General features: G+C 39.7%; 2 long non-coding RNA genes across 2 annotated transcripts; one reads left to right on the forward strand and one right to left on the reverse strand.

Moving 5' to 3' along the window:
• Window positions 1-1,354: 1,354 nt before the first annotated feature.
• On the forward strand, window positions 1,355-44,200 carry LOC131573914 (uncharacterized). The gene is made up of 3 exons (XR_009276294.1): window positions 1,355-2,210; window positions 23,369-23,468; window positions 30,312-44,200. It is a non-coding gene; the product is annotated as an uncharacterized LOC131573914 (long non-coding RNA).
• A 7,279-nt stretch (window positions 44,201-51,479) lies between these two features.
• LOC131573915 (uncharacterized) lies at window positions 51,480-59,870 on the reverse strand. Its single transcript, XR_009276295.1, has 3 exons — window positions 59,729-59,870; window positions 52,378-52,483; window positions 51,480-52,050 (listed from the first exon to the last, which is right to left on the reverse strand). It is a non-coding gene; the product is annotated as an uncharacterized LOC131573915 (long non-coding RNA).
• Window positions 59,871-72,089: the final 12,219 nt, after the last annotated feature.

The raw sequence follows: 72,089 nt of genomic DNA on the forward strand, positions 1-72,089 counted from the left end.
CTGTCCATATCTATGATGATAAAGAATCTAATCAACGTGAAATGACAAGAGCTCATTTAAATTCATATTTAGACATATCATTACATGTAAATTGATTTTAACCAGTAGAGCTCACATTTTGTTGACTGGTAAACTTGCTGAGTAGATAATTTCTTGCACAATAATTTGCAAATAAAGTACTGGTACTTGTTTTGATAGTTATATAAAGCCTAGAGGGTCATTTTCTCGTGTTTTTGAAATTCTAGCATGTCATTTTCATTTTTACTGACTACAAAATAATTATGTTAATAGGAAAAAAAATATTAAGCATATGCAGACGGGTTTCTGTTGCATAACTTTGATATACAGTCTGGTTATTGAGCTGCCTCTGTTTCTACCAAGCACTGATTAAGTAGCTTCTCTGAATGTCTATTTAAAAATATCTAATAACTTTAAATACTGTGGCATATGACTGTGTAGATTTATGCCTTTAACTAGTAGTTTTGATCTCAGAAAATAATTTTGCTGTCACAGTGGTCTCTGTATTCCTTTTCTCAGGAGAAGATAGTGTCATGTCATAGCAATTTGAGTTCCTTCTTTGAAGTCAACAGTTGGAATATTATTACAGAATGAGTATCAGTAGGACAGTTTTTAAAGGTACTTTGGAATGATGTTGAAGTCATTCTGGAGGAAAAATATTTTAGCAAAAGGTATGTTAGTCACTGTCTCATTTATTAAGTGATGTGTTTTAATGGCATCAGTGCTCATAATTAGTAGTAGTATTAGAACTCTGCCTCAATGAGAGGGTTATTTGTAACAAAAATGCTCTTATAAAGGCTAGCTTTTCCTTATGAAGGTATGATCTGGCAAATCTTCCTTCAAACACTTAGGCTCAACTCTTTCAGTTCCTGGTAAGGCCATGTTTTTCTCCACAATGCCTCATGGGTGAGTGAGCCCTGGTCTCTGCTGGTTTTCTGAAAGATTGTCTCTTGGTCGCTAGACATAAGCAGCTTTTTCTTCTCCTCCTGCTGAGCTGAAGTGGATAGTGAGTTTTTCAGCACTTCAGTGATCTGGATATTGAAAAGTTATAACACAGGTAGGTCCATTGTCCATTATTAGTTATCAGCAGATAGCTTCTCAACATTTGTATGTTCCACTTACTGGATTGCCTAGAAATTCTCAGTTTCATGAAGAAATTAATGTGTGACTTTATATAACACGTACAGTTTTAGCTTTTAATGTAGCAAGCTGTTGATATTTTCAACAGTACTGAAGTAACTCACATTCTTAGTAGTTTTACTAAATTTCTGGATAAAATTTTCATGATTGTGTGGCTGTCGTCAGTTCAATGCTTTTGAGTAGCTCATGTGTAATGAAAAAAAGGTGTTTTATTTATTCTAAGATCATGTAATTAAGTATTAAGTGCTTTTGGAGAAGTTTTCAATGGAACCTTTTTATGACATTTGCAGTCATTGCTGCCCAGTTATTTTTAAAATTCTGTCCGTCTATGTGAAATTAGTCATAGTTCTCCATCAAGGTTCATGTCAATGCTTTTCTAGAACTGCTTTTAACTATGCATTTAGAGTAGTAAACATTAGGATCATTCTCAACTGCTGCATATTTTACTCAGTCATTGCTCTTTGATGCATTTAATCATCGTCACATTTGTTGAAGAGATCACCACAGGAGAGGGCAGAATATCATGCTACTCAGAATCTGGTTTTCAGAGACTTAAGGAGTAAAGTAAGGGGTTTTAGCACTAGTGCCACTTCATATACCAAACCCAACTCATAGATGCAAAGTGAAGAGTAGCTGAAATCTTAATTTATCACTGCATAGTCTTTACTTATGCCTTTTTCATGCAAGAAAATCCCTGAATAGATGCCTGCTGAGATTAGAGAGGCAATTTTTTTACAGATTTTAAAAAATGTACTTTAAAAAAAATTGTTGTTCATTTGAGTGGTGTACATTGAACAAGATGTGCTTTCATGTGTCATTTGTGGAATTTTAGCCTTGCTCTTGAACCTAAAGGCACTGCTGAAAAGCTGTAGGACTGCATTGTCTACTGAGGCTGATACAGTCTGTGTACTTAAGCTGTGATAAAGTTCATGATGATGTGGTTAAAATGTTCTTTTTTTCTGCACACTTTTAGACAGAGAGCTGTCTCTAAAAATGAGAAGAAGAAAAATGTCAAGCAGATAAACCAAAAGAAGAATTGTTTTCAGCTAAAGGTAATAAAATTTCTCTTGTCTACGTTAGGGGATTAGAATGACTTTTTTTTCTATTTGTGCCTTTTTTCCTGCTGGCTTTTCTTTCTTCTAAATCTCAGACATGAATGTGCAGGGAGCACTTTTGAAACTTTCTATGTGTTCTTTTCACTTTAAGAACATTAGTACTTTTTAAGCAAAGTTAGTAGAGTTTAAAAAGTTTCCCTGTAAGGTGTTTGAAAGATGTAATCAGAAATTACTGAGTTACCACTAAAGATTAGATTATATGCCCTTTTTATTGTAGATTTAAATCATGCTCCATTTCAGACTTGGAACAGAGTTGAATAGAAATTTCTGTAGTTAAGCAGAGTGTGCTGTGTTTACACAATGTGTTCATTATGCTTTATAATACATATGTATGTATGTGTACTGGCATGTCATATGCATGCATGTGTATGTGTGTATTTATGTGTGTACATGTAAATGAAATTATCCAGACTGTCAGGCAAGACCAAATCAGTCCCTCAGGATGTGATACTACTATTCTGCTTCAGGAAGTTTCAAATTTGTTTGTGCAAGAGCACAACCAGCAGAACAACCAGTGTGGGCCCTACACAGCACATACCATGACTGCTACAAGTGGGCATACTTACCATGTGTTCTATAGCACAGAAATTCTGCTGCAGAAGCAGCAGGCGAGTAGTGAGGGTATGCATGTGTGTTACGGTGTATCTGGTCATGTACATAGGGTAGTTCAAGTCTAGAACAAATGTAGAAGGAATCAAAGGGAGTTCTTAAGTTTCAACAAAGGTGTGGCATCCAGATAGCACATTCCTCCCAGTGTTATAATATCATTTGCTCCTGCAGTTTGGAGAGGCCTGCAGCAATCATGAGCAGCTCATTAATCAGCCACTGTCACAGATTATAAGATCAGTGTCTACCCTCTTTAAATAAGTCTAGACTTAGATTTCATCTTCAGCTTTTATCTAGTAGATAATTCTTCCAAGGACACTCATTCACATGGGAAGAAATATGAAGTATGTTAAAAGAATTTATTACAGAGGGTGTGAACATTCTGTGTCAAAGCTAACTCCTAGTATTCCAAAGTATTTGCAATACTTGAGTTGAAAATAGTACGTTAACCCTCTAAGGCATAGTTTGTGCATGTATGTTATAAACTCTTCAAAGTTCTGGCTAGTGAGTACTATCCTTTGATTGTAATTTCTGAAGCATATGCTAATAAAGCTTTTGTAACAATAACAAGCTGAGAATATGGTGAAGTTTTCTTGTTGCATAATATAACCAGTTTCAGAAGAACATGGAAAGTTTGTTATTTTTGTAAGGAACTTATACATCAAATTGTTGCTTCTTTATTCTGGCAACTGCTAATTGATTTAACATTTTCCCTTAAGCATAAGGGACTTTGTGATATCATCTTTGGCTCAATTCTTTTTAGTATGTTAAAAATTCTGAAGCCAGTTTTAATTTTTTTTTAAATGTGTCTCTTCCATGTAGCTTAGAAAGACAAAGTTAAAAAATATAATTGTGAGGATATAGTTGTAAAGGTTGTGTTTTCCCCACATATAAATGTTAATAATACATCTGTAGGCTCGTGTGAAAAGAGTTTGACTCTCCATCTTTTGTGTAATAAATCTTTACTGCTGGGACTGTTGTCTTCAAAGCTGAAGTATTTTTGGAAATGCATGTGAGTATCTCGAGCTAGTGACCCCTGAGGGTGAATGGTTCATGTTGTTCTGTAGTTACCATCTTTTGACTACTCCATCCAAGTAGAGGTGAAAGGAGAAGAGAGCCAGGGAGCATGTTGCTAAGAAGCAGTGGGTCTTGAAAGAGTGTATACTAAAGAGATTTTGTAGGGTGGGTTCAGGCTGCAGTCTTAGGTCACAGTTAATTTCAACACAGTCATTTCTAATATCTTCATGAGCAATACCACAAACTAGGTCTTTCTGTATTGGTTAGTTACAACATCTAAGTTCTGTACCCAAAAGACTAGTAGAGATTGTAACCTCCAAACAAGATTCCTAGAGTGTCTGTATAATATATGAAAGGAGGAGGGAGCCACAAAAACAGCAAAACAGAAAGGATTCTGTCTAAGTTACTAGATCATAAATGAACAAATGGACATGGATTTTTTCCACTTTGAGTGGAATGAAGTTCCTGTCTCCGTTTTGGATTTTACAAATCTTATCTGATGTCAGTCCTTTTTTTGAAAAAGGGAAGGGGATATGCTATGGCACTTCCATCTATATAGCTGCTCAGTAGTTGAAGGACTCATGAAACAGCAAAGCAGCTCAAGTTTCTTCTCTCTCCTTTCACTTAATTGACCTGAGCCAAACTTTCCTACAGTAGTGACCTGTTCACTGGATTCTTTGAAGTTACACATGATGAAATTTCTCTAATTATTTATTCTACAAGTTAATTTATTGGGGTGTAGAGATAATGACGTCTAACTAATAGTTTATGGAGGTAAGGCCTGTCTTGCAGTTCCTTCATGCAGCAAGTATCACACTGGTTTTATGTTACTGTAGCAAGAATGGAGACCTGCTCACCTTCCTATTGTCCCCAGCATCTTCTTTGTTCAGACTCCTGTCTACTAAACATAAAGATCCTTAATGAGTCAGACTCCTTAGAAGATGTAGAAGGTTTAATGCATTCATCCCAAAAGGCCTTGGACACAGCACTTCCTACATGCGGTTGCCTAATACCGTCACTTCCTGATGCAAAATCTCAGCAGGAATTTTGAGAATCTAAATTTTGGGCTAGGACACCTATGTTGCTGTACAGAGATGTCTTAGTTTTGTAACTGTGTTTCCAGTCAGCTTTATTCTTCAGGATTCTTAGTTAAGCTTGAAAGTACTTCCTCAGTGTAAGCAAGGGCTATCAGAAAGTCACTTTTCAGACATTGGTACCATATCATGGATCACATAATGAAACTGAGTTGCTGGTTTTCAAAGTTACAGCTTTTCAAAGTAGAAAAGGCAGTCATGAGTGAGAGAGAAGGAAACACTGGCAAATGAGAGGAGGAATGATGTTGGAGCAACAGTGGTATAGCTACAGTTGGCTGTGCTAAAAAAGTTGTATGAAGCTGGTTATTGCAACTCAGTAGCCTGATTCTGCCAACAGACACAAAGTGGCTGTGTACAAGACAGAGCTTTTGATCCGCACTCTGTGTGTGTGTGTGTGTATGCATGCGCACTATGTAAAATATATATCCACGTGTCCACTCTTCTTCTAGCACATAGTTTACATAGTTTTTAAGGTTATTCATAGAAGCTTTTAAATCACTGATTCAATTTTTTGAATAGTTCACTCAAACCACATCCCCACAGGTATGTGTGTTTAGAGTTACAAAAACATTTTGCCCTATACATGTTTTTATATTTTGTATAATTACAGCATATTTATCTGAAGTATTTCGCAAGTATAGTTTTGTGTAATACTGGTAGGAGATTAAGTAATAGCTGCTTACTAGTACTATTGCACAAGAACATCAAATGTAATAATGATGGTCTGAGATTTGAGGTACCAAGCATGGTTTTGGCTGCTTTGCTCCTGTGACCTTTATGCTCTTCTGGTTAATACAGCAGTGCAGTAACGATGCACATGTTTTCCTTTACACAAATGCCAGTAACCACTTGAGCAGGGCACTTGATTCCAGTTTTGATGGGCGGTGCCTGTAATGGACAACGGTACTGTATCCAAGCCAAGTTGGCTATCTTTGTGCTTTACAGTGCCAAAATCTTCAAAGCTTCTTCCTTTTAGAAGTTTAAAGCAATACAAGTTTGTGTTTCTTCATATCATCAAACTTAATTATTGGCAATAAGCAAATGCTGGCAGGAGCGGCACATCACATGGCTCCGTTTCTGCTTTAGAAAAGGTCAGCATATGGCATAAACACTTTGCTGTATTATGCAGCCTTGTACTCTGATCACATAACACATGCTTGAGAAAGCATTATGCAATGTTAGACTCACTGATTAATGACTGCTTGCACAAGAAGTTTTTCATTACCCTGAATGCTAGCATCCTGGGAATGATTAACTTTGTGACATAACTCTCATCACATAAATATGGAAGATTCAAACATAGCCTCAAAATAACGTGTTTCAGAAATAACTGAAGACTTTCTTGCTTAGTGCTGTGTACAGTATTTGATTAACAACTGCTTTAAACCTTCAGAGTTGAATAGAAAAGCCTATTTGTGAGAACTGAAAACAAGATTTATTTCTGGGGTTTAAAGTTTTACCCAAGATGAGTTTTTGCACACAGCAGCATCTCATTTGCAATGTTTTTCCTCTGCTTGTGTAAGTTTGAATTTCCTGAGAAAAATCTGTGCCAACTATTTTCAGTTCAGCCAGTGAGTTAAACAGAACAAGTCGAATCTAGCCCTTATTCAGACCAGCAACTGTTGGTGTATGTAAAATGACTCAGTCCAGTGTGTTCAGTCGTACAGTACATACAGTTGTATGCTTAAATCAGCATAGTGATACCTCATTAAATTCACAATAATTGCCGATGTTTCTGCAGGCAGAGTTAGAAAGCAAAATGTGTCCCAAATGAAGTGTCTTGCAAACTTACAGCCTGAACATTGCTACAAATTCATATTTAACATTTTCATGTTCTATTGATTAATCATTCCATTTTCAAATTATGCAGATTCCTGTGTTAAAAAGCATGACAGTACATCACTCATATTATCATCTTCAGGATGTACAGAAGAGGAAAAGCCTATAAAAAGAAATGTTCCTTACCATATTCCCTCACATATGAAGATTCATCCCTGTTTTTGAAGTAATTGCTACAAGTTATCTATGTTTCAACAGCTTTATTAAGGAGAAAGTCGGTTTGCCTGCTTGGAAATTCAAGATCAGTGTTCACAAGGAAATATCTATATTAAACTCCCACTTACTAATTTGCCTTTAAATGTCAGACTAAAAAAAAAAAAAGGAGACATCTGCTTTTTATGATTCTCTCTCCTTTAAGTAATTCTGCTCATGAACTGCCACACTAAATAAAGCTACTTAAAGTCCTTGTAATAGGGAGGATGGTTTAGGATGTCACCACATTAATGCATCTGTGCCATGTCTTCAGAATTAATCTGCATTGAGAAAAAGTACAGAAGGTAAACATTGACCTTCAATATGTTTACTTTATTTTTTGCCTTTTCCTGCATTCCAACTCCTGCAAGCAGTAGCAGAGGCTAAAGGAAATGGTCTCTGACTAAGCATTAGCTACCAGTGTGCCCTCATTATAGCTGAGGGCTCTTATTCTCGCCTAGCCTACGTGCAGAGCCAGCTACTCTTTCAGCTGTGATGACGAAATGCCATGCATTTCTTCCTGGAATAGTACGCAGATAAGAGGCCACTTGTTATGCTGAGGTTTCAGATGAACTCCACTAAGGGTTTCAAAACACTCAGTCACAATTATATCAGGTTTCTTTAGCAACCAATTCATTTCAGACACTTTTAAGATAAAAAGGGAAGAGATGTTAGTTTATTTTCCCTTGTGGTTTCAGTTTAAACTTTTACAGGATATGACTGGATAGTTCATGCATGGCCTGAATTTATTAATTTTAAAGAAAAGTAGATCAAAATGGATCTGTTTCTCTCTTGAAATTCACATTATTTGTAGTCCCCTATGTGTACCTATAACTTCAGAGAAGGAACAGAAAGTCTCGTGACTGTGATATGCTGCTTGAACAGTCCTGCTGTGCAGACTCAATTCCTGAGTGCCTTGAGCTTATTCTGGGTCCAGCAAAAGCAGAGAGTTTTGAGAATCTTGCAGCACCAAAGGTTAATTCTTGCTCCTGGAGTTGGGTTCAGATTCTAGAACATAGGTGCATAGTATGAGCCCAGTTGGCATAAGTGTTACTTAGAAATGGTGGGAGAACCTGTTTGTGAGATCATCTTGCAGCCTTGGCACACATTTAGGTGATTCCATGCACTTACAAAAGCAACTTTAGTGGAATAGAAAAAATCATAAAAGTGTCCCAACTGTAAAAGAAAGAGGAATCTATGAAGTGTTTGTTTCAAACCAGGTAATACCATTAGAACCAGCAATAACTGTATGCTATTGAAGAAAGGAATAAATTGTCTGCAATAAGAAATGGATCCTATGCAGGTTAAATAGCTTTCTTTGCTCAGCCGCAGACTAATGAAACATTTAGAATCTGTGATATGCCCTATTTCCATTATATCTGAATGGCACTTTAGATAGATTGAGTCAGTAGGAGGAAGATTCTTATGATGATAAATCTTGAGTAAATCACAACCTTCATATTAAATAAGTATTTAATATGAAAAAAACTAACCCAACCCGAAGTGGCATCCCTCTTTTATCACTTCCTCTGCAATTCTCAACGTTTACTAGTATCTCATTAACTGGGAACTAAAGGCTCAATTCAATTTCCTTCTAAGACAACAAAATTTTCTTTTTCCATTTACATAATGGAATTTGGATCAGGTCCTGCTTCTGTAATCTTATTCCTTTAATGCTTTCCAAATAAATGTGTAATTCCCAGTGAGATCACTAGGAATCTTGGCTATTCATAATCTGTTCCTTCTATTTTTTCTGCAACTGTTCTTCAGTAAAGGGGGTCCCCTTTGAAAATGTGAAAAAGTGTCCAAAGAACACTAAAGTTTTCAAACCCACTGCTTGCCTTAATCACTTTTTTCGTCCCTTTCTTGGAAAAGTTCCTTTCTTTAGTTACTGACTACTGACTCAGAAAAAAATAAGAATCAATTTCCCTGACAAATAAAATGTTTCTCAGTTGTTTACTAGAAATAGAGGATTCTTGCACATTACTTTGAAAAATTCCTGTCCCTGCCAAAGTAGCATATATCAACAAAGCATATGTTTCTCTGTGATTTTTCTGCTCTCTTTTTGTCAAAATGTTAGCCTAAATGCTGTTGCTACAGTGGCCACTAGCAGGCCTTTTAAGTTTCATTTCACAAAAATTCTAATCCACCAAGTATAAACACGAATAATGGACATCTTCTTGTTTGAACTGTTGCTGTTGTGAACTCTGATTTTAAGTAACTACAATAAGACAAACCTGTTAAAAAATGGTACTTGTTAAATACTACTACTTCCAAAATGTCTTCATTTTGTAAACTTGTTTGTTTATAACATATCGTGTCATTTAAAGTATCTTGCAGTGTCTTATCTCATTTTATATTTTAGAAGATTTAGTCTTATTCTCTGAAAAAGGCATTGCTTTTTAAATAGAATATCATGGGGGAAAAGAAACAAACCAAACTGCCTTTCTTGAAAATGTTACTAAAAAGGTAAGTGCTCTTCTGTGGTTCAAAACATGGAAATGTTTTAAACTGAAATTACTGCAATTACAAACTTGTCATCTTTATTGAAATCACAGAACTAGGGAACACCGTCCCATCAGCCCGCATACTAGTAATACTTATTTTCTCTTCTTTGGCCTTTGCCACCTTCTGACCATTCTTTCATACAATCTCTGCTCCCGCTTCCCTAATATTCCCAGCTGAGGGAAGGGGATATGTGCCATCTAGTCTTGGGTATGTGCTGTTTGTGTCTGGAGCCCTCTCAGAAAGTGTGATGACCAAGTTGCGGGAACTTTAATTCAGAAAGGAAGTGGAACAGGGTCTTTAGCCTGAGCCTTTTTTCTTTCATCAAATCACTTTTCATGGAAAACTAATGTATCTTCCTTTTCCACCTTTTTCAAGCTCAGTTTACATTGTGTAAGGTTCCAAAGATACAAGGGTAAGGACCAACTGATAGCAATAGTACCGTGTTGTTTTCTAAGGCTATTGGTGCATGGGTAGAGCATAGGAGATGGGGTTTTGACTTCCTGGGGAGTCAGTCATCTGAGCTGTCAGGGCCACAAATGCTGAGGATGGGGAAACTGCTGACAGGCTTCAGCCAGTGAGCAAGTGTCCGCATCCAGAGCCATCTTGAACTGACATAGTGATTCACTGTTAGCAGGATCCAAACTAGCTGGATGCAAACAAGCTCAGATTTCTTTACACACATTTGCAAGTAATGCTAACATGCTAATTGCAGAATAGCTCTAATGGACATTAAAAAAAAAAAAAAAGTCCCTGTGAAATAGGATAGTTCTTAACTAAACTAAACCTTAACTAAATCAAATTTAAAGAAAGAAATGGGGAGAGCCTTTATTGTGCTGTAAATATCAGCAGCTTTACTCTAAGTCATAAAAGCAATAGCAATAGCATTTGCTAGTCAGACATTCATGACTAGAATGTATACGGTTTATGCTGGTGATAACTGATAAATAGGTATATTGAACACTTACAGGGGTGTTGTGACCCTGCAGTATTGTTTGATGAAATAAAAAATGTTTACAAGTAGCATGTGACTTTAAATCTTGCTGTGAAAGATCTGAGAGTTGCGAGTAGGCTTTTTATGCCTATTATCTATTCTTCAGAGAATTATTTAATTTCTAGAAGCAGATGGTGATTTTTAAGCCCATTCCTATTTTGGTGTACTTTAAAAATGGAAAAGAAGACCTAAAAATAGACCTAAGTTACCATATCCAGCAAAAAAAATTACGTTGTCAGCTCTTTACTCTGCTGTGCTGAAAACAAATCTGTCAGCAATTTCTTTGGGTTAAAGTATCTGAGCACTGTGGGGGGAGCAATTTTTGTAGTTCTCTGGTGGGTTTTGGTTTGGTTGGTTGGTGGCTCTTTTTAAAAGAAAGCATTTAAAGTTGTTTTGTAAAAGAGTCCATTTAATGCTTTACATATCAAAAAATTACCATCTGCTGTTATAAAAGACACTCTACCAAATTGATGAAACCTACACTCCAGTTAATGTTGTGGATCAACTGCATGAATTAGACTTTAGAGTCTGAATCAGTCTGAAATCAACATCTTCAGGTCTGCTGGAACAGACATTTAAAAACAGCCCATTTTCTGTAATTACCAAAATGAAAATGAGAGTGACAGTTATTCATGCAGAAAAAAAAAAGCACTGGTAATGCATCTGAGTCAAACAGGTCTCTTATGCTTGCCTTATAATTTAATACATTTCTTGTATCAAAAGTGTTGTGTGACAGTTACTGAATGGGAAAGGAATAAGACTTTTGGATTCCCTGTGCACCTACAGGTGATTGACATAACAAGAGACTGACAGGATAGTATTTTCAGAAGTATTTTTAGTATAGGTTGATTTTGGCATAACTCTTGGCATAAGACCAAAGTGTAAGGGTTCAGGTAAAAGAATGTGGTATCTGTTATCTCTATAACTCATGAATGTATTCTAAAAGGATGGATGCAGAAAACCAAAACCAGGTTTCTAAGGCAGGTATTTCATTTTAGTGACCTCAATGCAAAATATTTTGATGGGCAGCATTTGTATCTGAGGTACAGCTCCCTAGAGTCAAATCCTGTGAAGTATTAAGAATTCTTATTCTCTTTTGGAGATTGGCAATATCAATAATTCCCCAGATCTACTTTATCTTACTAATTAAGTGCTGTGAATGCTCACTTCCTGTCTGGAGGGGCTCAGATAGATGTAATTATGCATCATCCCTGCTGACAGCATCAACTCCTTTCCATTGACTCTTGAGGAGGCCCCATAGTTTGGTCCTTATTCACATATGTTACATGCTTACAGCAAGCAGTGTGGCACTTCTTTGTCAGAGTTCAGCATACGTTCCGTAGCAGACCTTTCTTCAAGGCCCCTGAACTTCAGTTTTAATGTTCAGTTGGAAAAGCTCTCTCTGTAAGTATATTATCAGTAATGTTGGCAAATGTGGCACTGCAGTGTGGGATCCATTGGACTGGAAACCAGTTTGTCTGAAGTACTCCTGGAGAGAAGCTCTGGAGCATGCAAGTTGTCATGTAAAGGAAAGGCGGGAGAAGAGCCTCTAATACACATTTTGTTGTAGTGCACTGAAGAGTACACCTACCTCCTGTGTAGGTGTGGGCTGAAGACCCTGAACTCTACCCTGACCTGTGGGTTCAGCTTTCAGATCCATCTTACACTGCCCAGCACTGAGTGTACAGTGCAGTATGAGATCCTACCCACAAGAGCCTGATGCTGCTTGCTACAAGGACAGGTAGATTGTATGTGCAGGACACCAGCAAAGTGTGCTAGGGTCATGCAAGTGCTGTAGATTACAGACCATTTCAAGGAATGGTCATATCTGCTCTGGTGTCAGTTTGTTGCTCTGTGTTTCAGATTTATAACTGTATAATAAGTGGTGCCACACACGTCTGTGTGTTTGCTTATGTTGTAGAGTCACACTGTGGCCTGACCTGCATTTGGCCCTGTGCAGAACCCTAGAATTGGATGGGACAGACTGTGAGCTAGGGGGGGAAACAAAAATACAGGGAAACATTCAGATTTCTTTTTAGAGTGGTGAGCTAGTAAAATTTTTTTCTAAGAAAACCCTTCTCTACCTTTTAATCTTGCACAAGCTTGACACTTTTTGACCACAATTATCATTGTCTCAGTATTATCTTCTGAGGCTGAGTCTGAACCTTCTTATTATCTTTCTTATCCTCCAAAACCTGATATTTCTGTTGTCTTTCTATGCAGTAACAAATTAATTTCTTGCTCACACCAACTCTTTGGTGAGTATTAAAAGCCCACCTTTCCTACACAGATTTGCTATCCCACAATTCTGAGATGAGAGAATCCGTGGGATGATGGAAAGTGAAAAAATGCCTGATGCTGCCACGACAGGCATGTGATTAACTGTGATGCTTGTGCTGAGGCAATAAGCAGGCTGGTGCTTAACTCCACTGAGGGTTAACTTCCCTAGACACAACCATATGGTCTGTGAAGATTTTGAGATAAACTTTTGGTTATGCAGTCAGCCACTGTCTTGCTAGAATTAAAGAAAAGAGGAAGATGAAGTGTGAAACTGCTTTTCATATGAATATTGTCATTCAGATCACCTTCACCTGATGATGATCTTAGGAGTAGGAAAGAAGTCACTAAACAAACAATTACATTCTTGGAAGTAGGATTTGCTTTAGAAACATGAATATTTGGCATGTTTCTACATTTTTCTCTTCAAGTTGATTTAAAAGCTGAGTAAAAGAATCAAAATCAAAGTTGAGGATATTGAGTTGCCCTGGCTTAGCTGAAGTCAACGAGATTTACATGTCTTTGTAGAAGAGAAGGCAGAAGATCTACCTCCCTAAAAAAGAGGCACAAATACTGGGTTTTAAGATTTAAAGGGGTTTTCATTTGAAGAGAACAGGAAATAAGCAGAAATTAAACTACAGAAACTTTATTGTATCTAGTATTTTTTTTGTAAAAGGATGTAGACTGATGATGTATTAGTTGTTTTGTGTGTTTATCTGTGTGTATCTATACAAGCACAAGGATATGTAAATGCTTTTCAACATCTCCAAGTCTCCGCTATCTGTCAGTATCTCCAGGTGCATGTAAGTCAGCTGAATCCTACAGCCTTAGTTGCATAACACAGACATATTACAAAATATTACCACACCAAGATCGTTTACAGTATTTCATAACAAAAAGAAATACTATTACGGAACATTTTTACCCTTAAGGGAAAACTACTACTTATTTAAGACATTGTCTGTATGTGTGCTTGTGTTTGTTGTGTGGGGGTACATGAACCTTATTATGGAAAAACATAGGGGTGGATTAAAGCAGGATCCATGGGATACAGCCCCAAGGTCAGAGGAGTTTCAACAGACAAGAATGTCAGAAGCTATGCAGGAAGCACCAGCATTGTTGATTATAATGGGATTATTGGGCTGATGTTGACCACTTAAGTTGAGGGGAAATAATCTCTTTTGAAGGGAAGGCAGCTGTGTGAAAGATTGTAATAGGTGTGGTCAGAGGACTTTGGTGAAGAACAAATATTTGGGTCTCCAAGTGAAATCCAGACATGGGTGTTAAACCTGCATTCTCTAGACTGCAAGTAGATTGCTGGCTTCTGATAAAAATTAATTCAGTTACCTGTCTCCTCTGTTCAAATCTATATTTGTTTCTTGCTGTAAGGCAATAGTACAATTACTTGGCTACTGCCTATGCCTTTCCTTGTTGGCAATTTTTTCAGTCTATGAAATTTTGGTACTGTTTTTTTTATTTTTCATGACTGGTGAGAGGACCTATGTTCTTGTTCCTGCTAGTATGGTTGTTTCCATACTTCATTTAGTGACCTCAGGTGGGTGTCCCAGTTTCCTTCTCATGTAGGTTCATTTTTTTCCACGTGTTCATGCATGTCCCACACCCACACCAGTGATTTGCTGGTCACTAATGCAATTTCAGTGATTTTGAAAATTTGGCCCTTTAGGCTGAGGCACCACTCAGGATGCTTTCCTGTGAAATGAAGACCTACAACACTTCAGGAAAAGAGGCGGTGACTTATGATTATCCCATATCCAGGGTAAAACACATACCACTTGCAGCTGTGCTGAAAAACAAAGTGAAGAAAGTGGTGGTTATTACTTTTAAACATCAGCCTGACACAGTGAGTGGAGTATACTGACATGTGTCAGACTCAACCTCTTCAGGAGCTGATAGGAGGAACACCTGGCTGCTATGTGTTAAGTGCTTGGGCATGAATGAGGTGTCTAATCAGCTTGGTTGAGATGGTTTTAAGTTATTCTGGAGTGCCGAATCCAGCACAATCCTGTAAGGGCTCATGTGTTTTCATGGACCAGACTAGGACGGAGCATTTTGGGTTTTTTAGTTCTGAGGATTTTAACTTGGATACATAGTTCTCTTGTACCTGAGAGTCAGAATTTGCTTGAACAAATAGGATTTGAAAAATACTGGTTTTTATAAACATTTAGGCCAAATTCTTTTATAGAATAGGGTTTATTTCTCAATATCGTGGCTCCCCAGAGATAGGCTCAAGCCTATCTGAGTTCAAAATGTTTTTGGACAACGCTTTCTGGTACATGGTGTGATTTATTCTTGGGGTGTCCTACATAGGGCTAGAAGTTGGACTTGATGATCCTGATGGGTCCCTTCCAACTCAGCATATTTTGTAATTCTATGATCCTAATGGGATGGAATATGAGATACAAAAGACAAAGTACAAGGAACTCTGCTAGAAGATGAAAATGATGGCTGGTGTACAGGTGGGAAATGTAGCACATTGTGGCAATGGACCATAAAGATTTTAAAGGTAAAATGTGCATGTGGTCTGAAAAATAATTTTTCAAAGTGCCTTTTAGGGCTTTTTATTCTTCTCTCCAGAATTCTACATTAATACAGTGAAACTAAAAAATAAACCCCAAAAACCCAAACCAACAGAGAAACCCCTACAAATGATACTTGGTATCTTCTATGCCTCTGTCCTTCTTGGGACCCTTTATCCTCTGCCATTCTTGGGACCTTCTACCCCTTTCAAGGAAAGCACGAGGGAATCTTTGCAGAGGGCAAACTAAGCTCTGGGTGGCAGCCAAGAGGACACTGTCCACAATCTCCCTTTCATGGTTCCACTGCCTTAAATTCTCACCTGCTGAGCTGGAAAAGGGGAGTTAGCTTGATGGAATGGAAACTTCACTGTTAGTCAGAGGAGTTCCCCTCACAGGTCAGGAAGTCCCTTTTTGGTCAGGTGTCCTAAGGCAAACTGGGAGCAAATGTGTGTTCTGCTGCCGTCTTTCTCCTCCAGCTGAGTTGTCTGTTGAGAAAGGGGTCTTTATGGTATGTGGGTTCATACCTAGAGCTTAACAAGTGAAGCTAGAAATCAGGATACACAAGATGTTTCTGAGCTTGCTGTGGCATTGCATATGCAAAAAAGACTAATAATTCACCCCAGGATGGCAAGACTTAATTCCTGTATGCCATCTTGAGGCTTTCTAATTCAAAGAAAAGTAGTAAGTATTGCTTTAGCAGGGCTGTGCTGGGAAATAGTTTGTGCTTGTGCACATTTACTTGTTTCTGCATAACACAGGCTTCTTGTGAAACACATCAGAAGGGATTATTATGGAAGTGCACAACTGAAAGTTCTATGTGATTTTGTGGCAGCAAGCACCATCCAAATATTTCCCACACCTCTGTTCTATATCCTACATCCATCGCTACTTTGTGGGTTCCTATATACCCTTCCTCCCAAAGCTCCTTCCAGGTGCCCCCCCCCATCTCAGCAAGACAATTTTTGACTGACTGTCCACGCAGAGGACAGGGGGCTTCCATCTGTCTGACCATGTAGGACATAATTTCACTCTGTAGAGGTGGATCAAAGTTCTAACTTGATGTACTGACCTGTTTGTCTTTCAAGCCTGGTATATCACATCTGACTTTCTAAACTTACCCTAAACACAAGCATACCTCTGCAGATAGGAGAGAAGCCAAAACTCCGGGATTGGTCAAATTACCCAGAGCTACTAACAGAGGAGTCTTTATAAAGAACTTGAAATCTGGTAAAGAACTTGCATCTGGTAGTCAGCTGGGATTAATTTATGAGTGATTGAAGGGAGCTAGAGATGCAACAGCTGAGAGAGGTCTTGCTTATGTAGTACATATGATGTACCAGCATATACCCACTTCATTATCATTTCTCTGAGTAGGCTTCCCTTACAGTATTCTTTGAACTGATTTGTAGGTCTGCACTTGTCAGCTGTTTCAGTTATCAATAGATGACACCTTTTTGTACAATCGTTTATATTATCAGAGTTTTCATCCTTGAAAATGAGAATATAATAGGTGTATATATTAAAAAATGTCACATGATATACCAACTGTCTATGGGGCAATGCATATATACCTGTGTCTATTTAGTAGCTGTAAAGTCAGAATTCACAAACTGTTGCTGTTCTTTTGTTATCCAAGTCCTTTTATATTGGAATTCTGATGAACTCACAGCTAAAATTTACTCCCCAAATTATAAAAAGGGTGAAATAGTCCTTGTGCCAGTTTGTAGCTGTATGTTACTAGGCTTCTATTACTGGCTTAGGGTAGCACAGCAAAAAATAGACCCATCTGTGCTTATATGCTAAGCAAACACTATTTCACAGAAAATTTTTTATCAGACTATAGATGGCTTTCTGTTGTCATTGTTCCTCAGTTGCAGCCTCTCTGTGCAACTCACCAATGCCACAAGCAGCTCTAGGCTGTGTGGCATTGCTTAAGCAGCTAGCAGTACTCTGAAGAGTATCCTGTGCAGGGTACTTGGGTACATGGGTCTCATTTATACCTCTTCAGCTTACATAAAGGGTCTGTTTAAACAGCATAAATGCTCTGTGGGACAGTGTTTGATAGTCTTAGCAGGTATCAGTGACTTTAATATCTGACATGGCTTGACATTAAGAACTTAACTTTAGCACTAAAATTTTCAAAAGAATGGGCACAAGCATTCTTCAGGTGAGCAATAAGTGTGTACCGAGGTGATGATTAAATAAAGGGGTTATGTGTAATTCTGTGAAATACATGTGCAAAACCTACTACATTTATGCATGTTTAGAATGTCTCTATTACATATAGACACTAACATGTCATTAATGTGGTCATTTATGTACCTGTGTGCTTATCATACCCTCACTTTTCAGCTATCTCATTAGGACCAGGAAGTGAATTTGGACATAATGTGTGAGATGTCTGTGTAATTGCTGAGCCCAACATCTTCCATCAACACCAAGGCTGGCAATACCAGAGTCATTCTAGCTTTGAAGAGCAGCTCTGCTAGTGTGGCACAGCCCTGCCTCTGGGGCTGGATGAACAAATTCCCGTCATTATCCTTTTGGGCTTGTCTGCTTGAGAAGGGTGCCCAGCAGTGATGCTTTTTGATCAGGAATTGATTTACCTGATTTGGCTGGATTTGAACAGCAGAGACCTTGTGTGTGCGAGTTACTAAATTCCAGCTATTTGGCTTCACTTAGAATGACTTTTCTTAGGGTTATGGTGTCTGTCTTCTGACTTGGGCCAATCATTTAGCATTTAGCATTTGTAATTGTGATGTCAGCTCATTTTTACTCAAATTACAGCCTCAGTAAAATCCCAGTGCATAATCTGGAAGTTGGACTGTCACTCTCAGATAAAGCATCCTTTTGCCCACAGTAAATACAGAATACAAAATTTCTGAGTTTTTGTCTGTTTCCTTCTTCAGTCATCATTGCTACTTTGCACTCACGTAGTCACACAATGAATAAAATTATACTCCCGTTCTTTATCCTACTGCTTAGAAGGAAGGAAGATCAGGAAGTTGGGAAGAACTGGTGAAGAATGCAGGGAAAAATCCCTACCTTTGACTTGAATCAGTTGCATAAACTGTCTGGTTTGAATTTGTTGATTCTTGCCTGTCCCTAAAAATAGAACCTGGGTGTAGTGGTGGTGGTACTTTCTGAAAGTAGAGTCTGTACTTCCTAAAAATAAAGTTAATTTATCAGTGTAAGCACTATGGAATACCAGCATGTAATCTTCTCCATCTCCAGCGGAATTCAGAAGTCCTTGTCATTGGTCAGGAGGAAGTTGTGAAACCAAACTTGATATTTTTAGCAGATTTCAGTAAAATAGATTCTTGTAAAACTGAATTTTGCCCTCTCTGACAGGGCATTTTTGTCTTTGTCCTTTATCATGTTTGAAAGACAGAATGCAGGAAATAAACTGGTTTGGTTATTTATGACACTATTGAAAGACAACAGTTGAATGGAAATCCAAATATACTGAAACAGTGTTAATTGTACATGCACAATATTCTGGCTTGTGTTAGTTATTCAAAATGTTTCCTTCTTTGAAAATGTGAACACTGAAAAATTTGCATTATGCAAAAACTTATTAATGATTTGACTTTATGTGACTTGACAAACTGTGGAAATAAAGTTAACCACTCACTTGGTAGGACTGGAACTTTCTTCTGCTTTGTTTTATTCCCCAGAATTAAAAAGTATCTTGAGATCTGAAAGTTAATTTATATGAATTCTGACAGGACAAAATGGGCAGAGTTAAGATTTGAGGATAGGTCACCTGTCCTTAGATTTGTCACCTTATTTCTTTCAGCTCTTCCATGTGTCTTTCTCAACCATAGTATTGTTAGTGTCAGTCAAGCTGGATTTATCTGCGATTACGCACTTAAGTTATATTAATAGAAAGATTTTGTTTGTTTGTTTGTTTGTTGTAGCTGACAAGATTATATAATTTCTGGACCTGATCTCTGTGGCCCAGGGTATCATAAATGACCCATGCAAAACTGTGTTGCAGTGCTAGAAGTTTCTGATACTTGTAACAACTTGCTTAAAGCATGTTAAAGCAATCAGCAGTACAAAGTACAAACTGGCCTCCATCTGGTTCCCCAGAATGGAATATTTTGCAGTGGTTTTGTTATTGAAATATGGTTCCTCAGGTTTTTACTGATAGATCTTTAGCAAAACATTGTCTTGGTGTTGCTGCTACCCAGCATGGTGTACTGCCCCTGGCTCAACCTGACCCTGCAGTGACCCAAAGTAGAAAGCAGAGTCATGCCGCAGCTGACATTGTGTGATACCCGGGAGTCTTTCCTGAAACCAAACCTAGGCTGGTTTTCAGTTTTGAAGGAAATCTTGCTCTAGCACCAGAAGTGGAGTCCATGAATGTAGTTGTTCTTTGCCTTCTCAGTGTTAAATGAGATTAACTTGAAGGCAGGGGACCTGCTGATTCTGTCTTAGGCTGTCTTCCAGAGCAGACAGAACTGGTTCGTGAATGCTGTCTGTCTCTGTGGCTGAGGCACTACTGCAGGCAGATTTTTGGGTTACCAGTGTGCTAGAAACCTGTACATCAAAGCTGATGTACTGGCAACAGTTTAAAACTGAAGTCTGGTCTTTTATGAGAATCTGAAAATCAGGGTTGCTTTGATTGCTCTTGTGACAAAGATCAAGATTTTTTTTTTTATTGCAAACTCTGTAGTCCAAAAAATCAATCTTTTCTTCAAATAGAAACTCTTAATTTACCACAGCACAGAAAATGGTATTTTTCTAAAGATATCTTACAGAACCATTGAGCTGTGGCTTGTGGCCTTAAAGTCTAGGCTTTTATTTCCTCTAAATATACTCTGTTCTGTTTTCTATGTGTCTGTCATGTTGAATAAGTAACAAGCAGTGGACACAGAATCAGGACTTGTGTCCCATGTATCATGTAAAACAAAACAGGCATCTCTTTCAATTGTGAGGCTAGGATGCCATCAGGGGCTTTTTCTGCAATCACAGAGCTGGAATGGAGGTGCTGGAATCCTGAGATAGATCTGCGACTTCTAACACAAGATGTGCTAAGAGTTTTCTTCCTACATATAATATATCCTATTCTAGTGCCTGCTCAATATCCTCTGTAAAGCAGCCTCACCTTTAAAATTTCTTGTTGCCCTGCCTCAGGTTCCTCCTGAGCCATCCTGCAGTCTCCCTTCTCTGTTCCCTTCTTTGCTGTCCTTTACCAGTGTAGCATTCTCTCCCATCATACCCAGGGTCCTCCTGGTCTGCCTGTGCTGGTGCTATAGCTCTGCTCAACATTGGTACTGACACTGGTACACTCAGGTCTGCCACCTGCCCTTTCTCTGAGCAGTGCTTCAGCCTCTGAGCAGTCAGACAGACTTGGCGTTGAGTGCCCTCTCAGCAAGTCTGCCAGTTTGACACTGAGCTGTGTGATGCAGTCACGTGGGAGGGAAGGGATGTCATCCACAGGGACCTGGACAAGCTTGAGTGCTGGGCCTGCCTGAACCTCATGAAGTTTAACAAAGCAAAGTGCAGGGTCCTATGCCTGGTTGTGGCTGTCCCAGACACAGCTACAGACCGAACGAAGTGATTGAGAGCAGCCTGGAGGAGACTGACTTGGGGGTGTTTGATGAAACCAGCTACATCTTGGACTGTATCAAAAGAGGTGTGAACAGCAGGTCAAGGGAGGTGATTCTTCCCCTCTACTCTTCTCCAGTGAGACCCACCTGAAACACTGTGTGTAGTTCTGGTGCCACCAAGATAAGGACTGGAGCTGCTGGAGCAAGTCTGGGGGAGGCCAAAAACTTGATAATGGCACCTTCCCTATGAAGAAAGGCTCTCACCATGGAGTGAAAGTTGCATGGAGACCTCACAGCAACATTCCAATATCTGAAGGGGGCCTACAGGAAAGCCAAAGAGGGATCCTTCTCCAGGAGCTACAGTAGCAGGACAAGGGGGAGTGGCTTTAACTGAAATAAAGTAGGTTTAGATTAGATATTAGGAAGAAATTCTCTACTGTGAGGGTGGTGAGAGCTGTCCAGAGAAGCTGTGGATGCCCCAACCCTGAAGTGTTCACAGCCAGGCTGGACAAGACTCTGAAGAACGTGGTCTAGTAAGAGGCATCCCTGCTCATGTCAGAGGGTTAGAACTAGATGTTCTTTAAGGTCCCTCCAACCCAAGCCATTCTGTGATTGATGACATTCAGGTGCTCACAGAAGCCAATGGCTAATCAATGGCATGCTCCACTTTGTGCTATGCATTTGTGTACTGTGTATGGAAGACAGAAGAAGAGAATCCTGTGAGTTTGTTAGCTGACTCGTACAATTTTCTAACCTGACATCTTCTCATCAGCAGTAGATTTGAATAATTCACCAAAAGAATGTTCCCATTGCAATTAAAAGGATTATTTGCAAAAGCTCTCTTAGATTATTTTGGGTCACACTTCTGAAAATATGTTAGAAGGTTCATTTCATGCTACATTTTCCTTAATTCAGGGCTTATTTTATCTAAATGTTGTGGCCTATCTGTTCAAAAGCATGACTAGGCAGCTCTCAAAGTTGGCATGCCAAACTTTTCCAGATCTGCAATTGAATAGCTATTGCTTTACGGGCTGATCACAGATACCTTTCAAATGGACAGATAATGGTTACTGAACCCCAGAACAGTGACCCATGTGTTCATGTCCCATCTCTACCATTCATGCTGTCATCTGCTGGTTCTGGCAGATAAGAAAATAACCTTCTCTTCTTCAAGAGAAATGCATTTTGTACATGTCCAAAGAAACAAGTCCTGTGATGTCATCTACCAACAATGGGTTGAATATAATGGTTTAGAGGAAATTCTGCAAGATTTTTAAAAAATATTAAATTCTTTTCAGGTTACATTAAAATTACCTACCTGTTGAAATGAAGAAGTACAGTTGATTATTTTCTTTCTAGCTTGTCCTTGCTAAATACTTAGAGAGCAGTATTTCAGTGAGAGTTAACTGGATCCCTTTCAAAGCGCAGCTGTTGATCTTTCCCTCTTTAGGTTTCTTTTGCCTGAGAAGTGAATGCCACTTCTCAGATGTTTTCTGTTTTTATTCTTAAATACTGTGATAAATGTTAGGGTCTGTTAAGTTTCAACTTTCTATTTTTATCCATTAGTAAACACTATACCAGATGTGGGTGTGAAGGACCCTGAGAAGCTGAGGGAGTTCTGCTTTTATTCAACAATTTTAGCTTTCATAACTGAGCATTTCAGCTCATTTTGTAGGGTTGTGTATGTGCTGTTTTGGGGTTTTTTAAGAGTTGAGAAAAACAGGCTTACGCAACTTAGTTTGCATAAGTGCAGTGAGTCATTCATTTTTTATTTTTGCGTGCTTCTATGTGTGTATGTGTGTGCGTGTGTGTGTGTTTTATCACTTTATATAACCTGTCTTTGAGAAAGTACTACTGAGAATGCTAAAAATATATTTCTCCTATAAAATAAAAAAAGAAATATGCCTGTTAGGAAGATAGCTGCTTCTTGGTGATGTCTCCCCATAGATACTTTTCTCCAGGAGGGCACTTTGGTGATTCTTCCTAAGGCTGTGGTTCTCCAGTAGCAAAGTATATGATGTATAAAGAGAAAGTCAGGTAGCTCTATGCTTTACTTTTTGTAAGCAGAGCTGAGAGTAACTCCACATGTATGTATGTACATGTATATGTGTTTACACATATGTTTATATGTATTGTGTAGTCCTTTCAGCATCTGTAGCTTCTGCTTCCTACCATCTAAGGAAGAGTGGAGCTTCCAGAGCAGTGTACCTCTGTGCATTGCTGAAAATTTGTTTGATAAATAAATAAATCCTTCACATAGCTGTCAGACAAGCATCCTTCACCAGGCTTGCTTACAAGGAAACTGGAATGCTTCATCTTTTTTGACACTGCTTCTCTGCTCTTTATGATCAAGTGTACCATGAATGTCTGGCTGCACAGAGTATATTATTTGGAATGCAGTTACAGGTATCACGTGTCAGTACTCTTTAAGTTCTAGAATTGTTATTTGATTTTATTTTATGGTTATATGTTTCAGTTGTGTTTTTCTTTGACGTCTGATGGATGATGCTGTGACTGTGGCATGGAACTCACTGTTAGTTCTCCCAGAAAGGAGGAATATGGTCCATGATGCAGAGGTGGGTTCATAGGTCTTCCTGCCCCATGGCAATTCTGAGCCTTGCCACATTTCTCGCCAGCTCTCTGCTGTACCATCATGTTTCGTAATCTGATGTGCATCCTCTCTAGATTCTAGAAATGCCTACTGCCATCAAAAGTTCTCCACAACAGCTTAATGCTGATCACTGCGATGAAATCACTCCACTCTGATTTACTGCCCTCTGTTTTACCAAATCAGACTGAGGACTTCTTTCTTTCAATAACCCTATAATTTTCTATAATTTTTATTTCCATTAACGCACATCATAGTTTTTACTTGATTTCAGTGCTATCCTACATTTGATACAAGTAGAATTGTTTGTTCTTATGGCAACATTTTAATGATTCCAGTAATCCTACAACAGATAAACTGAGTTTGCTGTCCAATGCAGAGATGTTTGCAGCTGCAAAATAAGACAGTTACAAAATCAGTATTCTTCTACTACCGAGCTAACAGATAAGAAGTATCTGGGGTCCACAGAAGTGCTATAAAACATACAGGTACTGTCTATGGTAGTGTACTTAAATGAACACTATACACAAGATAAAAATTTAATTAGAATCATAGAATGGTTAGAGTTGGAAAGGATGATAAGATCATCTGGCTCCAATTCTCCCTTCCATGGGCAGGGACCCCCTCCAGTAGACTGTGTTGCTCAGAGCCCGTCCTGATCTTGAATATTTCTGGGGATGGATAACCCACAACTTCTCAGAGTAACCTGTTCCAGTGCCTCACCACTTGCACAGTAAAGAATGTCTTTCTAATAGCTAATCTCAGCCTACCCTCCTTCACCTTAAGGCTATAGTTCCCCCATGTCCTTTTACTAAATGCCTTTGTGAAAAGTCCCTTTCCAGCCTTCCTGTAGGTCACCACTTGAAGGCTTCTGTAAGGTCTTCCTAGACTCCTCTCCTCTCCTCTCCTCTCCTCTCCTCTCCTCTCCTCTCCTCTCCTCTCCTCTCCTCTCCTCTCCTCTCCTCTCCTCTCCTCTCCTCTCCTCTCCTCTCCTCTCCTCTCCTCTCCTCTCCTCTCCTCTCCTCTCCTCTCCTCTCCTCTCCTCTCCTCTCCTCTCCTCTCCTCTCCTCTCCTCTCCTCTCCTCTCCTCTCCTCTCCTCTCCTCTCCTCTCCTCTCCTCTCCTCTCCTCTCCTCTCCTCTCCTCTCCTCTCCTCTCCTCTCCTCTCCTCTCCTCTCCTCTCCTCTCCTCTCCTCTCCTCTCCTCTCCTCTCCTCTCCTCTCCTCTCCTCTCCTCTCCTCTCCTCTCCTCTCCTCTCCTCTCCTCTCCTCTCCTCTCCTCTCCTCTCCTCTCCTCGAGTCTCCTCTCCTCGAGTCTCCTCTCCTCGAGTCTCCTCTCCTCTCCTCGAGTCTCCTCTCCTCTCCTCTCCTCTCCTCTCCTCTCCTCTCCTCTCCTCTCCTCTCCTCTCCTCTCCTCTCCTCTCCTCTCCTCTCCTCTCCTCTCCTCTCCTCTCCTCTCCTCTCCTCTCCTCTCCTCTCCTCTCCTCTCCTCTCCTCTCCTCTCCTCTCCTCTCCTCTCCTCTCCTCTCCTCTCCTCTCCTCTCCTCTCCTCTCCTCTCCTCTCCTCTCCTCTCCTCTCCTCTCCTCTCCTCTCCTCTCCTCTCCTCTCCTCTCCTCTCCTCTCCTCTCCTCTCCTCTCCTCTCCTCTCCTCTCCTCTCCTCTCCTCTCCTCGAGTCTCCTCGAGTCTCCTCTCCTCGAGTCTCCTCGAGTCTCCTCGAGTCTCCTCTCCTCGAGTCTCCTCTCCTCTCCTCGAGTCTCCTCTCCTCGAGTCTCCTCTCCTCGAGTCTCCTCTCCTCGAGTCTCCTCTCCTCCCCCCTGCACTTGTCTGCACTCTACACACAAAAAGACTAGAGAATTGGGGTGGGCTGAGCACACAAGAGATCATATGGTCTATTCAGGGAAATATACCTTCTTTTTTAAAAGTCATTGAAGGTTGAGTTGAAATTAAACATTTGCTTCCTGCTAATGCCATTTTGCAAATTTTTCCACATACTTTAGTGAAGAATCAAAGATTTTATTACTTACAGAAAGAAATAATTAACAGCCAAAGCATTAAGGGAAAGAATTGAAGCTTTACAAGGCTCAGATTAATCTTTCTCAGTTTTTCTTTTGCATGCTCATCTGACTGCTTGAAAACCATTCTCTAGAACTAAAATTTTAGCAACTGGGTTTTAGAAATTTCACGGAAGTTTATACAAGTTAACTTTCTATAAACATGATAAAGTAGGAATAATTACACTTTAAGTGACTCTTATGTTAAGTTTCCAGATGCCTAGGGTAGAAATCTGGGTTACAACTTCACTGAGCAATGATGTAAGACATCAGTACACTGCTTTAATCCAGATAACATAAATTGCCCTCATCCTACCAAAGTCAAAGGAGTGATCCTACTTGGATCACTCATGACCATGAGGTTTTTTCTGAGCTTGTTTGAACTTTTTCAGTGATATGTTTCCTCTGCACAAACCAGAAGGCTGGTTAGGCTTTTTAGTATATTCTTTACTTACTGACTTGTCTTTGCCTTCTCTTCATTTTAATGGAGTTTTTTAAGATTGCCTTTTATACAGCTGAAAAACTAACTCTATCTATTAGTTAGTTTTAGCTACCAATGAGTTGAAATTTATATAAAACAGTATGTCCTTCATCTTAACCAACTACCTTAAGGAAGTCATTGCTACTGTTTTTAAAAGTACATGGCCAGCAAGTCACACTAGCAGAATAGCATAGGGATCAGTTCATTGCTAAAGCTTACTTATAAAGCTTCTTCAGAAAAATTCTGGAGAACCATGGAGAATATCCTATCAGAATTGGGCAGAAGAGCACTGTTTTCCATATTCTTTGGGTGGATTTTTGGCACTAATGTAGCCTGGGATGCAGAAGCCACCCCATGCCAAGCTACTGTAAGGTTATCAGATTACATCAACAACGTACTGGGAAGCAGGTATTCAACCTTACCAGCCTTGCTCGGGGTCACAGGAGTAGGCTAGAAATAATGCATATGAAAAATCCTTTTCAGAGATACGTGGGAGGGCAAAAATAAGCTTCAGTAACCTATTATTGAAGAGTTCTTGAACCATCTTTTTTATTATTTGTGGCCCAAATTCTGCAGTAATTAAGCAGCAAAATGAAGGGAATGTGCTTTGCTTTTAGTAGAAATTAACACTGGTTTTCTCCAGGCATTCAATCACTTAACTCAGTTGTCCTTTTATATTATTCAAATGTGATACACATTAGTTAAACATAAGTGGTTGAAGAATCTTGTTGCAGAATGCCTCTTGAGAGAGAAGTATGTGATAAACATTTCTACTAATGGAATATTTATGTTAATGTAAATTAACTCCATAAGGGTGGCAAACCCTTTGAAAGGTGAATGTGATGTTCCTGCAGCACAGTGATGTTTTTATTATTTTGTTACTTGTACAAGGAGAAGTGTACAAGCTTCTGCTCTAGACAAGAATTTTCACATGCAGATTTGGTGACCCTCAAGAATGAAGGCCTGTCACACAATGAAAATATAATGCATAATTGTGTGATGCTGTAGACAGGAAGGATGTTTTGCAGAAATAATTGAAAGAACTGTGATCTGAGAAAAAAATGCAAAATGAACTGAATCTGTAGGAGACTAGAGCAAAACAAAGAGCTACAGCTAGCAGGTAGCAGATTTGCTGAGATTGATAGAGATAGCGATCATTCTGAAGTGATCAGTTGCCAAGAATATTAGGGATAAGGACCTAAGAGTGACAAGAGAGACTATGGTGATTATTGTCTCTGTTTCCTGTAATTCAAGGTATTGACATTTCCTTAGAGATATGAGGTCTGACAAAAGCTAAAGGGATGCAGGAAACTGGTAGCAGACCTTGCCTGGAAATCATTTCCATTATTATAGCTGAATTCAAGACCCAAACACATTTCACGGAGTGGAAACAATGACTTCATAATCCCCTCTGGATAACGTGTCTGCAGTGTCTCAGTTTTTGTATTTTCATACGTATATATATATAAACATATATGCATATCGATGTGCTACACACCTGAATCCTGCCATGAGGGAAGGGTTGGGCACAACAGCTTTAGGGATGATGGAAAAGAAGAAACGGTTGCACCATCCTTTGGAAGATGGTGCAGCAGGCAAGAGAGCCATGGCGGTCTTACCAGTGTCCAGCACTCTCCCTCTGCTCTTGTGCATGAGAAGCCCTGGAGGTTAGAGAAGGGCAAAATCCAGTGAAGTTGTGCCCAGCATCTCTGAGCAAATGGGGATTTATCCAGCTGCTTGTTTTGAAGTTCCCTATCAAATGTAAGAACAACCTGCTAAAACACCTTAGATTCTTCAGAGATTTTGTTTGCTTGTTTGTTTTTGCTTGTTTGTATGCAAATTTATTATTAAAATTATTTATATTGCTCAAAGTGCTCTATCAACTGTGTTCTATTAATTCAGGAATGGCAGTGATAAGATCTAGTTCTTTCCAAAGAATTTGGTATGCCACGTCTCCCAAATGGGATCAGATTACAAAGACAATTTAGCTCCCAGTTAGGCTCTTCAGTGAAGTGGTTAGATTTTTGACAGCACTCAGCATCCAGTGGGTCTGGTGTTCATTTTCAGGAATGGGAGCTGGTGAGCTCTTCTGAAAATGTAACCTTTTGTACTTAAATATTTGTGTGTTTTTTCCCAATCCCATTTTCCATTAAGTTATGTGATATTTTTTCATTTTGTTTCCTTGCTTAATAAAAAAAACTAAATAGTTCTGCAAGAGTCCCACTGCATTTCTGTGCAGTGGGATTTTCATCTTTTTGTGATTATTTTTTCATATTTTTGTGATTTTCATTATATTTAAACCTCAAGTGTTCATAAATAAGTACACAAAAGAAACCACAAATACCATGATGTGTTATACAGTAGTGATAACTCCAAGTACAAATACTAAATTTAAAATGTAAGTTGTTATTTGTATAGCCTATTAACATGAATGACTGACGAATCACAGTAAATCCACAAACACATGTTGAACTGGGATATTTGCACATGTAAATCCATGTGCCTTAACGCCTTGGATAAATATGGCAGCTTTATGTGACTTTCATCTTTCCAAGAACTACAGATGACTTTCTTGCAATGGAAATCTGTATGGTGGTCTAACCGACATTTAAGAAAAATCTGGAAGATAGGAATATTTAAAGATCCTCTCAGTTTCAGGTGTTATGAAAGTTGTTAACTTCCAGTTCCTGTTGAATACCTGTGAATACTTAAAAAATGTACATCATATGGCCAGACTGGTATGCTAGTGATGCCAGGTAAGTCCAAGATACCTCTAAATCATTGTCACCAGTGTCATCTTACTTATCAAATGTTCTCTGTGGTCCTTCCACACTATCTTCACCCTGACAGCTCTTCTTCTAGTCTTTATGGTGCACACCAGCATCTGGCATTAATGCTGCACATCTCTCAGGTTCTCCCTACACATTGATGCCATTTGTGAGATTCTTATTCCTACACTTCCCAAAGACCTGCTTTCTATGCTGTGCATAAAGGGCACTCATTTCTGTGTTAAATGTTCTCAGCAAGAAAAGCCAGTAATGCTTTCACTTGTTCCATTCTTCTTCCTCATGTCAGTTGTCTGAGTTTTATCACATTACCTTTGTCCTCCCTCTGTGTGTCAAGTTGACTTCTGCAGATTGGATGTGTTCCTGAAAAAGTTACAACTCTTTTCCCTGCCACCATAGCATGTCTGGTGTGTTCTGGTGTCTTAGTTTTGGTATAGGTAGTGATTAATAGTTGCAACAATTCATGAACTGCTACTGGTCTGTGTCAGCTGTTTTAGTGGTCTCTATTTAAGTCTTACAAATCACTGCCTAGGCGATAAGCATGTTATCCTGCAAACAAAGTGAAGGTGAGCAAGGAGCTGTGACTTTTTTTCTCTGAACTATTTTTTCAGTGTTACCTCATCTTCCTATGCCACCCCGTTCATGTTTTCACATACCCATTGCCTTCATGGTCTGACTCTGAGCTCAGTGTGCCAGGGACTCTTTATGCTGGTATTTATTGCTGCACAGTATTAGCACAGTGTTCTGTAGCGTTCCTGATTGTGATTTTAATGGACTGCTATTCAGGATACAATAATGGCAAATGTGGCATGAGATGAAGAGGCATGGAAGCATTATGCTGATCTTTGTTCCCTTGGACTGGTCCCTGGTGTAATCAACAGAAAGGAGTGGGTGGGATACAGGTGGGACAGGGGTCTTCAGTTGCCTGATTCTCAGCTGAACTCTGTTTCATTTCTGTTGGAAGGATTTCATTCCTCAGGACAAGCTGTCTATCTGGCCCCTTTTACAAACACTCAGATCAGTTTCAGCACATGAAAAAAAAGCAAAGGTCTGGTTGCATGGATCTGGGGTAGAGGCAGCAGTGTATAGCTCCAGCAGAAAGCTAACCTTTCCTTCCACTGTTTTTCTGCTTTCCCCCCCCCCCCCCCCCCCCACTGAGCCCTGCAGAGAGATTAGCGATCAGACTGTAAATTCCCCAAGTACAGAAAGTAGTAAACCTCTCATCCCCTCCCCAAGAGGACTTGTATGCTGACAACAGCCTCATTCAATCTGACACCTGTTTCACTCTGAAACAGGCCCCTATAAATAGAGTAAATGTAATCCTAGGTGGCATTGCAAAATACTATGGAAAACATAGCTTACAACCCTGAGAAAAAGGGGGAGTAGAGAGAGTGGGGGTGGGCAAAAAGACACTATCTACCATAAAAACCTGGCAGCTTCATGCAAGTGCTGTTGCTTTTAATTTAAATGCTCATTTCTTATTCTATTTTCAGATCCTCTCTGGGATTTTAGGAATGTTGAGACGTGCTGGTTATAAAGCCCTAAGTACAAAATGGTCACGGATGGCTGGAATGAGGCATGTTCTAATGGAAACAAATCACTTGTCAGTAAGCAGCCTTCAAACTTTTGAACAAAAGCTCAAAAGGGTCAGGGAAAAGACATGTTTGTTGATTTAAAATGGCTGGATGCAGGTCATCAGGAAGGCATAGGCTTCAATATTGTTGAGGTAACTCTTCAGTTCTGTGAGTTATAAACAAGGTTAAATACTTTGATGGCAACCACAAATGGAATGAGGAACTTAAATTATGCAGAAAGCTCACACATTATAAAGTGAAGTGTGCATAATACCAAAATGTAAAGCACGTACACCACTGCAAAACAGCCGCAGAATGGAGCTGAGCTGTGGGAGCCACATTTAGGTAGTTGTACATGACTGTGAGGAAGACTGTGCTGTATCTACTGAAATTTAGAAGGGTGACCAGTATTCCTGTACATGTCTGTGATTCATTGATATTTTAGTTAGTTAAAATAGTGTAGCTTAGCTTCATAGTGATTTGATGATACATCTAAATCCTGATTCTGTTTATTCACTTTTCTATAGATTTTAACTCTAAGTGAAATTATTCAGTACAGTAGTTAATTTTTTTATATCTGCTTGCAAAACCCATAGTAAGGTTCGTGACCCCTAGAACAACTATAATGAAGGATCAGCTCTCCTTTTTCCTGTGTAATATTTTGTGTTGCTCTGTGAAATGAAAAATGTTGGTGTATAATAAATTGTATAAAGTGGATGAATTACAGTCCCTGTGGAACATCATGTTGAATCTCTTAATTCTACTATGGCTTGGTTTCATAAGAAAATGATGCTTATGCAATCTTCCTTTATGATTCCTGTCTGTCTGCTATTTGCCCTCACAAGCAGCTTCTGAACTTGTTCAGTCTTCGGCTGGATTTGAAGAGTTGCAATAATTATATTTTGACTAGGTTTGTGGAAACTGCTTTCTGTCTAGAAAGAAGAAGAGAGGCAGAGTTAGTACCACTGTAGAGGGGAAGGCGGGTACAGAAATTGCTAGCAGTCAACATGGGGCTCCTTGGAAGAGTACACATAGTTTTGTGCATAAAGGAACACAGTGGGGACTGATGAGTCAGGTTTGGGCACAGGTGACTGGGCAAAGAAATCTGAAGGGACAAAGGTTTGACCTCCATTAGTAACCAGGTTTCATTTCAGTGTTCATGGAATAATTTCATTTTGGTATGGAAAACAGCAGGACGAGAAAATGGAATGACTCTGTTGTAAAATGGTATCTGTGAGCTTCAAAGTGCAGGGCAGTCTTTTGGTGTTTCTGAGGTTTACTCTGCTAAGTAAACATTATTCTGCTTTCAAAGGGAAGAAACTGAGACACTTTCATCACAGAGTTTTGACTTGCACAAAGGCACCAAATGACTCAGCAGAAACCAGGTACAGCTTACAGATGTTTAGGTGGCCTAGAATCGTTTAATCATTTAGGCTGGAAAAGATCATCAAGCCCAAACTTAATGCTAATACTGCTAAGCCCACCAGTAGATCATACCCCCAAGCACCACATCTACACATCTTTTAAATACCTTCAGGGATGGTGGTGATTTAACCACTTCCTGGAAAGCCAGTTCCAACTTCAGCCCTTCTGCTGAAGACATTTTTTCCCATATCCAATTTCTCCCCAAATTGAGGGGCAACTTGAAGCTATTTCCTCTCATTCTGCCACTTATAATCTGTGAAAGAGGCCAAGCCCCACCTTGCTAGTCATATGTCATGACCCTTTTAGTCAGATGTAGACAGCATAAAGTCTCCCCTGGGCCTCCTTTTCTCCAGGCTAAACAACCGAGCTCTCTTAGCCTCTCTTCAAAGGACTTGTGCTCCAGACCCTTCATCAACTCAATTGCCCTTCTGGACAATCTTCAGCATTTCAATGCCCTTCTTGTAGTGAGTGGTCCAAAACTGAGCACAGGATTCCAGGTGTGGCCTCATCAGTGCTGAGGATAAGAGGACAATCACTGCCCTGGTCCTGGCCAATATGGCCAGCAACTTACACAGATCTTCACTCACCATATGTCATAGCCATGCCAAATATTCTCCTTCCTCAAGGGAACCTCATCACTGCTCCGCATTCTTACTCTTTATGTTGTTCTTTGGGTCTTTTAAATTGTCATCTGTTATTATTGCCTTGCCTGTTCAAGCCCAGCAATCTCTTGCCATCCACAAAGGTTGTTGTATGTGTTGCCATGACAAGGAAAATATCTTCCAAATGCCACTTGTTTTGTTTGCCAAATGCCACTAATAGTTGTTTTGTTTCTGCCAGAAATGAGGCCATGCTGATGAAGAAGGATTGCAAAGTAGTCTGCAGAGAGCTCCAGGTGGTATGGACCAAAGCAGCCTGATACCTGAGTTGGTTTTGTTTGAAGTTAACTTGGAGTTGTCCATAGTATCCTGATCTCCTCACCTGCTATAAATATGGCAGCTAGATATTTTTCATCCTGCTCTTCTTTCCTGACTTATACATCATGTGAAGGACACTCTGAGACCATGGGGAGGAGTAATTGTGGGAGACACTTCTCTTCAGATGCTACACTGCCTAGATGAAAGCTTATCAGCAGCTTGGGTTTCTCAGCATTGATGCAGGTGGGTTTCCAAACACCTTATATTTGCATTAGAAATGGCATTACCCTTACATACAAGCATTGTTTCAGTCCTGCTGCACCGCTGAAGCTCTGTGTTGAAGCCTGGTGATCTGTCATAGACTGGGATAGATCTGGGTCCAGGGATAGAGGAGGCATGAGGGAAGGACTGAGATTTGCTTCCAGTACCATGATTAATTTGTATATAGGAGTGCAGCAGCACTGGGAATATGCTAAATGTTGGGCTGGGAGGGAAGGTAGATGTACTACTGCAAGCTGCTGCTGTGTCTCCCTACAGGACAAGCAGATTTCTCTTTGCCCAAATAAGCATCAGATAGGAAAAAACACTTTTAGAAAACTTGAGCCTTGATACTATACTCATTTCTGGGAAAGAATTATGCCTCCTGCTCATGTGAATTGAATTTAATGTACTCATGCATGCACACACACACACACATTTTTGGGGTTTTTTCACATAGCTGTCAAAAATAACACTGAAACATGTAAGTTAAGCATGCTGTTGTAACACAATGGCACTTCATTACTGTTGAGGGCAGCTCAGGTTTCCTTCTGAGTGTATCACCAGCAGGCAGTAATGGAGTAGTACAGAGGGCATATGAAAAGAACAGCGCAACCTCATGCCATTTAATCCTAAATGTCAGGCATGGTCAGTCTTCCCTGGTGAGTTTCCCAGTGTATGGATTTAGCATCTTCAAAAATTAACTCTCATGGTGTTTAATTCAACATAAATAAGGTAATATCAAATTGTCTTCTCCAGGAGAGTTTTTTATCCAAATTACAGCAGTTTGCCTTATAAATAATTTCTCTTCAATCAGCAGTCTCTCTTTCCTCTGTAAATCTTACTATCTTATTTTCATAACTTGCTACTTCTCTGACTTTCAATTAACACTTCGTTTATGTTCTTTACTTAGACACTGTAGGTGTAGCCTTTTGAAATTTTTCCCTAATGTGGTTTTAGTGCTGTCACTTCACTTAGGGCCATGGTAATGACTAACCTCTGCTCCTGTACCTCTGTTGCTATGTTGCATAATGACTTTTCAGAAGTTCTGAATTAATGCAGGTCGGTTGATAATTTCAGGCTACATGGCAATATGGTGCCTAGAAAAAAATCCATTTGTAATCTGAAAAATCTTATGGAAGTGTTGCATAACTTGAGGAATATATTAGCTCATTAAGTAGAAGCCTGTAGTGTGAGAATGTGTAAACATGATTATTATCACTTAAAAAAAAAAAAAAGCTTTATTTCTTAAGTAGTGTTCTCACAATACAACATCATAGTAGCTCCAGGTAATGGTAGTTGTTGCAAGGAAACCCTTCTGCTCTGGAGTCCTGTCACCTACTAAAGCTCATTCTGCATGCTGGTGCAGCATGACCTGTGCTCTGAGTTTCCTTGCTAAATGTGCCATGTGTGGTGCTGCTGTAGAAATTCTTGCTGTGCCATTTGCTCCACTCTGGCCCATTCTAGTTTGTATGCCACTCATCAGCTGTCAACAGGCAAAGAAGAAAATTTAAATCACATGAGGTCACTAGCAAGTAGGTTTTTAGGAAGTTGATGGAAGAAAACATAGCAACTAGTATCTATAAAATGTGAGTTCATTTTCTGTTTAGAATACAAGGGGTTTTTCTGCACAGATAACAAGATACTATTTTTTAGCTCATTATGTAATGACAATTCAAGATGAGATCATGATAGTGAGACCACAGCAGTTACTAGGGAGTGTCCAGAAGCACTGAGTAGCTGGCATGATGGAAAGGGTTGTTATGAAATTGGTTTTAAAAATAATTTTGGAATTCTAACCCTCTTTTTGCTTATTTTAAGATTCATATGCAATGTCTTGAATGTCTATGTCGTGAATTATGCTGCTAGTAGATCCCCCCAGCTGGTCTGTCCAGTAACTGTTGGCTAGTAGTATCATGTTTCCGTGTTAAAACTTTAAAAATAATTTAATGATAGCTATGTTTAGTGACATCATTTTAGCACCCATATGACTTGACTCTCCCTTGCACTCTGCCTGAGACCATACAACAGCTGCGTTGTACCCATATATGTCACAGGCAAATTTATAGAAAGGGTGAATTATGCTGTCACTGATTACTGCATCTCTGTTAGCTGTATAGGCTCTAGGTTCACTACACAGATGCTTGAGCCTTCTCTAGTCTTCATAAACCTTTGAAGAAAAAGCATTAAAAGTTTCCTGAAGGAAAGTCTGTACTGATTATTTTCAATAATATTACTCCTTTTGGGGTGGAAAATACAAATTTGGAGACAGATGATTTCTTCTTAAAATACTGTTTTTATTGTCTCTCTGCATTTATTGTCTCCTAAGTACTCCAGGGCAATATTAATAGGTTTATTCTATTAAGGAAGAGTAGTGTTTCCAAAATAATAGTTGAAAGATACTGATCTTCCCACTAGAAGGCTTTTGCACAGAGAACCTCTATTGTTCAGGGACAGTTATTTCTGGAAAACCTTGTATCTCCTGTCTTCCTTACCTACCTGCTTTGCTATTTTCATGCTGCTGTGATTTGGTATCACTTTGCATGCTAGTAATTCTTTTTATAGTAAGATACAATGCAACATTGTTACTGGTCAGAATTTGCTCTTAGCTACATTGCTGTCAATTCAAGGTAAGTTGGCCAGTATCACTGGCAGATGCACAGCTGTAAACAGGATTTGTTTGCCTTTTTCTACCAATCAGAGATTTCTTTTTGTCCATTTAAGAATATATTATTTTCGTTTTCCTCTTTAGAGGAATAGTGTTTCTCTTGGCCAACATCAGATTATTTTTCCATCAGTTAAGAAAAGCTCTTGCTGCAGATAACGGTGTGATCTCCTGATATGGGTAGAAGCGTACTCTGAGAAAAATTAATATTGAGTGTGATACCTCAATGTGTCTTTAACTGTCATGTAATGCATTATGTTTGCATTTCACAGGACAGCTAGTTCAGAGGATGCTGTTGAAAGTTTTACACTATCTTTACCGTGGAAGAGATAGGAGAACTACTTTGACCACTCTGGTTCCAGTTCAGGTATAAAGCTGTGTATTGTAGTCTTGAAGTCTGTGTAACAAAGATGTCTGAGCAATGTCCACTCAGGACCATGTATGGATTTAACTTACCCTGCTGCCTTTCCTTTTGAAGTCCAGATTGCAGAGTGATTTGGTAGGTAAACTGGGCTGTGCTGTCAGTTTCACCCTGGAGAGTGTGATTTTTTTAAAAATCTGATTTACATGACAGGCATACTTAAAAGACCGGTCCTGAGTCTCTGGTGGCAGGTGACAAAACTAAGGTATTAATAAAGAGAAGAGCTGATAATGCAACCTGTGTGATCAATCCTGTGCTGTGGTCTGTGTCCTCAGAGTGATGAGCAGCAGCCAGGCTGAAACATGTAACAGGAAGGCTGTGTGGTCTGCCACAGCTGGCTGCTGGCTACTATTCCCATCTTGTTATAGAATTCATTCTGGTTAATAATAAATTCAGTTAAAAACTATTTAAGTAAAACAGCCTGATGTGGCTTGTCAGATACAGTATTGTGTCGGGAAGCCAAAAGATGCATTTGCTCCCAGTTTTCTGTCGTGTTTTGTAACAGTAGGCAAATTGCCCATTCCTCCACTCAAAACAAATCCATTGTCAGTCCTGCTTGCTAGGCAGACAGATTGTTTTGGGAAGAGGCTGTATTTCAGGGTGTGCCTCTACAATATCTGGATAGGCCATGGCCAAGACAGGAATGCCTATCACGTATGAGCATCTGTAGCACGTGTCACTATTACAGTGCAAAATGAACCAATGTGCCCTTGGATGATGACTCCCCTGCTCTCTGTAACCTGCAGTAGGTTTGGGAGATGGCTCAGTAAAACCAGTTTTCATAGAAGAAATTGGGTCTTCAGGAAGAGAGAGTGAAATGAGAGGGACAAGACGATTGATGCTGTTGACCGAGTTAAGAGGATGAAATGAGATGTGGGACAGAGCCTGGTTTGGGAGGAAAGGCACAATGTTTGCAACTGACTTAACATATGGCAGCAAATCTGTGAAGTGGCTCAAATAAAGGTCCTAAATGTTTTGTCTGTCCTACATACCCATGGCAAGTTCAAGCACAGTTATCTGGGCTGAGCTTCCAGGGCTTAGGGATCATCATGTGCAGGGGCTTTTCACTCTCCCCAGTTTGTGACTGACCATGAACACAGAGGTGATTTCCTCTCTTCCTGGAATTGAACCATGCCTTGATCCCAAGCCTCATGGGAGAAAATTGATATGATAACAAACAGATAATGAATCTGTTTGTCCTCTTGTTTACTGAGTTGTAAACGTAAAGAAAATCAGCAGCAATTGGAGATGGAATATTGCAAAATTTGTGTTAGTGAGAAGAAAATAAGACCAGTATGTTTTTCAGTTTAAGCAAAAAGAAAAGCTGAACAACTTCATAGGGGCTTTGTTCAGTTGCTTTTAAAAATGTAAAGAAAATTCAAGAGACGAGTGAAAATATTTGAATAACATTAGCACTTCATTTCATAGCTACCTTGTTCTCTTGCTGATCCTTCACTAAAAGTAAAACTTTGGGAACTGATGGAATTCAGAAAGTAGCAATGAAAATCATTAATGGGATGCTGTCATTTACTAGGAAAGTGGTTGTGGCTGACATATACAAGGTGCTTTGAAAGGACCCATTAGCACTACGGCTGGAAGTGAAATACTGATTAACATGATCAAGATTATTAATTTGCCAGATGAAACAAAAACTAAGATATGTCATATATTAGAAGGTAGAGAGGTGAGGATTTAATCACATTTGTTAACTTTTCTCTAACAGAATCACTTCATTACATACCTTGATTTGTAAAGGCAATGCTTCCAAAATGGTAGGTAAAAAAAGAAGATAGTTTTAATGCATTACATAAGGAGACATAGGGCATCAAAGCTAGCATGAGGCACTTGAGAAAAAAGATTAACAAACTGAAGCAGACATTTGAGTTTCATAAAGCAAATGGCCCCTGCCAGCATTTCCTTGCACTTGTCAGTTCTGGCCCTCTGACTGATACTAAATGAGTAGCTTCATACAATAAGAAAAATCAGATTCTTTAGTTGCTTCACAGATTCACCTGTTTGCCTGTGCAGCTGTAGCTACCTTGCCAGTTGGCTGAACAGCAGTTCTAGGTAGGTAACACTAAGAGCAGAAACTCTTAAAATGTGGCAGCATATGTGAAAAAGAGCAAAGGACCTACTTTTTGTAGCTGCACTATTCAAGTAAGTATTGTTTCATAGCTTTAGTGGATCACCTAGAGACTTCTTCCCTCATATTTGAAGACAGGTTACTTTGTGAAATATGATACTAGGGATTGTGGTGTATCCAAAAGCAACATAAATGCATTGCAGATTGGTTTTGCTGTTTCAGAAACCATGTTCACATACACAGTCTTGAAAGAAGGTGGGAGCAAAGCCAACATAGAATTAACCACACTGAATAACTTGCACATTTTCCATGAAGTCTTTCATGTATTCTCTGCTTTTCAAAAGTGAACAAGGGCCAAAACGAGCCACATCACTTGGATTTGCTATAATGAACTCCTGCTTCTCTGCAGTCTGAATCTAAGCCACTATCCTACACTTACCACATCATAAGAAACCACTAACCCTAACCATGAGACCAGTACATTCATGTCTCTACAATATGTTCGTTACACTCACATTAATAAAGGAATATAATGTTACAATGCCTGTGCCATTAAACAACACCTGTTCCATACAATGGAAACAAGGCACTCCATCATTAAATATATTATCTTCTTAACAAAGAACTGCACAACTGTTTGGCTAGAGCTGTGAAGCAAATGGTCTATTTACATATGAAAAGAAATTTGTGTACATTTGATGAATGACAGAATAATTGCTATATATGGTAAGGGAAATGGAAGTAAAATATTTCGTATATTCATTGCTGCTATTGCCAGTAAGCTGGAAATGCCTTGATATAGCTGTGAATGTACCTTTCTTGACCAGTTAGGCAAAGCTTACACAGGCTGTGGGCAGCATCACAAGAGTAAGCTTTAATTCTAGGAATCTTAGTGGAAAAGCTCTGGTACAATGTGTTCAAATCATCCCCTAGAAACACACATAAAATGGGTTTTGTGTACTTGATTTCACAGTTCTGAGCACTTAGAAGCCTGGTCTGGCTTTAAACAAATTCCTGAGTGTGATTTTTTTTTCCTTTTTATTTAGTGGACATTCTTATTTCTTGTTGTCATTCATGTTATTCTCACCATACCTTTAAAACCACCCACAATTATGGGTCTTGGCCCTAGATAAGCAACCCCAGCCCAAACCTCTGTGGAAACAGTGGGGGAAAGGTTAAAGGGGTAGAACACCCCAAAGTGGGTTCTATGCCTTCAGCAACAAGCTGCAGGATAGAAAGAGATGTGATCAAAGGCTTTAGACAAGGGAAAATGATAATTTTCTACTTCAGTCACCTCTTCTACACACACATGCATACATATACACAAAAGGGAGGAGACTTTTCTTTGCAAATTTCACTTGAAATTGCTGCTGTCAGCTGTTATCTGGAGCTAAATACTAGACACAGAGTAAATGTGCTACCCTTGCTGCAATCCAATTCTCACTGACCTGGTAGGAGGGGAAGATGGCAGCTTTGGTGCAATGCAGTCAGTGAAAAGGTGAGAAATAGCAGGTGAAGCGAAGGACCTAGATGGCTGGGGAAGAACAGTAGGTTCTTGATTTAGGAATATCCATGTTTAGAGGTGTTGATCTGATATGCAGAAATACCAAACCCTCACAGCAGAAACTGATGGCAGTGAGAATCATGTTCGGCAAATATAGAGTGCTCTTGAGTACTGAAAATTGGAGCTGGCAACTCAAACTGGCCACACAAATTAGCTTACTGTATAGACAAATTTAACTTTTTTTCTCACTGAAACTCATCTCTTTGTGCATCTAAAAATACTAGTAATGACATCACACTTTTAGTAAATGTATTCAGGTTTATTTAAAGGGAAAATAAAAAGTTAAACAGGAAACAATGTGAACATATTATAATGTAGAAGCCAGATAAAAACCTGAGAAAAAGAAAATTTCTCTTTTGCTTGTAGGGTTTGAAAAGCATGCAGCAAATGACACCTGAGATCTCATGCTGAATGAGTAGGATAAACATAAGTATTGAGTAACTGCCCATTCACTGAAAGAAGGCAAGGTTCTAGCAGAATATCTGACCGTGTTTTACATTATTTACTTGTCTATAGGTATGAAGTGTGTAACTAAACTTGGCCACGGGAACTGAGCTCAGGGAACATGATGGGGGGGCTCAATTAAGAGGCAGAGAAAAACCTTAATCCTATTGCTTAATTTACCCAGGTTCAAGGGCTTGATTTTGTGAGTCTAATTATTCTTTTCACAGTTTTCTTCTCCAATGCAGTTCATGGGTATGGAAAACAACATGCGCACTTTCTGAAAGACAGCTGGCACAGCTGGTTCCTCAGCACACATGACCACAAACCAAACCTCATACTGTCAGCTTAATCTTTGCTTTGGCTTGTTTAGATTAGTGACCCATCAAAATGTGTCAGTGTATACCAACCTTTTCTTCCATAAACATTTTTTCCCTCTTATAGCTGATTTTTGTATGTGCAGCATTCTGCAAGCTGCATAAATATCCAGTTCCTTGTGGTTCATAAGCATACCCAGGAAATAGTGATTGCCTGGTAAAGCATTTTAGGCTGGCAACTTGGGATCTCTGTAATGAGATCTTGCACAATGTTTGTTCACTCTTAGAAGATCAGAACGTTCCTTGCCAAACCCTCAACCTTTAAGTGGAAATAGGACATATTGCCCTTCCAAGAAGACACAGATAGGATGGCACAACTCTTCTGACACAGGCAGAAGCAAAGAGACCTAAAAGAAGAAGGTAGGCTCATCTAAGAAGATGTGTAACCACGATTTTCCTCCTTACTGACTCTTGGCAGCAGGTTTCTGCATTCGTGTTTTGGAACATAATGCATAGCAACCATGTGTGGGCAAGCAAGAAGAGCTACAACTATTAGAGCTTTCATACCTGGTGAATAGAACTACAGCTCATAATAATGTGATTTGATCTGTTTTCAATTCCTCATATTATTTTTAACAAAATACAGTTTCTCGCAATCACAATGACAAATCTGGTATTTAAAACCACAGCATTTCATCAAAACTAGGAACTGTAGTATACCAAAAAAATGCCCTAAATATAATAAACTGCTGCACTGACTTCTTTTTTGTATTTTTTTTTTCTGGTGTTTTATTTCTATCTCCATTTATCTTTACAAGGATGTTGACAGTTGATAAAGCTGGCAACGGCACAAAAGAGAAGGGCAGCTATTCTTCCTTCTTAGATTATCCCTAAATTCTGATCATCACATTATTTGTTGAAGAAAGTAACCCTAGGAAAAGAAACAGGTAAAAGAAAGATTTTTTTGAAACTATAATAGAAACAGTACTTTTTTAAACTGTCAAATGATAAATTGTCCCATTGGATTTTTCAAGAGTGCCTCATGTCCATTTTGGAACAATCAAGTTTTAGTATATGGTCATGGGTTAAATAATGATATATTGTGTTGAGATTCATATAAGATTCAGTATACTATGTAAACTAAACTTCCACTGTCATTTATGCATGTTTGTCACTGTCAAGAATAAAAATATTTCAAAAGATTCAGCAATTGGTTTAACTTTAAATGAGGTCCACTGCCAGAAAAAGTTACCAGGATAATACAGCTTCTCCTGAAAATATTATTCTTCTTTTCTGTCCTCAGTTAAACAAACTTTGTAGACCTTGTGAAAATACATGGTTTTAGTTAGTGGAAAAAGGGTTGGGTATTTTGTTTAACAATAGAGGACATTGTGTTTATTTCCTTAGATTGATGCAGAGATGCAATATCACAAAGTAAGCAAACTCTTGTTGCACTCTGGCATCTTCGGCCAGTTTTGCCTTAAGGACACAGTTATAAGGAGGTGATGAGGTAACTGTTAGTAAACAAATGAACAGAAAGGATGTTAATACTAAGATATGACAAGGGGGCCAGCTAGAGCAGAGAAGAGGCATTTTTGTCTTCTACTTAGGCCAGTCAAAACTGGAATCCCAAGTTTTACATAGTGTAATATCAGATATGCTCAATGCATAGCATGGTCATAGCGCAGTAAGACAGCAGATGTTATGACAGACAGCCTTCAGCTGAGGTTGTCAGAAATTTATATGGCATCAAAGCATCCCCATCTCACCAGATGTCCTATTCCATGAGCCAGATAGGCACCTACAAGCTGGCTCCCTGGCTGGCTTTTTCTCTGAGGCCCCAAGCAAAAGACAAAGCTGATTAGCTTGAGATCCAAGCAGAATACAGTACTGAGCAGAACTGATAAATTAAACTCATTTACATTCTTCCTGCAAAGATTCTTCCTTGAAAAGAAAAAGTTTCAGATGTGTTGTCTACTCCAGACATACTATTACACATTCCCCCCCTTCCTCTCCCCCCGCCCCAGTTTAGTCTTTCTGTTGAAGAAGAGGTATGTAGCTGGAAAAAGCTAGATTTAGACTTTGAATTACAGTGCATAATGTTGCTTTCGCAAGTAATAAAGACTGGGCACACCAAATTTGGAATGGAAACGACAGCGAGTTTCAACCTCTTACGACTCTTACCCAGCAACAGCCCACTTACAAGGCTGGCAGAAGGGAACACAGAGGATGACTGCTATAGAGCAGCATGCACGTGGCTGTCATTTGTAGAAAGTTACGTGTCTTATGTGGCATTGTCATGTACTATATTTTTCAGTCTTTCTCCCCTATCATTTTTTTTACTTGAAAAGGCAGACGACTATTTACTTCATTTTTCTGTTGGATGGATGTAGCTTCTTTTCCCTTCCTATTTTTCAAGGTTATTTAAATAAGATTCTACTGATTTTAACAGACATGAGAGAAGTCATATTGAAAGCCATGACAATGAAGTCCTGCATTAGCTTCATCTATGAAATGATGACACAACTGCACAAGTTGCAGCCAGCCGACCTTCTGAAACAGGTCAAGGGCAGGTTCTATGTATTTGAAATTAATTCATGTTTTTTTGTTTATTTCATTTTGAACTCTCTTCTGAAGGTGTATCATGTTTTTGATGCTAATGATAATAATGATGGAGCTATTTATATTAACCTGATACCACAAGCATGTCTTGGTAGGGCATATGTTGTACTCCAGCAATTATAATGTTGGTCACTAATGACCAAAGATAGCCCAGTGCATTAGCTAGTACTTTTAAAAGTATATGTTAATTAGATTTAATGAGATAATTTCCCAAAAAGTAGCCACAAATAAACTCATAAAAACATAAGAATTTCCTTAGCCCTCTCATGTACTTATGCACAGATATGTACTTTTGTATTCATACAGTTCCTAGTGATGTGGTGATTATTCCACAGGGCACAGTGGTGGGATAATTGCTTACTCATTTTGAGTTCCAGAAATGAAAGTCTGTCTCTTTAAATGTGGCAAGTAAACAGCTTTGAAAGATTTTTACTCATTTTTTAAAAAATAATTTATTAGGTTTTTCAACTAAGGAATTAAAAATCCTGACTGTTTTAATGCCAGTTTAAAAAGGGCTAGGAAAGCTACAAATAGCATGTGCTGTAAATCTGTGCCATGGCAGAAACAATCAGAAGAGTAAAGAGTAATGATTAAACATTTAATCAGAAGCATTATACTTTGTTGTGTTCTCATTGTAGCTGCAGGAAAAGATGCTGTAACAGATCTTTAAATAGAAAACCTGAGGCTAAATTCTACTTCATCCATCAAAAGCAGCTGCTAGGAGATGACCTAATTTTAGTGGCTTATCAATTCCTTAGTGCTTGTTGGTTGATGTAACTTTGATTCTCTGATGTTAGATGACTTTTGTGCTGAATATAGCTAGAATTTAATGTGAATCTTTTGGATGGCTGCCCAGCCAAGCTGCATAATCCAAACAAAGAGAGCGAGCAGTACATGATTCAAGCTACTCACGTGTACAATAATACAAATATCTGTATCCTGATTCCTTTGGGCAATCAGCTCCATGTCACCAAGCACATATTTCAAATACAATGTCCTTGTGGGGGGTTTTTTTGTCTGATTTTTTTTTTTTTGTTTCTGTTTTTGTAGTTTTTTTTCCCCAAACAATACTCTGGTTTTCATTGGAAAAACAACACAAGATGCAGTGAGACTCAGCTGCTGCCAAGAAATAATGATAGAGTCAATAATTGCAGGACGTTTTTAATGAATGTTTTCCAAGCAAATCATTGCCATTTCAAAGGGCTGTTATTTCTATTTATGTAGAGATTAGCCTACACGTTATCAAGGAAAGGGAATGGTGGGGTTTTTTATCATTAGTTTTTGTAGCATTTTTAAGGTTTGTTTTTTTTTTAATAACAGAGAATGTCTTTGTCTCTCTTTCTAGCTTACTCTTTATCTGGACTTGTTTTCCTTTTCCTTTCTCTCTTTCTCTTTTTGGCTCTTCACTAAAACCATCTGTGACACACATGCAAGTTGATGGGTGTGTGAGCAATGCTTCACACATATTTACTTGCCCTACTTGGCATTATTTGCTAGTCATTAAAGATTATGCAGGAGTTTTTCATGTCCCATTTTTTTTATTCTCTTAGCAAATTAAGATAGGAATAAGAGTGTAGTGAGGCTATTGGACAGAATATTTTTCTTTTTTTTCTTTTTTTTTTTTTCTTTATTTCTTGGAGAGACTGTGTCTAGAGCTTAGGCTGGGGAGGATTTAGACGGGGAGGATTAGACTGGAAGGATTTCTGGGTTTTCTTCCTGGCACTGACAATCATGCATTGTGTGAGCTTGAGCCAGTCACTTAGGGCCTGTTTTTCACACTCCAGTTGAAATAAATGGAAACTGCATGTGCTCAGCACCTCTGCAAACCAGGTCATTTATCTCTTCTCCTTTCATTTATGCACTGATAAATATAACAATCTTTGCCTTTGCATATGCAAACTGGATAGAAGGATACAAATATGGGCAGTTAAACATGCAAATCCCTCATTTTGATGCACAACCATCCATTTCATACAACCAGGGATTTCTACATTTGCCTTGGGTCCTTTTTGAAAAAATGGACCATAAATAACAAAATCTATACAGACGTGTCAGGGAGGCACAGCTGAAATCGATATGTTTCTGTAGCTTCTTTTCTGTAGTTTCACTTCTGTTAAAAATACTATTAGCTATAATAATCATTTTAGCCTACTTTATTACTGGATTAAACCATGTTGTCAATGTGCAAATGCCTTGGGCATTACATGCTAATTGTAGGTTATTACGCAAGGCTCAGTGTTAGCTGTTTGACACACTTTGGGATTCTTATGTGGGCTTTATTATCATTTCATGGCACCTGCATTTCTTCAGTGACATTAAGGATGTCCAAAGTGCTTCACAGCACTTAGGATTGCCCTAGTGAAATGCCTATAGTGTCTCAGTATGCCGTCTGGACATATAGCAAGGGCCAAAAAGCAGGGGAAAGTTTGTAATAAGCAGTCAGATTGACATAATTTTCTTCAATGGAAATTAGTATATTCATTTAAATGCTGCTGTTCCTGATATACAAATGTCAGTGGCTCATGGCTCCTGGCTTCTGTGTCCTGTTTGTGCAGCAGCCTGATGGAAGTCAGAAGCACTGAGGTCTTTCTTCAAGTCACACAGTACTGTCCACTAGCTTCAATGCAAGTCTGCATTGAAGACAGTACCTTTGAAATCTGCTAAAAATATCACATTTTGGTTAACATAGCATGTTTTTTTAAAAAAAATTATTTCTTCAGCTTTGTTGTGGAAAAAAGTTTAAATGCTTATGTGTTGCCCAAAGTCTCACAAAGAGACTAGAGCATAGCAAGGACATCCTTCCTGGGGCTTCAAATCTGGATCCTGCATTGCCAGGACAATTCTCCTGTCTATACACCCTTATTAGCCACTTTCCCTAGAACCCCACAATGCTCATTTTGTCATGAAATGAACAAGCCCATTACACAACTGAAATGCTGATGGATGCTCATATATCCTAGAGGAAACCTTTTTGCCCAAGATATTATGCATTCACATCTCTGGTGCGAGCATCAGTCATGGGCTGGGGAAATGCCTGGATTTTCCTTTCGGAAGGCACACACCTCTAACAATGCTTGGATTTTCCTTGCACAAAGTACACACCATAGCAATGGAGTATATCAGAGTGCATGCAACCCTCAGCTTCATTTCAGGCTATGGGAATTGCCCTGACCAAAAGACTGGCCATGCTTGTGGCAGAACAAAGCTGAGTGCACAGCTTTTGTGTTATTGCCCCAGCCTTCCTCATGTTCCACTCAGCTTCCCAAAATGAACCTGATAATTACAGAGTTGTGTGTAACCATGGGTTTACCAGGAGCCTTCAGTGAAATTGGGCCAGCCTAAACATCTATGACCCAATTTTGTTCTCACTGGACCACACAGATTATTAACTTCAATGGAAATAATCTTAGATGCTCTGTAAGTGTCAGAGAACAAACAGCTGCTGTCTCTAGAAAGGAACGATGTATTTTGAGAATGGGGCTGGCAGCCAGGCATTCCAGACTCCTCATGCTGGTCCTGGGCAGATTCTGTATTCTTGCTGCCTTGTCATCCCCATGTTGCACAGACAGAATTGTTTTGCTGTCCTTCATTGTGGATGTGTGTGAAGATTAAATAATTAAAATTATAAGCATTAAAGTTACTCTTATTTTATACAATAATGAGTAGCCTTTTGCTTCTAATCAGTCCCCTAGCTTCTGATGTTTTGGCTAAAAATTCATACTGGTAGGATGTTTTTTGCTGCATTTATGGCTCTGTACTTTGTTGAGGAGTTTGTGATCCTTGTTAGTAATTAAGAAAGCTCCTACCTTATGTGATATTCTAAAGATTAATTTCCTACTTCATGGCAGTGAGTCGATATTGCAAAATGCTGGACTTTACAACTATCAGTACTGTCAGCAGTTTGGGCTAACAGTGAAAGTGCTCTCCCTGCTAAGCAGCATTGCCAACTGGCAACATTGCAACAGGCAGTTGCCTGGTTCACAGAGGAAGGCAGCTGAGGCAAGGATGGGCTGAGAACCCAGATGCATCTCATTGACCTGGATGTGGCAGCTGTATTCTTCTACCTCTTCTACCTGTATGTAACCCACATTCTAGATATCTCTGGATGTGGGTTAAACTATCTGCTGAATATCCCTGTGCATTTTTCAACCCACTTGCTAAGTTTGTGAATATAATGCAAATGAGGCTGCAGTACTGTATATTACCTGGGTGAAAACAGGCTTTTAGATCCTGGAGTGTCATAACAGAGTTACAAGACCAGATGCAATTAAACATGTGAAATGGCCCTGAAATGTTCTTAGGAGGCCAACTTGTTCTACCAGCATGCTTGAACTTTTACATTTCAGCAGCGTGAAAGCCAGTTTAGGCATGAATTACTTGTTCTAGAGACATTATTACTGAGTGTTACTAAATGATCACAAATGAGCAGTTAGCAATTTGAAAGCACTCAAATTCTGAAATGTTTATTTAATGGAACTGATATCCTATCTAATGCTTGCTACAGGTCAAGTGAAAAAATGCAGATACAAAATCAGATAATAAAAATACATAAATTCTACCCTGCTTTTAGATTTTTATGCTTATTTTCACTTTACCCATGAAGCGCCATTTACAAAAGCTCATCTTTATAAACGCTTATGCTTTGCACCACTGTAGTTGTTGTGGTGTGCTAAACCTGAAAACAGTTTCCTTGTCCAAAATACTATTTATTACTGCAGACACTTGTGCATGGAACAACAGCATGAAATGCTTGCCTTTCAACAAGTGGACAGAGACTTTAGGGCATTTCTGCACCTTCTGAGTAAAAGATCTTATATATTCAAGAACCTTCTGGACAGAATCCTGTGCCATGTGCTCTAGGATGGCACTTCTTGAGCAGGGAAGCCGGACCAGATGGCCCACTGTGCTCCCTTCCAACCTGACCCGTTCTGTGACCCTCTGATGTGTGAATAAAGTACCAAACACTGATCACAAGTGTGCAGTCCCTGTGCTAGTAATCCAATGAAGTTCCAACTGTCTAACAAAATTTTTGAGAAATACTTTGAGTAAAAATATTTTGCTTGGTAGTCAAAAAGGGGACTCCAGGAAACACCTAATCTGCAACACATGAAACCCATGGCACTGGAAATACAGTGTTGATGATGATATTGACTTAATTAGAAATTTAGAAGAAAATTAATTCATGGCTTTGCTGTAAATGGTGTAACAAACATCATCAGCACTGATGGGCTGATGATGTTTTTGGGCCAAAGGAGACCCTACAAGAGCCAAAAGAGCTCTGGAGGCACCTGACAGAGGCTGCGAGACCTCTGTACAGGCACATCAAAGTTCTGCCTGTTTGTTATTGCAAACAGTTCTCTATGGCTTGTACAGTTTCACACACCATAACCATGAGTATCAGGGGACTGAGCCCGGGTCTTCCAAATCCTTGGCAAGGACCTTAGCTAATGCACCAGTTTCCTCACCTCTTCTGATGTTTCAAGGCACAGAAGAAACTGGGACTGAAGAAATCTGTGAATCTTCTACAGCCAGTGTGACTCAGACAACTGTGATTTTTTCTGCTGTGCTGGTGATCTGGTGTGTAAAAAAGCTAGATAAAAATTAACCGTGCTGCAATTACGAGGGTTGTAACAGAGTTAGTTATCAGGTCTAGGTTTTTAAAAGGAATTTCTTTAATTTAGGTTTTTGTTTTCTTGCCACTTGAGAAAATTTAGGGCACAAGACCTGTGTTATTTAAGAATGCTCAGTGTCCTTTCTGGAAGAAAGACCCAGACTGTGCTACATTACCATCAATGGAAATGTGAGTTGGGAGCCTAATTCTTTTGCAGCAAGGGAGATTAGAGAATATTGTGAATATAATTTTAGTATATATACTGAGTTTCCCAAGGGTATCTCATCAACAACAATTTCAAAAGTTACTTTTATGCCACTTAAACTCAGCTGACAAGAACACTTGACATTTTGAGAAGGTTTAGAATAGAAAACATTAGCAGTTCGTGTTGATCATGCAACTCATTGGCAAAAACACTACTGTTTAAATATCATGTTCAGTCATTGCTGGATTGCAATCTAATGAGCGTAAAAGATGAGTACTTCTCAAAAGTGACTTGCTTTGTAACTTTTATGGTTACATACTTGCAAAATGAAAACCGTGGACGTTTACTTCCACCCAAGTACTATTTTCAAGGTCAGTGTCCTTTTGTGCCTTGGAAACGCATTCTGAAGAGCTGATAATAAACAGTAAGGATACTGTACTTTCTGCTCAGTGAAGTCTCATAGGAATTTTCATTATTATGAACAGGATGAGTAATCTTGCTAACGGTATAGGGACTGGGTGTGTTGTAGCTTGTCTTTGAACACCTTTAGCTTTACGGATACATCTAGCCTTTTTCAATGAGTAGCATTCCAGGTGAGTCCTCAAATAAAAAGAAATGTAATGTCCTCTCTCTTCCAAGTGACATAATCACTGCTTGATTTTTCCTCCAATTGAACCAACTAGTTTTTAAAATTCACTTTGGCAAAGATTAAGGAGTGGGATTGTTGATATCTTTAACTTGGTTGTTTATTTAACTTCCCAGTACATAACAATTTGTATAAAAATGACCTTCCCCTAAATATATCTAAGTGGCTATGTTATATTACACTAATGACTGCAACATGCAGAAAGCCAAAACAAGCACTTTGCCAGTATCAACAGAAATTATGAAAATACAGTTTGCAGCAATGTATGAATTATTGCTGCCAGCTTGCAGCTCCCAAGTTAACTCCTGATCAAGTTATGAATTGTGACAATGAGTGCTGTTTCTATCTTGGGTAACAGTGTGGCCCAATTTCTGCTGTCATAAATGGAGACTAAAACCACTACAATTGGGTGGTTCTATTTCTGTCCAGCTAAATTCAGAGCTGTCCTTCCAACAATCAAATAATGATGGTGTGAGATGGACACAGGACCACACAGTAATTTCTTTTGTGTGGTTTCAGGCAGTTCAGGTACAGAGGTGGAAGATAACTCAGTGGGTCAGTCTGGGAGTTAACTTTCACCAGGATGTGCAGTTCAGAGCTTTGTTCACTAGCGAGGAGGTAAAGGAAATCTAATTTCAAGCTCCACTGGAAATTGAGGGGAAGCAAACAATATCTGAGAGATAGAAAGCAAGGAAGGGATAGGATAAAAATTAATGAGAGATATTAATTGGTGGGGAGAGGAATGGAATTGTTTATCTCAATCCTCCCTAAATGTCTTCAGAGACTTCATTTCAGGCCATACTAGTTTTAGCTTTTTAAAAACACATCCTCCCTCTTGTTTTAAATAGTGGTATGCTAGAATTAGAAGCACTTATTCAAGCCATCCAGGCTTTAACTTTCAGGGTTCAGAAAAAAATGGGACCTGGAACCGAAACATCTTTGGTTTGGCTTTTGCAAAGACCAAACCACCCCTTCCCCCCTGTATTTAGGCTAGAGCCTCAATCAGAGAACTAGCAATTATAAAAACAGCACAAACCAGGAGAATGAAACACTAAACTCTAAAAGAACAACTGAAATTCAGCTGCTTCACTCTATGCAATGCTGTCTCACAGGCCACTGAAAAGATAGTAGAACTGCTTCCATCCAGAAGTAGCTATGAAAGGAAACAGGACCATTTGGAGCTCTATTGATACAGCAGCAAGGCTGTGTCCACAGACTTCCACTGATGTTAAATCCCAACTCTATCTGTGATAGATAGCTGACATCTTAGTTGAGAATATCTGAAAGTCTGAAACATTTTCAAGTATGGTATGTGAACCCTGTTTTACTTCATCGCTTTGCTTCTTTACTGGGGTAATTTTCACTCTGTGTGTTTATAGAAAGCTTGTTCTGCAGGTTAGAAAACAAGAATTGCTTTCATTGTTGGATTTCTTCCAAGCTCCATCATTAATTATAAATATATCTTCTTCAAATCTTTTTTACACAATCTTTTGTTTGGAAACTTCACTATTTAAAGACCTGGACAGCATCACAGTTTGCTAAAGGCCATATTGTCTAAGGGGAAAGAGTATTCAGGATGAAATGCTTTTTCTTCTTTTTTCCCTTGTGCAATAATACTTCATTACTGTTATTTGCAAAAGAGATGATTTTTCTATTATCAGCATATCTCTTTACTCCACTGTCAACATTTAATATCTATTAAAAGAAATAAATTTTAAACATGTTTTGCTACAGATGAGTCGAATTAACTCCCTGTCAGCCTCTAGAATCTTTGGGACTTTTTAAAGATACTTCCCAAGAGTTTTAAAAAAGTTTCAGGGGCACAGAAAGCTTGCCTATTCTAATCATAATGGGATTTTTAAATTAGTATATTCCTTCTGAAGATATATCGACTAACAAAAAATAACATGGAAAAAAATTAAGAATATCTCAGAAAAATCCCAGGCAATCCTAGTGCATCTGTCATGAGATATATCTCCATTTTATGAGTATTTCACAGATCCTTTTCAGTTCTTTCATTTTCTCTTCTGTATGTTTTGTTAGAGAATAGTTGCAAACTATTTGTCTTTTCCAGGTAGAATATGAAAGGGTGTTGCACCTATCCTTGGAGTGTCTTGGCCAGAGTTTTTACTGGAGAGTATACAAATAATAAATGCTGCAGATACCTTCATGCACAAGGAAAACTGGATGCTCTAGGACACATTTTGAAATAAAATTACTGCATAAAATTGTAAAACCTACCTAACAACAACTTCCTCACCATGGAAAAAATCTGTACATAATGATGATGCGTACCAAACTGTGATTCAGTATTAGTGTAATTTCCTGTAACAGACAGACAAATTTTGGGCTCTGCATAGAAGACAAACATCTTCTTCTGACTCACCCTCATCTTGCTCCATAGTATTACAGTACCTCTGGTCAGTATCACCCTTGGGTTGATGCTGCTGCTGCAGACTCATCTGTCCTGCTGTTATTCCCTTCTATGGAAGGAGTTTAGGGCCAACTTCAGTGAGATGTGAAAACAAGAGAAATTTCCACCTGCTCTTTTACACCCTTTTTCCTATGCAGGAAAGTCTGGGGTCTGGGTTGAGTTGTTTTTGTTTGTTTTTTTTTTTTTTTTTATAATTTGAGTTAACATCACAGATAGACTCATGGGTGGGTATATATCCTATATATATATTGCTCTCAGAACAGGTGGGAATAGCTCTGGGGACTCATTAGTTTTACTGTTCCAGTATTGCTGCCAGAAAATTACATGCTGCTTTTCCCCAGCCCACTTTAAACAGGAAGAGCTGCCAGAAGCTTACCCATTGTTTTCACATAAGTAGTATATGATCTGGGAGGTGGGAGTTTTGGGGTGGCACATCCATTCACTCACATCTCTGAGAGACAACCAAAGCCATTTGGTTTAACCTGGAGAGAGAGGCTGTTCAGACTCACTGAGGAAGGAGTTACTGCTACCAGTAATAGACATGAGTACCCTTGTCTGCATACACATTTGCTGGAGCCTGATGGATGGATCTGTTTGTTCCTTGCTGGTGAATGCAAGGGCAATGCACAAATGCTGTGTGAGACTACACAGTAGCAGTGGTGGTAAGCAGACAGTAAAGTATAGGATTGCCTGATGTCTTATCTTCTTGAGAAACTAGGATCACTAACATGAGATAACAGTTACTTCCAGCTACAAGAAAACTGGCATAGGGAAGAATTGAGATTTTTTTTATATTCCAAACAGAAGCAAAAGAAGGGACTTCAGACATCTCTGCTATCTCTGCCTATCCTCTTTTTCTGCGATAAGTGTTGGAGCATGCTGTCCTTCTGGCTTACAATGAAACTTCCTCTCAAGTGAAACATTTAAATCTATGGTGCTGCCAGGGAACAGAATGTCTTGTGGAAGCTCAGTGTCATCCTAAGTGAAGGGAGTGAAGTATTGGGTATGGGGACAGGTGCTGCTACTGTTGCTGGTGTGTCTTGGTGATTTGAAAACCTTCAGGCATGACCATTCCCAGTGAGTGCAGCAGATCAGCTTGCTGGGGAACCATGTATCATCCTCCACCATGCTGTCCTACTGGCAGAGAGGCTGGGAGTACTGTCTTACAGCAAAACTCAGTGACTTAGAGTCCTAGAAAAAATAACCCCTCACCAAGGAAGGATACAGTAGGTTTTTGAAGGATCCTGTAGTAATTTGTGGACTGAGATTTTACACACCAGAGAATGGGGTGAGGAGAGAGGAGATGCAAGATGCTGTTGAGTCTTGGCCTAAGAGAGGAAGATTATGTAGCAATGTTAAATTCAGTTTGTCTCTGCATGTAATGCTCTTTGTTGTGCTAGATAACTTAAAAAATTACAAACTGCCCTTATAAATAAACAAATCAGAGAATTGCTGCAGGCACACTGAGAGCACAGTATGTGCATGAGATGTTATGTTGTAAATAATGGGATATTGTCTTTGTGATATGGCAGCCGCATGCTTTGCATGGAGGACTACTTACTAGATTTTTTTTTTAATTTACTAAATTTAATTTAATTTATTAAATTTTTAAATTTACTAAATTTACATTTACTAGAAGTAAATCCATTAGGAAAGACAATTGTACCCGCATACTTTTTCCAAGCCAGTGCATGGAAAATAGGCTGTTTCCTTCTTCAGACATTCCTTTAGAAATGACAGGAACTCCCGCACCACAGCCTTAGCACAGGAACAAGTTGTGTTAGTGCTTTCTTTTTACTAAGAATTTTGTACTTTGGACTTTGTTGATGTACTTCTGCTGCCATCTTAACACAGATCCCAATGTGATCTTGAATTTAGGGAATGGAAAATCCTGATAAACATCCGGGCTGCTGTGAATGCAAAGGACAAAGCCTTTGTAGTAAAATGTCTCTGACATACGCCCATGAGAAGTGTTTGATGTGCTGTAAAAGACATCTGTCTGAAAAAAAAATTGTTTTTCCTCTTTGGCTTTGTTGAGCAGACTGTAGAAGTAAATGACACAAAGTAACCCTTCTTTTCCTCTCCTACTGCCCCTCTCTTTGTTTGATCTTGCAGTGATGTGATAATGGTGAGTCTGTAACTTGAAAGTAATTTCTGTAAAGACTTATACCATGAACAGAGGGGTTTTATTTTCTGCTGCTAAAGGGAGATCAAAGTATGATCTAGAGATTAGACCTGTTTTGAGAGAGAAAACTGAATGGCCTATTTCTACCTCTGTCAGTGAATTGCTGCATCAAACTGAGTAAGTCACTTAACTTCTCTGTGCCCTGGACCTTTGCTGTGTACTGTAGTGTTCAGCTCTTGTGCTAATAACAAACATTTTATATGGCTTAATCATAAATGATTGCCCTTGTGCTAATTAGCCACAGTCAGTGCAAAGTTTATTATACTTGTTTTCAACCTTTACACCAATTCAGGGAACGTGATGGCTGGTTTTGATTTAATTTTGGTCACAGCTTGCAGGAAGGAAAGGAAGAAAGCATTGGGATCCACAGAGGAGCTGGAGGCAATGACACAGACTACAGGCTGATGGGAATTTCTGGGCTCAGGGCTGTACTTTAAAAAGGATGCTGGCATCAGAGAAGCATTATTACAGTGTTTTATATTGGTCTGGAAGAGTTTAAACAACCAGCTGAGCTACTAGCAGCAATGTACACAGTGCAAGCCAACCTTCCAAATAAGTCCTGCATCTCACACTGACTGCACTTGACTTTTGGTCACCAGGTTTTTTTTGTTGCTTAAACCAGTTCAAGTAACACTAGCTGAGGGTATGCTGGCCTCCTCTTACAGCTGTATTTTGGAGGTAGTGCTTGCTCATGAGCTCAGACCGGCAAATGAAAAAGTCAGGTCTGTAGTCTGCCAGTGTGCTTGCATCTGCACGAATGCACAATCTGCTGAAAAGCACTCAACTGCCCAAACCCTTCAAATACCAGGGTAAAGCTGTGTCAACATTTGTCTCCCTGACAACCTTCTGAGCACTCTTACGCGTGGAAGAAATCAGTCAAAATTAGTCTATGAGGAAAAAACTTGTGGAAATCCCTCTGTTCTAGGCAAGGCTGCAGTTTTACCATTTGTGAAGAGAGAAAGATGTCAGGAGTTTCCCATTCTGTGGCAATACTGGAAATTTAATCTGTAAGTACATGCAAAGGCAGTGTGATTAAATCAGAGATACAGGAGCAGTACAATACTGTTCTGTGCACAAAAGGAAGCTCACATCAGTTCTGCATTTTGTGCATGGGCAGCCTAAGAGAAGAGACTCCATGATTCAAAATGTCTGCAGTCTGTGTCCCTGGAGAATCAGTAGGAGTTGAAGAAAACTTCCAAATGTTTTATGCATATGTGAGGAAAACAAGAAAACTGCCTTCTCCCAAGATATCAGCAGGGAAACTGAGGAATAAAGGGATTAACAAGTTCTGTTTGTGGTGCAACATGTTTGGGTTTGTTTGTTTGTTTGTTTTAATTTTCTTTTGATGCATCTGATAAGCAAATTCGCTGAATTCCCAGTATGACACAGCAAAGCAAACCCCATGAATCCTTGCAGCAGTTGCAACAGAATCTTCATGTCCTCTGTCCTTTGTCCTTCTAAGGGGAAATGTTGGGTGGCGTTCAACATTTAAAAGTTAATGATAGGCTAACCTAAAACCCAAAGTGAAGACTTGCAGCTTTGGGTTGCAGCAGAGAAATGGGAGGGCAGCCTGTTCATACCAAATGTCTGAGAGTACCTTATTCACGGGAAGCACTGGCAGACTATAAAGTACTCTGTTAATTATTGTTGACATTGCATAGAGAGCTTCATGCTGTTCTTTCTCTGCCTGCTTTGACTTAATTTGTTTGAGAAAGTACTTTTTCTGTGCTGCAGATTATGTAAATTCATATACTCTACTGCACTGACAGATGTGTCTTTGTTTTAGAAGAAGCCATTATTTTTTTCAGTGCTGAATGTGAATGGAGCATTTCACACTGGTGGCTTCCAAAAATATTTATAAAGTGAAGCTGAGCAGCTCAAAATATTTTGCCCTCCTACACTGACATTCACAAGCCTTTACAGCAGTATTATCAAAGGCATTTGCAGTGGAACGTGCATGAGTTGGCCACAAAGACTGGGTTAGTCAACAAATGACTGAAGGCACACATTTTAGTCAGCTCTACCCCACACAGTGTACAGCAGAACCCAGTTGCAACTTAACTAACAGAGGAATTATTCTATATTGTGGGTCAAATACTATCTTATAATGATCCCTTTCTCTCATAACTCCTGCATATCGGAGGAAACAGGGTGAAGAAGTAGAAAGGGAGTAAAATTCTCCGTTCTTCCTCTTTCAGCTGGTAAAATGTGGTTTGACTGTGTACCGACTACACAGTCAAAAGTCAAAATAAGCACAGGCAGTGCTTATTCTGAGGGCTGATAGCTGCTCATGGGTCTGATATCTGGCTGTGAGTGGTGGCATTGTTTGCCTTCCATATTTACATTCTGCTTCCACTGACCATTGCCTAGGTGTCTTTCAGCTTACTCTCCCACCTTTTGATTCTTCCTGAACATGCTGCTAAGAAACAAAGCATGCTGCAGCCACTTGGGCAGAGTGAAAGGCTCCCTGTAAGCACATAAATGCATCAGACTTACTCTCAGATTTCACTATAAATAAAAATGACCTCTCTGCTGATTGATCGTTATGACTTCCACAGTCTTCACCACTGTATGGAAACCAGGGCTTCCCACATATTTCTGACCACAAGGAGTTATCCAAAAGAGCTACGCCAGCAATCAGTGCCCTCCGGCTGCAGGTAGAAGAGTGTGTCTGACTAACTTCATTAGTATGGGCATGATAATTGACACACAATGATTTCAATGATAAGACTGGGTGTAGTCCATGTCCATTCTCAGCTTTGTGCATTTCCATCTTTGAAGTTTTAAAATATGTAATGAATAGCAGTGTGTCCAAGAAGTCCTACCTATAAATCCACTAAATAATATTAGCTCCATTGGCTTTGGTCAGCCCCTCCCTGTCCCCAGGAGTGGGGGCTATGCACCATGCTTAAACGCTCTGATTATCCTCAGTAGGCAAATGGATAGAAAAGACATTTTAAACAGGGTTAGTGTCTCCACCTGAATTGTTATAGTAAAGCTTGAAGCAGGGAGAGGGTATATTTGTCATACACTATCCTGTCTTCCTAAAGACAAGTTTGCATTGATGAAAAAACAGTGAAAAGTTTTACTCAGCAATGAACAGGGACTCCAACTAACTCCCCTTCTTCATTACTTAGGAGATAAAATATCTCTCTAGTATACCAAATGACTGCACACTGCATAGGATGCCATTTCCCTTTAATGGGCATAGAAGTTTCTTTCCTCATAATCCATGCATTGTTTGGACACAATCATTTTTTGTACATTTGCATTTTTGCACTGCTAAATGATTATTTTTTTAATTGCTGATGAGTGTGTGACCCTTTTGTTGTCTATATGCAGTATCAGTTCTGTGATATTTAAGCATGGCTAAATGAAAAGTGTCTCAGCTGAAATTTAAATTTCAGTGTTTTGGTGTTTTTTTTTTCTGGTAAGAAGACAGTTATTTTGGGGGTTTTGGTGCATTTTGGAGGCGTGTGCATTAAAGTTAGTTCTAAACCCTTGAAACAGGAAAGAATAGCACACTTAAAAGCATGTGTTGCCATGCATTTACTACCCTCTTGCTTATAGTTTGCAGCAGGTGAAAAAGCAGTAATGGGTGACTAAGAATGCAATAAAGGAAAAAAGTCTGGAGAACAGTAACAGCAAACACATGTGGTCTTTTGTATTCTTTTGAATCCTGTGAAGCATTAATTTCCTTTAGTGAATTTGTAGCTTAATTTAAAAAACCCCAAACAAAACCAAAACAACAAACAAGCTGAATTTTCCCTTTTGGTCAGCAAAAATTAAGAGAACATTAAAAATTTTGATTAAAGTACTACTGAAGAAGCTTTGATTCTAGTACTTGTGGACTTATTTTGAACAGAAATGAGATACCATGCCAAAGAAAGCGGGAATCGATATGACAGATCATTGCAGACTATATGAAGAACTGGGTTATAGCATGAGGGTTGACAGGGATGTTCTTCTTGCATGAGGTAGCCCTCCAGAGGGAGAGTGATGTGTGTCAGTGCAGTATGCATTTGTTTTTGATGGCCAAGCTGTGACTGTGAAGTAGGCTTCCTTTCCTCTGGGATCTTATCTCAGATTACACCAGCTCCTACTGCAAGTGAGGAACACCTTTCTTTGACCTTGACATTACTGGAATAAATGTTTAGAGGCATGTAAAATCTCAAAACAAACACTCCTCTCCTTGGGGAGCAGATAAGTGAACAAACACGTGACAGATGATAGTGACGTTACTTAAAGCGTGACCGATTGGCACGTATATTCTGCTCTCACTGGAGTTGTAAGTGGCCACAAAAGACAAACAGGTCAGGTTACAGGCGTGCCTGGTGTATTAGTGAGCAGGTCCATAGGTGTATGCCTTGACATAGATGCAATGTTTAAAGATACTGGATTTCCCAAGGAAGCCCTGAATTTGATGCAGAAATCTTTGCTAGAGCTTTCAAGCTTTGTGAAAATTCAGTTTCAAAATTCACCTCCCACCCAAAATGTACAAACGAATTTTTGCAACCAGCTCATAAAATCTTCCTATTGCAACATGGTGACTCTGTCTTGAGAAAGACTTTTTTGGAGAACTTTACTTGGAATTGCATGCTTATGGTTGGTGGGTATACAGTCCTGATGTACCACCTTTTATCAAGAACAGCCCTTCACTTCCCCTCATCAGGTGGAGACAGCAGATGCCTAGGAGCAGCTACAGGTGTGTAATGCTCGCTGAGATGTCCAACAGCATGGGGAGATAGGAGGAACAGGAACTGGTCAAACTCGTTCTGGAGGCCCCGTTAGGGGCTCCCTGATGCTGGGTCTTGTTCAGGCAGGCTATGAAGCCCGGTGTAACAGGGTGGCTTCCACTGGAAAAAGCCTTGCACTTCCATTTTTTAAATCCTGTCTCGCTCCCATTTTTGTCCTAATTCCTTCTCCCCTTTTTATAGCGTTTTGTGTGAAAGAATACACTGGCAATGTTGAGTGCTGCATTGGAGGGAGGCCCCAGTTAAACTGGCTCCAGATGTGCTTGAACTGGCCTGGCTGTGAGCGACGAAGAGCAAAGCCTGCCTCTTCTGCTGGGAACAGGCACCCATGTGCCAGGCGATGCACGTGGCTGGCTGCCACAGTTACTAACCTAGTATTAACTGCATTAATTGTGGACATAAACAGTGTTTAGTGCCAAGCATGTCACAAGCTGATTATAAAAGCTGTGGTGTAGGCAGAGTTTCAAACTGTGCTTCACTTTTAATTTGCACCGCCCTCCCCTCCCCCCCCGCCACTCTTTTTCCCCTCCCCCTCCGAAATTCCTTGAATGTGTCTGTGTATTTACCAAAATACTGATGTGTACTGAGCGGTAGAGCTATCGGGTTGTAAATACTGTGAGTACCTGCTAGTGGCCTGGAGCAAATTGTCTGCAGGCTCCTGCAGAGCCGGCAAGGGAGAGCCCCCGCCGGCCCCGATCCCGGTCCCGGTCCCGGTCCCCGTCCCCGTCCCCGTCCCCGTCCCCGTCCCCGTCCCCGTCCCGTTCCGCCACTGGGCGCAGCTGACCTACTTTTTCTGCATTTCTCCCCGCGTTGCCCCGACCCCTCCCACGCGTGGGGCTCGAAGGTTTTTAACCCCTGGGAGCGCGGCAGCCGCGGCTCCCCGATCCCGGCCGCCCCTGGGGCTTGGAGCCGGGGCCGCGGGGATGCGGCGGCCGCGGAGCGCAGCTCGTAGGGCTGGGCTTCCAACCAAGCTGTGCCCGCAGCACCACCCACTGGGCAGTGTGCGGACACGGACCAGCCGCACCGGGCTGAGACACCGCTTCTGCCCCCTCGCCTATTGCCCTAAGCTTCCCCGGGGCTGGTGTCGACTCGGCTTCCTGCGGTTCTCCCCTATTTCTCCCATTAACGAACAAATAATAACAGTAATGAAATACGAAGTACCTAGAGCTCACAGAAATGGCGCTGTTTGCATTTCTGTACAATGCAGCCCCACCTTCCTGTAAGGGACAGGTCATCAAAGCATTTCGGAGAGGCTCTGCCCTTTGTGGCTCATGCTCTGGCACCTGGTGTGGGAAAGGCTGTGTGATTATGGTGACAAAACACGTCTGACACAGCATACGCTGAATACTGGCTTGGTGTGAAGAGCACATGTAAGTGCTTTGTATTTGGTGTGCTTAATGTGGTCAAATCGTGCTCAGTATGATATTCAGCTGATTAATTGTAACTCAGTTCTGGATTGCACTTTGCCTCTCTGTGTTTTTTTGCTAAAACAGTGGGTTGTCTTTCACTCTTTTTAGAAGATTAGAAGAAAAGGCCCTTAGCTGCACAAAAGTCTGGAAAGGGGGAAGGGAATAGTCTCACATTTTAAAATATAATATTCTTTCTAGAAAGGCCAGAAGTCAAAAGTTATGAAATAAAAAATTTGCATTGGGTGCCACCTTCTGACATGCAAAAATCTTTACTTACATTGAAAAGTGCCTCCTGGGTTTTAGTAAAGATTATTAGACAGCTATGGAACTTGTCAGCAAAGCATTTTCTCAAGTATGTAAACACTACCGAGTATACAAACAATTTGCATTCAAGTACATGAAGATAATGGCATGGTCACTTTGTCCGAAAAAGTTAAAGTTTCCCTGGTGCAGCTGGTGAAACTTGGAACAGAAGTAAAACTGTTGGGAAAGGAGTTTCCTAGCAGCATGAATTTCATAGGTTCAGGGCCAATGAGCATCCATGGAGTTATCAAGCTCTGTGGTCACTGTGACCGTGGAGTAACAGCTGTGGGTCACTCTTTTGGCTGTTGTTGAGGGATGGTGGGGATGGGCAATGAACCTTGTTTCTGTTCTAGAGAAAGGCCACTTACACTGTTGGTGAGAGCATTATGTGTGTTTTGAGAATGTGCTTAGCTGTGCTCCATTGCTTTAACACATTTCCACTGAGTGGCCACTGACCTATTTGTAATCTGTTTCACAGAAGTTTTATTTTGAGTGTGGTAAGTGGAGAGTTGCAGGGACATCTGGGCATGATCTTCCCCCTCCCACAAAAGAGGCACCTTCAGTCAAGCTTTGAGCTATCTGATGGTGTTAGATTATCCTTAGCTAATATGTCATACTGTCCTGCTGTTAAGGGTAATAAATAAATAAATCCCCTCCTGACTGACAGATCTTTCAGCAGCCTTGATAAGAATAACTGCCAGGTATTTGTGATAAAGCTGTGGTCCTTGGCAGCACTTTAGGGTACTGTCCATGAGGAACTACTGGGGTAGTTCCTGGAAAAGCTGGATTTTATAGAGAGATTATAGGTATTTGTTCATCTAAAGGGTCAGGGTGCTGCTGGTTTCCCCTAAGTCTTTTTCTAAGCACAGTATGAATACTGGGTTGCAAATGGCTATCTCTCCAAAGTATAAATTAGAAGTTCTACAGGCTACTGCCGGTGAAACTCTCTACCTCCTTTGCAGCTGTCTTTGAGTGACTACCCTGGTTACCAGATGGTTCAGTCAGGGTTTGTTTCCCTTGCTTGTTTTCAAAGAGCTGTATGCAATTTGCAGTGAACAGTTATGTTAAGGGACAGAGAATTTGCACTTTACACAGGGAGTAAATTTTAAGTACCCATCAAAGCAGAAACATGAAGATTCTGCATAATAATTGGTAGGCAAAAACATCCCAGCTCAAATTTAGTGATCAGTTTACTATCACAAAGGGGTCTTTAGGGTTTTTTTGAATAAAGTATTTACATCATTAATGATTAAGTCAAAAAGTAGGTAATGACTGCAAAAGTTGGTCTTAGTTACAGAGTTCAGAGGATACACTTACTAAGAGGAATTTTTCCATGTTTTTAGGTTCACCCAGAGAATCTGTGTTATGAGAAGTAAAAATGATGTTGAATGAGTGCCACCAAGTGTCTTTCTGCACAATACGAAACCCCAGGTCTTAAGAGGGAGCAAAACCAAGACTGCACCATTAAGTTCTGTAATTTTAAGTGAGACATCTCAGAGGCAGTGAATTCTGTTAGAATGAGAGGAGTTATAATTATTATTCCACTGAAGTGCAAGAGAAAACTCAGGAAATCTGATAAAGGTGAATATCTGTGGTAGGGGCAGAAAAAAAGACATTCTGCTGGGTATCCATCCAGTTTGTCTCTGTTCCGTTTTGCTTATCTTCTGAGCACTCAGTGTTGACACTGGGTTATCTGAGTCTGTGCTGTGCTGTGTCAGATGATGGTATGATACACCTTATCTCTCTTTAGCAGGGCTGGTACCTGTCACAGGACCTCCTAACAGGTAACATATGTTACAGATCTGGCTGTTAAAAACTCCATTTTGGCCCTTCTGCTACTGTTGATCCCAATGCTGACCATATTAATAGCTGCCCTGGCATCAAGGGCGAGACTTGTGTGTATGAACATCAGAGATTCAGCAGAAAAAACAAGCTGGATGTTGTCAAATGTCCTCCAAGGCTTCCCTGTAGATTAGAAGTTCTTGACAGATCTGTAGATTTTCTGTTCATATACAAGAGTGTGCCTAAACAAGGAAGATTTATATCAGTCTTACAACTTTCTGAATTTCAGTTTGATTCAAGAAATAGATACTCAAGTGTGTTGAAACTCCAAATGCAATTCTCTATGCTGTGTGTTGGGACAAAAGAGTGGTGCCAAAAAGCCATTTTACATTGCACACAATAATAGCTGCTCCTTGTCATGCTGGAGTTCATTGACTGAATTTCCACACTGCAGCCAGAAACCACGTCCAAAGCAGCTACACAAAGAGTTGTGGTGGGTAGCAAACTTATTATATCTCCTCAGAAATGCGAAGTGCCTTTTGTTCTGGTTAAACTGCAGAAGGGGAGTAGACTAGGACAAGGGTCTAGCCAAAGAGACTGCTCATTGCAGGGTTTTGGTAATGTACTTATTTGGACAGAGGAAATTTAGGTCATGAAATGTGCTGAAGCCTGCATGCAGAAATTGAACATTTTTTTTCTGGAATATATTTATTTATGGATAAACTGATCAGTCTGCAGTAGATGGCGCCCATTAAACTTGGAGGAGTGCCAGGGAGCAAAGAGAGAACCATACATTTTGGGGACTCTGGGCAGTGAGTGAGCAGGCACAGAGCCTCTGTTTAATCAGCAGCCCATTGTATGTCTCAGGGCCTTTCCACAGAAGTTAATGGGTGAACAGACCTCTGCTGGCACATTCTTTCAATTGTAGCACTCTTTGTTCTGCTCCGTTTTGCTATTTCACTATAAATTAACTCAAAAAAGTCAAGTTTCCCATTGTCTGAGCATGCTGTGAAAAAAACTCACCCTTGAAACAGTGTATAACTCTTCTTTGTGTGATGAAAGGTGGAACTGCAAAATATGGAGACAGGTATCAAGTATTGACCTTGAATTATTCGGAAGGACTTTCCCTATTTGTGTGGGTGATGTATGTTTTGTGGTGTCTATTGTGTCCAAAGGGGGCAACTCTCAAGTGATTTGCTCTCACTACATGTAAAATTCGTGCTGTTGTTTTGGTATTTACCAGTATGCAGAGATATCTAAGCACCACGGCGGGGCATGCTGGAGAGCTAGACTGCCCTCTGTGTGTGGGTAGGCAAAACTAGGTGCTAGATGTTTACCAACAAGGTGAAAAGTACCTTAGGAGGCTGAGATAAATGTCTAAGCTTTTGTTTAGTCAAAATTAACTTTCTATACAGTACATTAAGTAATTAGCTGTCCTTCTCCTCTTGTGCCCTTCCCAAGCACAACAGACAAAGTTATCAGTATTCTTGCCAGTAATTCACCTATTATCTCAGTTTAAAAGTATTTCATTGTTTCAAGGACAGTTTTTAATATACTGAAGAATGTTCCTGTCAGGCTGTGATATCTGGGCATGATCTCACCATTCATTCAAGAGGAAAAATAAAAGCTTCTTCTCTGAAATAGCCAACCTTACTACAGCTTTAAAAGCACTCTTTGGGGAGCTGAATAAAAGCAAATGGCAAACTAAAAAGTGTTGCTAAGGAACAAATCCAGATGCTTCCAGAATTCATGACAAAAAAACCCCCAAAAAAACCAAACAAAAACCAACCAACCAAAACAAAACAAAACAAACAAAAAAAACCCCTACACACAGACACACCCACTAAATTGGACTAATGATTTCCAAAAGGAAACTATCAGATATATATTCTTCTATTATCCAACAGTGCTAGTTTACTAAATAAGGAAATAGTAAGAAAATAAGAGCTTTGAGAGCCAGTATAATTAATAAACATGAATGAGGATGCTCTTCGGAGGAAAAAAATTGCACAGGACCTGAAATTATAGTAAACATTCTACTTTAAAAACGTCCATGGAAAATCACTTAGACAAGTTGCACAGTTGATTGGACTTGCTGCATTATCGAGAATCAGGTGGAAAACCCACAGTAATGGTGTACTTTGATGCAAGGAAAGTTCGTGTTGTCATGACGACTAATATGTGATATGTGCTGACATGCCCTGCAAGACGGTCCCACACTCCCAGCCACTTACCCATAGCAAAAGATGGTCTCAAAAGCTTCCACTTTTCAGCTATTCAATAGTTGTAAGAGAATGACCTCACAGCTGTAGCTGTTCCCAGATAACTTCCTCCTTAATGCACACAGCTCCAGGTGTTTGGTTTTCTGTGTTACCTATCAGCACTTCTTCATGTTTCTACTGAGCTTAGCTGGCTGACTGGGCTCGGTTTTTACTTTGATTCTCAGTCTTCTAACAGTGTGGGTTTTCTCATTGCATGTATGAAGAACTATGTAAATGTATCTTAATGTCTGGCTACAAAAGGTCAGAAATTGTACAGAACAGTTAATGAATAGCTGATGCCCACATAAGTCCTGTTCTTTTTTCAAATGTGAAATCTTGTACTCATCCAAACTTGCTAGAAGAAACATTACCTGTGAACAAATAAATAGCCAAAGTACTGATCATTGGGCATAATTTACCAGAGTAGAAAGCTATGGAACACCTTGCAAAATGAAATGGCCAGTATGTTTTTGGTCTTGGAAGAAACTATGGTTACCTTAGGTTTCATTTGATTAAATAAGATAGGGATATATTTGTTTTGTGATTCCATTCTCCCAAGTTTCTCATAATGCAGTTGTACCTTTATATGTCTTTGTAGAATCTCTTTCTTTTTTCCCAAGACAATTAGTATATGTATTTTATTCCACAGAATTATGTTAAAATTTAAAAATTATTTTAAATAATTACATGACACAGAATTTCCCTCTTTTAACAATGAACATACCTCCATTTCTAGCTAACGGCAACAATAAAAAAACTGTTTATTTTGTCGAGGACAGCTCCACTAACACCATGCTAATTGATGCTTAATCCAACTTCATTTGAGTTATTTCTGCTAAAGGCATTTGGAAGGGACCCTGAAATACTGGTTCTTATGGAGGAAGATAGTTATTTTGACTTTTTTTCCTAAGGTTTATTGGACATCCCTTTGGCTGCAGGGTGAAAAAAGTTGGCGTTCTTCAAAGAGCAGTTTCCTTTTATTAAAATCTGCAGTCAGAGAAACACAGCTTTCATTGTGCTTTCTCCTATATGAGTCATGTTCTCAATGGGTGATTGATCAACACTTTGTCAAGCCTGGACATGGCAAACTACAAAAGCAAAATGATGAATGGAATTTAAAATGTGTTTCAAAATAGAGTTCCTTCTTTATGATCAAAATGAAAGAAAATATTCCACCAGCACCTTGGATCCAAAATGAAACTGCCAAGTTAAACATGACAAAGTTAATTTAAGGTTGTATTCTGACTGCTATGTAGACATTGAAAAGTCAAACAGAACAAGATAGATCAACAAGTGGACTAAGCAATGTTACCTTTGGATCTCATAATTGCTCAAGCATCTTGAAAAGTCAGAAGAAAAGTGATGGTATTTAACCACATTCCTGGACTAAAGCATCTCCCCTGTCTGTCCTCCTATCATGTACCTCTAATGGATAGTGACCAGAAGGAAGATGGGAGCTCTCCCTCCTTGAATGTGAGGTTTTTGGTTACTGTGATTTCCTTGTATATTCAGTCTTCTGATTAATTACATCTTTCTTAATTTTTTTAAGAAATGGCACCTGGAGATATCAAAATATTCTTCTTCTGTTAGATGCCTTTCTTTTTTTCCCACTACTAACACCATGTCTCTTACTGCTTCACAAGGTGACACCTGCCTTCAGTCCTATGTGTGTTCTTGCAGTTTTAGACTACAGGCTTTCTGGGATAATTCCTTTCCCAAAAAGCTGGGCAACATGATTTCAACTAAGTGCTTAAACATAACAGCACAGTAAGTAATGAATAATGAACAGCTTTTTTTTTTACGTATAATAGAAAAGTTGGCTTTTATTGTGACTGTTACCTGGAATAAGGATGACAACATTTTACAAAGTTACAGTGGGGAAGCTGCCAGGAAGTAGTGGCCTGATAGCAACACCTTGTGATCAATTCCCCAGGAGCGGCAGTTTCAAAGGTACCCCTGGCAGAGTCTTGATGCCAATTTTTGGATCCTTCTTCTGGCTGACAAATGTTGGTGGCCTCGCACTGAGAAGCATGCTTCCTGTCATCCAACACGTGCAACCGGGACGTGCTCATTGTTAGATTATGTGATTAATTGTGGGATTATGTGTGACTCCTCAGCCTGGCTGGGCAGGCCAGTGTGCTGCTGGAGTGGTGGAGAGCTCCAAGAACTCTGTGAGAGACCCTGCTCCATCTCTCCAAGGCTGCTCCAGGAGCCACCTGCTTGAGGTATCCATATTGTGTGTGTATACGGATATATTTCTGGCTAAGGGATGGCCACGCCAACTAGCCAGCAAGGGAACAAGATGGGGTTATTTACCTATAGCACTTGTGTTTGTGTGAGGGCTGACCCTGCCCTCACACTGGCTGTGCTGGGGCACACGGGGTGGTGTCACCCTGATCTCTATCAGGCCACCAGCGCTCAGCCCCAAAGTTTCGTAAATCCTTTGAACGTCAATAGGTTGCTGTCAACAGGGAAAGTGACACAATACAGCAATTCCAAGATACTTCAGATGTCATCAAAATAGCATGTCTAGAAGCTTAAAAAACAAACAATGCCTATTTATACATTTTATTAGTAATTTTAGATTGCATGCATAAAGTTTCTGGAAGTATGCTCTTGTAATTTGATTAACAATATCTTTCTTATTAAGTGGATTTTTGAATGAATGGTGGTTGTTTTCTTCAGTGTATTCTCACAGGAGGATAGTCAAAGTTTGCATAGTCTAACTTAACTTTCCTGTTTCCCAAGAAGATACATGCAAGGAAATCCTCTGACAAAGTGGAAATGCACATTATTTCGTTTTGTGGATACTATTGCCCCCTGGAGGCCATTTCTCAGTCATCAAAATATTAGATTGGAACTTAAATTAAAACTTAGAAATGTTTCCTATTATAAACAAAATATTCCCTTTAGCAATTAAAAGTATTGTGACTTTAATTAAAAGGGTTTATGAGCTTATCAGAGAAATAACTTATTTCTTACTATGCTAATTATTTTTCTACATTTGCTGTTTAGATTTGCAAATTGCTAGAGAGTAAAATTTAATTGGTTTTTAAGGGAGATGAATATTTAGTTTGAATACAGTACTTGGGAAAAATAAGAATTTTGTGAATATGTGTGTGCATTTTTTCAAACACTGCAGATAATCAGCCTAGGGAGTGTGAACGTCTCCACATGCACTGCAGACAGGTTTGTATGCAATGCTCTTGGAAGGCACTCATTTTGCTCATGGAAATTGCTCATATTGCTTATGTTGCTCATGGAACTGCCAGGGAAAGGGCAGCACAAGGCTGTGAGTAAAGGCAGCACTGGGCGTCTCTCAGGCTTTGTAGGTGCTGTACTGCACCTGGTTGGCAACAGGGCTGAAATGGAAGGCAGCTCACAGAGCTCAGAGCTCTGTGTGGCCAATTGACAGCAAGGGTTCAGCTGATGGCCAAGTAACTCAAACCTCACATCCATCTCCTCCTCCCCTGCACAGCCTCCTGGAATGGGATCCCTGCTGGGCTCCATTCTGGGGGCACATAGGGTGACCTTCTGAAGTGGCAACACGATCCCTGCATTTGTGTGAAAAGCACGTCCTCTTTTCCCTTCATTTCTGGGTCTGCTAGAGTCTTTGGGATTTTTTAAAACAGTTCAGTGCATTTCTATCTGTAACTGACACTCAACCTAGACAGCAATGAATGTTAGTCACTGGCCACTGGAATAAGATCACAACTATTGACCCAATTGCACTGTTAATAATTAATTTAGCTTATCACACAGAAAGATTTTTTGATGTGACTACAAGCCTATTTCTAAATATTTTGTTCTTACTGACATTTCTAAACATTGTCTCTACTGTTATGAATTAAGTGTTAATTTATACATGTTAAATTATTTTGCCTTTGTAATTATTCTCTTGCCTGTGCTTGTAACAGACTTTTTTTCTTCATAGGTGCTGTACCAGTCAGCTGGTGCTCTGATTTCTGCTGCCTGCCCTGCCTCCCAGAATAGTTTTGCTATTCTGCACCAGGCTTCCTGCTGTGGTGAGCACCAGCATTTCAGGACACAGCCTTGCTGGCAAAGAAATAGCCCCATACTAGTGCAAAGAGTATCAGGTCTGTGAAGGGAACAGAATAAGGGCAGTGCTGGGTACTGCTTCTCCTACCTATTGTTTGGCCCCAGTATCTGGTGTATCTGGTGGCTAATGAGCCATGCACCAGGACAGACTCCATGTTCTAGACCCCTTCTTGGGATTTGGCTGCTGCTTACCATTCTCACATCAATCCCATGTTAGAGGAAGTCTGGCGGCTTTCTGAACAGGCATATGGAGAGCATTTGTTTCTCCTTGCAAACTCATTGTTTGAAGGCTGTACGTGTCCCCTCTTCTCCTGCTCTTTCTTTTCTTTCTCTCCTCACCATTGGGTTCAGTACTTCATTTTATGCAAAATATAATGTGGTCCGTTGCACTGAGCTTCATTAGTACTTCATGTAAACTGAGTTACAGCCTTTAAATCTGCTGAAAATCAAAGAAAGTGTTCCCAGTGAGGAGTGCAACGTCTGGGCTTGAACTGATTATTTTCTGCTCACAATGTCACTACCACATGCAGTAGGTTCAAGTGCTGTAGTATAGCAGGGTAATATGAGTTCAAATTTTTACTGTTTTTTCCAGCTACACTTGAGAGTAAAGGTTTCACATCATCTCAGATGCCAGGAATTTGTATTTCTCTTGATATGTATAATCTCTTGATATGCTTCCTAGCTAATTAAAAGAATTAAATTTTCTGCTGGTGGAAATGCTCAGTCTGTGACATAGCTCAGCAGTGTTGATAAAATGAAAAATATTTAACTTTTGAGGATGATCTGATGATTTGAGTCTTATCAAATGAGATTACATTTATATGCCACCACCTTGTTTTTACGTATCTCTTGCATATACTAAGTTTAAACACTTACATGAAAACCAGCATTAGCAGTTTATTACTGTCCCTTCCAAAATTCCAGCTTTAGAAATTAAGACATACACAGACAGAAGAGAATTGAGGATACTCATTACAGTGAATGGAAAAGTTTTTACTCTCCTCCCTCTTTATAGGTTCCCTCTATTTCTTCCTGCCAGCTCTCATCCTGCTTCTACATCCCTAATCCTCCAGCCAGAATCCTTATTAAGTCGCTTCCACTAGATATAAGTATACACCAATATAAACATAATTTAAAAAATTCTCCCCAGTTCCTGAATGACCCTGGGTGTCAAGTAAATGAGGTCACCCCATAGTCGCCTCCTGCACTCTTACTGCAACAGTGCTGGCGCAGCCTGGGCAGATGGGAATCCTGGCCAAGGCCACAGCCCAAGGGATCTGAGTAGCCACTTTACAGACTAAGGCAGAGAAGAACATCAGAAGAGGAGGAGGAGGATGTAGCCTGGAAGGAAGGAGAGGACTGCAGAGACTTTCACCATGTAAACAAGCCAGTTCAGAGGCAGGTGGGATGTCCAGTTCATCCTTTTGAGAACATCTGGGATGGACCTGCCAAAATTGTCAGAATAGGTCTGATTGATGAACCCTAGATGGGGTGTAAAGGGGCTTTTAAGGTGTGTGTGATCAAGTTTCACCAGGTTGAAAATGGATGAAATATCCATTTGCTATCCTTTTGAAAGGGAAAAATATAAACCAATGCATAATTCACAGGCAGGAGGCTTAAAATGATGAGCAAATGTTTTGGTTTCACCTGGGATACAGTTAATTTTCTTCTTAGTAGCTGTAGCTTAAATTCATTATGATAATAATGTTGACACACCTATGTTTTGATTGTTGCTAAGTAGTGCTAACCCTAAGTCAAGGACATCTGGCCTGAACTGGTAGAATATCATGCCCAGTGTAAAATGGGGGAGTTGGCTAGGAACTGCTGATCTCTGCAGGGAGATCAGTCAGCAGGTGGTGAGCAACTGAGTTGTACATCACTTGGGTTTTATTTCTCTTTCTGTTTCTGTTGACTCCGTTTTAAATACAGTTACCATTATATTTATGTTATTATTATATTTTATTTCAATTATTAAACTGTTCTTATGTAAAGCCACCTCTACGCCCCCACTGGCATTTAGGGTCCAGTAAGCGAGTGGCAGTGTGCTACTAAGTTGCCTACTGGGGCTAAACCATAGCAGGGAAAAATCATTATGTTTGCTTTCAAAATGTCACTTTTAGACTTGGTACACTTTGGTCGTGACATCTCTTAAGAAATAAAGACTGCATATGAAATGAGGCCTCTTGGGAAAACAAAAGGACTCAGGCCTAGGACTGAAGCTGAAGAAGGGTGACCAAAGTCAAGGCAACACCATCTGCAAGACAGGCCTGCTCAGCTTGCTCTCCAGTGAATGTGAGCAGAGACCCTTTACCATAGTATTTAACACACAGAGAGAGCTTTCCCCAGGAAAGTCTTTGGGAAACCTGGACAGCCATTATGGGGAGGCTGAGGCAGAGAGGAAAAATGAGGTGTCTCCCCACAAGACAAACATGGTCTCAGGGATAAATAGTAGTGGTATGCTGACTTCTGCTCTGTACTCAGTCTGTTGCTCTGGAGAAAAGAGGAAGTTAAAATATCCACCTCTGTTTAAAATATGCCTCCTTTTTCCTGTTAAAACCTCCAGTTTTAGGAACAGGGCTTTAATGGTCACCACAAGGAAGGTTTTGGTTAACCATGGTAGCACGGACAGCTAATCCCACCTCCTGTTTCTCCTCTGACCACAAAATGCAAACCCTAAGAGCTTTGTAGGCAAGGATGAGTGAGAGCTACCCTGCCTGCATGCTGGGTGTTATTTACAGCTACAGAAATATGAATAAAGCACGCTCCAGAGGGGCGTTAATTGCCATCAGTTATGAATACCACAGCAGGAAGGAGAACTAAAACCAGCATGCAGCTTCTTTTGTTGGTGATGGAGGGCAAGTGTATCACAAGCTGAAGATTTGTGAGAGAAAGATTTATTTGTAATTAACAGCAAGGAGGAATTCTAAATTGAAGCAACTTTTTGGTGACCACCGTGCAGCCCTGGGGCTATCAGCATGGCCGGGGCTTGGCTTTGTCTGCCATGGCAAAGAGGTGGATAAATAGGAGATGACACTGCTGCTGCATGTGTGTGCATGAAGCAGTTGGCCAACCCACAGGACTTCTAGCACTCTTCTCCCTGCTAGAAGAGAAGGGGGAAAAAACCCCAAATCAAATAGACTTACTGACACAAAGAGGTGCTGGGCATTGTGATGCACCAACATGCCATCCTTAAAACCCCTGAAAATGAGTAGCTCAGTGTTCTTTCTGGGCCTTACTTCCTCAGCCCCGTAAACCCTAATCCTGGGCACAGCTGTTCTGGTCTAAGTCAGTGTCACTGACTAGGGGAAAAAACCACAGAAAACCTTTGGAAGGTC

The sequence above is a fragment of the Poecile atricapillus genome, chromosome Z (genome assembly GCF_030490865.1).
Source record: "Poecile atricapillus isolate bPoeAtr1 chromosome Z, bPoeAtr1.hap1, whole genome shotgun sequence".
Lineage (NCBI taxonomy): Eukaryota > Metazoa > Chordata > Aves > Passeriformes > Paridae > Poecile > Poecile atricapillus.